The 72089-nt window shown below is 35.1% G+C and overlaps 1 pseudogene; it reads right to left on the bottom strand.

Annotated features, from left to right (window-relative positions):
- Positions 1-20742: 20742 nt before the first annotated feature.
- Positions 20743-31892, bottom strand: LOC143411833 (transcription initiation factor TFIID subunit 9B-like; annotated as a pseudogene).
- Positions 31893-72089: the final 40197 nt, after the last annotated feature.

Here is a 72089-nt window from a genome sequence, read left to right as displayed (position 1 = left end):
AGCATTAATAGCTGGATTACATCATTGTATTAAAGGTCTGAGGGTTTACTAGAGAAGAGAGCAAAGGCATTGCCGCTTAGGAGCACATTACCAATGAGGAGCAAACTTTTGGGTACTTGTAGGATGAGCCAGGAATAGTATGCAGGCTCTGAAAGAGGACTAAGAGAAGACCAGTATATTAGTCCTGATCACAGTTCCTCAGAAGACAGGAGGCTCTCGATTAGTCATGGATATCCTGTAGTGATGTTTTATGACTGAATGGTTTAGGTGGAATGCATTCTCTCCAGAACCAGAAACCTTAGAGTTTTTGTAGTCTAATACCAATTCCTTGAAGGTTTTTAAGTTTAGGAGCTCAAATCTACCACTCTTGATCTTCAAAGTGATACAAAAGTGGTGTTAGAATTTCATACAGTATGCTGATTCCCCAAGAAAATGTTTGCAAATTAAAACAAATATTACAAAAGGTATAATGATATCCAAGGATTCATTCTGATATTCTGCAAGTAAATGAAGAGTATTAACTAGCACCTGGTTGTGTTCATTTCCAAAATTATGGCTCCTTGACCACTGGTCTCCCACTTTCAAGCCACATTTCTTCTGTTCTCTTTGCCGTTCTCAGCAATGTCCTTCTGATTGATTTTCCACCTTCCACAAATCAGATTTTTCTCTCAGTGACTTCCTTATCACAAATACTTACTATGATCTAAATGTGTGTTTTAAAATGGTAAAAACATTAGCAAAATTTCAAATAATTTTTTTTTATTTCCTAAATTTTAATGGGTTCCAAAATTACTTGGCAAGTGGAAATATTCATTCTTATGCAATTCAAGATTGTACCTTTAGGCACTCAGGCACACCCACATTGACATATATAAGTAGTGCGAGGTCAGGGTTTGTATAGCTAATTCATTTTTTAAAATCAGTATCAACTAGTTTTAAAGTACAATAGGTAATTTATATTTGTTGGATGAATAAGTGAATATAGACCATTGAAATAATGACTAAAATTTCACTTTTAATGTCTCATCTTTTAAAATTTATATCACTGATTTATTTTTAAGATGAAAAGTTCCTCTTGGAGCTGGAATATTATTAAAGTTGAGATCTTATTTTTTTTATAGAACTTCTTGGAAGTGAGGAAAAGTTTAAAAAGTATTAGCCATTCCATCACAAAACGTGAAAGAACGATTTCTGGGGGTGAGAAGAGAAGACAGGAGAATAAAATTTTTTATTTAAGGATTAGTGTTAGTTAGCTTTTCATTTCTATGACCAAAATACCTGAAAAGAACTGATTAGAGGAGCAAAAATTTATTTTGAGCTCACAGTATGAGAGGTTCAGTCCATGGTCAGCCGACTCCATGGCTGTGGGCCTAAGTTGAGGTAGAACATCATGGTGGAAGTGTGTGGTGGAGAATTTTGCTGTTTAATCATGGCAGCCAGGAATCAGAGAGAGAGAGAGAGGAGAGAGAAGGATGCAGGGGGAGCTGTCAGGGACAAAATACAAATCCTAAAGGCATACCCCTCCAATGACCTATTTCCTCCAACCACACCATATCTACTATAGTTACCACCCAGTAAGTAGTTCTTTCAAATCCTTAATCCATCAAATGTCTTAATCCACTGATTTGGTCACAGCAGCATAATCTAATCATTTCATCTCTGACCATTCCCGAATTCTCACCTATGAGCTTTCAGGAGATATCTCATATTCAAACCAGGTAACTTTGATGCTTCAGAGTATAGTGTATGCTTCTTTATTTTCAATAGATGAATGACAGATGAAGAGGTAAATTAATATGTGTATGTAATAAATCATGGTTTGGAATCATCATAGGCCATCTGTCTAAGGCTTAAATAAGGGAAGCCTGACATTTTGCCTGTTTTACTGCTTTGGAGGGAAGAGAAAATCCAGGGAAGGCCAAATTGTCTGATCCACCAGAATCTACCACTTTGGGCTGAGGAAATGTATTTGTGCCTTTTGGGAAAGTTTATTTCTTCTTTACTATAATTTCTAGAGTTTGTGGTGTTTTTGCAAAAGATGGATCATTGGGTTTTGTAATTAGAAAATGAATAGAAGGCCAGGTATGGTGGTGCACACCTGTTGTTCCAACTACTCAGGAAGCTGAGGCAGGAGGATTGCAAGTTCTTGGCCAGCCTCAGCAACTTAATGAGGCCCTAAATAACTTAGTGAAACCCTGTCTCAATAAATAAATAAATAAAAAGGCCTAGAATGTGGCCTAGTGGTAAAGCACCCCTGAGTTCATTCACCAGTACAACAAGAAAGAAAATGGATAGTTCACTGATTTATTTCAGATGCCTTTTAATCTGGAGCATGTATTATGCACTAAGCTTTGTCTGTATTACAACCAATCTTCTTTAGAAAGCCTCCCATTGAGAGTTTTTCCATTACTCAGTATACAGCCTATTTGTGGGTGAACTGCTTTCCTTATCCTTATATGCATACAATTCTACAAACGTTAATGGCCCCCATGCCACTAAACCTAATGGGACACTTGTCAAACTTCTTAGTTGACTTCTTTGCAATGCAGCATTGTTCATCATCTCTCAAATATTCAGCAATGTTTGTCTCTCATCTCCTAAGACACTATCATCTGTTGATCTATCTAATTATTTCTTCTCATTTATCTCTCACCCTCATGCACTTCAGTTCACTAAATGTTGGATTTTTTTTTCCTGATTCAGTCCTAGTGATTTTTTACTTTTTTATATGAACATTTTGTTTGACCTAACCATATACAATTTTGATTTCCAAATTTTAATATCCAGTCATGAATTACAAATCATTGTTTCCAACTGTCTACTTGAGGTTTCTTCCTGGGTATCTCAAAAGCATCTTAAACTAAATATATCAAAGAAAAACAAGGTTAGCCCCATCTTTGAACTTAATGCTATTCCATGGTTCTCCATAGAAAGACAGCACCATGCGCACAATATGCTTTTTAAAAAAATAACTACTTTATTTATATGTAATTCACATACTATACAATTCACCTATTTTTAAAGTTATATATTTCAGTGTTTTTTAGTATATTCACAGTCACGCAACCATGAAAAAAAATCAAATTGAAAGCATTTTCATTGCCACAAGAAAATTTACATCCCTTATCATTCAGTTTTCATTTTCCTCTAAATTCCCATTTCCAGGCAATCACTAATCTAATCTACTTTTAAAATCTTTTTTTTATTATTCTAATTTGTTACATATGACATCAGAATGCATTACAATTCATATTACACATATAGAGCACAATTTTTCATAGCTTTGGTTGTACACGGAGTATATTCACACCATTTGTATCTTCATACCTGTACTTAGGGTAATGATATCTATCGCCACCATTTTTTTACCCCATGCCTCTTCTCTTCCCCTCCCACCTCTTTGCTTTATCTAGAGTTCATCTAATCCTTCCACGATCCCCCTCCAAACCCCAGTATGAATCAGCACCTTTATATCAGAGAAAACATTTGGCATTTGTTTTTTAGGATTGGCTAATCTACTTTTCATCTCTGTAGATTTGACTACCATTTAATATAAATTATATAATTCATGTAATTTCAATAAATTATATTGTATAATTTAAATATGATTGTTTTCCAAAAAAAAAAAGTCTTGGGAGAAATGGTCTTGAATGTGTCAGTGTTGGGAGGTTGGACCTTTAGAATGTATGGGCAATTAGAAGGTAAATGGGTCAAGAATGGATTAATGCTTTTCTGCTTTGGCAGAACTGAATTGGTTACTGTGAGAACTAGTCATTATGAAATATGTTTTGCTCTCTCAGAGTACTGTCTTTATTTCTCTTTTATACATGTTGTACTCATGCAATGCTATTCATCATGTATTAACACAGCACCAGGTCCTTGCCAAATGTGGATGCTTGATCTTGGACTTCCAGTCTCTAAAATGTAAGCTAAATGAACTTCTCTTTTTTTATGAATTACCCATCCTCAGGCATTTTGTTATAGAACATAAAATAGGCTAAGACATTATACAAATCATATTTTCTATTAAATGGAATAATACAATATGTGGTTTTTGAGAACTGCTTTATTACACTTAGTATGTTTTGGAGGTCAATCTGTATAACACCATATATCATTACTTCATTTCTTTTTATAGGTAATTGTGTTCCATTTCTTATTTGTTTATCCATTTATCAGTGATGGACATTTTGATTACTTCTGCTTTTTTGCTACTATGAATAAAGTTATCATAGTAAATATTCATTTACATTTTCTTTACATTTCTTTTGGGTATATAGCTAATAGAAAAACTATTGGTTCATATGTTAACTCTATATTTAACATTTGAGAAATTGCCAAAATGTTTTCCAAACTGGCTGCTCCATTTTTGCAATTTCATCAGCAGCATATGAGTGCTTTAATCTCTCATATCTTTATCGACACTTGTTATTATCTGATGTTTTAAAATTATAGCCTATCAACCACATATGAAAGAAAATTTTACTGTGGTTTTGAATGGAATTTTCCTGGCAATTACAATGTTGAACAACTTTTTATCTATTTATTGGCCACTGAGTTGCATGTTTCTTGGAAAAATATCTATTCCAAGAGACTTTGCCCATTTAAAAAAACTGTGGTTACCTTTTATTTACTATTGATTTGTAAGATTACTTTTATATTCTAAATATAAGTCTAATTATATATATATATATATATATATATATATATATATATATATATATGATTTGCAAATATTTCCCATTCTTGACACTGTAACTGTCTTTTCACTTTGTTATTTTTAACAACATACAGTTTAATTTTTGTTGAAACCCAATTTTTCTTCTGTTCTTTGAGCTTTTAGAGTCATAGTCAAGAATATTGTCCAATTCAAAATCAAATGATTTACTGTGGCTTCTTCTAAGATTTTCAGTTTCAGCTCTAAAACATTCATGCGTTTGAGCAAATTGTAGTGAACTTTTGTAGGTGACATGAGGCAAAAGTTTAGTTTTGTTCTTTTGCATTTAATTTTCCAGTGCCATTTTCTGCAAAGACATTTATTTTTTTCCAAAAAATTTCCCCTGGAACACTTGTCAAAAATAAATAGACCAATAATAAAAAGAGTTATTAGGATTCAGTTGTAAGGTACACATCATTTATATTTGTGTCTTCTTATTGATAGTGTCATCCTTTTATTATTTTATAATATCCTCTACTACCTCTTTCATCTGTTTTTGTCTTAAGTTTTATTTGGTTTGATATCAATATGTCCACTCCAGCTCTCTTTTTGTTACTATTTATATAAAACGTCTCTTTCCATCCTTTCACATCAACCTATCTGTGTCTTTGGTTCTAAAATAGGACATTTATAGATCACATATAAAGGGATCATTTTATTTTATTTTTTTTTTGGTCATTTTATTTTTTTATTTATTTTTTTATTGGTTATTCAAAACATTACAAAGATTGCAGAATCATAAAAGATTCATTCCTCCAATTACTAATTTTTTTTCTAGGAGAATTTAATCTATCTATATTTAATATAATTGCTGATAAAGAGTGATTGACTTCCATCAGTTTGCTACTTTTTGTTTCTGTATGTCTTGTCTTTTTTGTGCTCCTCAGTTCCTTTATTATTGGCTTCTTTTGTATAAAGTAGGAAATTTCTGGTGTGTCATTTTGATTTCCTTCTTCTTTTACTATATGTTTCTAGTCATTTTCTTAATAATACTATCATAATTTACACGAATCTAGTTCAAATTAAGATAGCATAACTTCAATAATATATTGGAACTTTGATCATATGTAGTCCTTTTGCTGCTATTGTCACAAATTATGTTGTTATTCATTGTGTGCCCAACAACACAGTTATCTTATTGTTTAATGCAACTGTTTTTTTAAATCATATAGGAAAAAAGGAAATGACAAACCTAAAGTTTATTCATAATCATTTTGATGTATACCTATACAGTTACATTTACTGGGGGTTGTTAATTTCTTATTTTAGATTCTAGTGTCCTTTCACTTCTGTCAGAAAGACTCTCTGAGCATTTCTTCTAGGTCTGTAGAGCAAAAAACTGAGTTTTGATATATCTGGGAGTGTCTTAATTTTTTTCACCTTTGAAGAATATTTTGCTAGTTTCAGAATTCTTAGTTGACAATTTTTTTATCTCAGTACTTTGAGTATCTCATTGTGCTAAACACACACACACACACGCACGCACGCACGCACGCACGCACGCACGCGTTAAACCCATCAGCAAATACAGCAACAACAACAAATTCTTAATGAAAAATGAGAGTTGTTTCTATCTGGGTGGTTGAATCTATGGACAAGAATAGATATTTGCTACTTATGCTAGTCTATACTTCTTTTCATTTCTTCTTGGGCTGATGCAGTCATTAGAGAGTACAAGGTCTGGGTGTTTTTAACCTTTTCTTTGTTTTTTTCATTGTTTCCAAAGTTGCCCTCTGGAGTGTCCTGAGATCAAAGCGGGTTGAAGTGACCCTCAATGTCCCTGCTCACCAGTACAAGGTAGCATGGAATGGGAAATATTGGAATTTACTCTGGATAGTTTAGATGGATGCACTCCCAGGGTGGGGCTGATGCAGAGTTCTATATGGGAAGATTTGGCAGCTAAGCATCTAGCTCTGATTGGAACTTAGGTGGAGTTTCAGAGAGACTATATCAACATACCCCCAGGACCTAGTCCATGTTAAACACTAGCACACCATTGGATCTGAGGCACCTTTCAAGAATTCTACTCATATAATTAACCACTATCCCCTAGGAGAGAGAGAGCATGGCAGGTTCTGTTCTTCAAGTTGTGACCTTCTATGGCCCAATGCCTGCATCTTAATCATGTTAGCCTCTTTGGTTTCAACTCTCTTCAGCTGGTCATGCACAACACCAAACTCAATGAGAAAGTCCATTGTACTTCCCTCCATATCTTCGATCCAAATCCTCCCAAATACAATTTCTCTGAACTTGTTTCAATGATGTTTTTCCAGGGCCACCCTGTACCACACTGTGAATGCCAACTAGAACAGTAAGGCTACATTTGCTCTGATTTCCAGGTTTCATGCAGCAGGAAGCTCAGATGTGACATCCATAAGATAATTCCCTGCCTTAAACCTCCATTCACAATTGGAACACCAGCTCACTCTGAATCAGTTAAACCAGCCAGGTTCAAACTGCCTTTCTCTTCTATGGCTGTTTCTGTGCCTATTTTTTCTGCTGTGTTTCTCTGTCTTATTTATTTATTATTTTTTAAAAAAATTATCCCGCCCCTCTTTAGTTCCTGGTACTGTCATAGTTTGGTGCCAATCTACTATTTCTTTTCCTCTGTTTGAAGAAACAAAATTTCTGGGGCTTTCTGACTTAGACTGAGCAATATTGAATTAATGAACAGTGAGTTCCCTCAGTCTCCCACCTTGCTGAGTAGTGGTATTTTAGCTGATTTAGTATTGAACCACGGAGAAACTGTGAAATACAGACTTACTTTGCCATCTTGGCCCTGCTATAAAATTATCCTTTAAAAGTGAAGAGGAAATATTTTCTCAATTAAACCAAAATTGAGAGAATTTATTTCCAGTAAGGTTATCTTACAAAAAACGTTAAAAGAGTTCTTCAGAGAGAAGCAAAATTATATAGGTTAGAAATTTTGATTCACATTAAAAAGTATTGAATAAGGAATAAGTGAAGATAAACATTTTTTAAATTTTTAATTGATCTGATAATAGCTTTTCAAAACAATAATAGTTGTGAAGTCCTCAAATAGGTATATATATGTACATATATATACATAGCCATATATATCATATTATGCTGATATATTAATAACATGAATGACAGCAATAAATCAAGAGGCAAAAGGGAAAAATTAGGATTATTTTTTCATTATAAGGGATCCACCCTATCCATAAAGTGGTATAGTGTTATTTGAAAGTAGATGTAGATTAGTTGTAAATGTATATTGAAAACTCTAGGACAACTACTTTAAAAAGTATAAAAGGAAGTATAACTGATATGATAATAAAAAATAAAACAAGAAAATGGAGACATATCAAATGCTCAACTAAACCCAAAAGGCAGAAAAAGAGTGGAAGACAAATATAGGAAAGAAGAACAAGGGCACCAAATAGAAAATAATAATAAATAAGCTATATATTAATCCAACTATATCAATAAACAATTCAATGTCAATGGTCTAAATGCATGAATTAAATATAAATTATCTAAGTGTGTCAAAAAAATAGGATAAACTATATGCCGCCTACCAGAAACCACCTGAAATATAAACACATTCACATAGGTCAGAGGAGTTGGAGGGGAAGGGAGGGGGCATGGGATTATAAATGATGGTGGAATGTGATGATCATTGTTATCCAAATACATGTATGAAGACAAAAATTGGTATAAATATACTTTGTATACAACCAGAGATACGAAAAATTGTGCTCGGTATGTGTAATAAGAATTGTAATGCATTCTGCTGTCATATATAAATAAAAAAGTCAATGAGTGAAAAAATTATACTATGATAACACTAACCTAAGAAAGCAGGAATGGCCACATTTTTATGATAGACCAGACTTCAGAACACAGAGAGCTATCAAGGGTAAATATTGGTATTACATAATGATAAGGTAGTCTATACTCAAGAGCCATATTAATTCTAACTGTATATATGCCTAATATCATAGTGTCAGGGTGACATAAAAACTGATACAGATACAAGGAGAAATAGATAAACTTCACTACTGTATTTGGAGTTTGCAGCATCTCTATGTCAGAAATAGGTAGACCTAACAGGAAGATAATCAGTAAGACACAATTGATCTCATCAATACCATTAATCAAATGGATAGGATTGACATCTATATACCATTTCTGACAACAGCAGAATTCTTCTCAAGCTAACATGTAAAATTTACCAAACTATACCACATTCTTGGATATAAAACATACTTTAAAAACTTAAGAAAGAGGGCTGGGGTTGTGGCTCAGTGGCAGAGTGATTGCCTCACATGTGTGAGGCACTGGGTTTGATCCTCAGCACCACATAAAAATAAATAAACAAAATAAAGATATTGTGTCAATGTATAACTAAAAAATATTTTTAAAAAAATTTAAAAAGAATAGAAATCATACATTTCTACTGTTGAACCACAATGGATTTATCTAGAAATCAATAACAGAAGGATAGCTGGAAAATCTCAAAATATTTGGAAATTTTTTTTTGTTTTGGTACCAGGAATTGAACTCAGGGGCACTCAACCACCAAGCCACATCCCCAGCCCTATTTCATATATATATATATTTTTTATTTTTACATCTGAATTTTATTTTTATTTTTATTTTTTTCCATTGGTTGTTCACAACATTACAAAGTTCATGACACATCATCCTTCATACATTTGATTCAAGTGGGTTATGAACTCCCATTTTTACCCCAAATACAAGTTACAGAATCACATTGGTTACACATCCACATTTTTACATAATACCATATTAATGACTGTTGTATTCTGCCACCTTTCCTAACCCCTACTAACCCCTACTATCTCACTGAGTTGCTTAATGCCACACTTTTGCTGAGGCTGGCTTTCAATCCTCCTGCCTTTCAAATAACAAATGATTCAAAGAAGAAATCTCAAAATAAATTTGAAAGTGTATGGAACTAAATGAGAATTAAAATAGAATTATCAAAATAAGAAAGATGCAGCAAAAGCAGTGCTTATAGTGCTGAATGTATATATAGCATTGGATGCAAATATTAGACAAGTAAAAATACCTAAAGTCAATAATCTGAGTTTCGAGCTTAGAAAACTAGAAATATAATTCAAGTAAGTAGAAGAAATAATCTTCAAATACAAGAAAATAAAATAACAAAGGAAGTAATGAATAGAAGAAATAAATAAGAAACTGTTGGCTGGTCTTTTGAAAAGTTCAATAAAATCAATAACTGTTAGCAAAGCTAAATAAGGAAAAAAAGAAAGAATACAAATTATTAATCTCAGCAAGTATTGAAGGAACATCACTATTGATCCACTGGACATTAAAAGGATAAATAGGGGCATCATGAATAGCTCTATGAACACATTTTAGACAACATAAATAAAATGGAACACTTCCCTGAAGACACAATCCACCAAACATCACACAAAAAGAAATAGGCAAACTGAGTAAGTTTATATACGTTAAAGAAATTGATTCAATGACTAAAAATAGTAGCATTGCAAAACAGAAAGCACCAAGTCAAATGGGTACATGCATGATTTCTACAAAACAGTTAAAGATTCTACAATCTCTTACAGACACAGAATCAGGTGTAATACCTTCTAATTCATTCTATGAGACCGGCATTAATCTAATCCCAAAGCTGGACAAAGACATAATGAGAAGACAAAACTATAGGCCAACACTTCTCATGAACATAGATACAAATATCCTCAAAAATAAAATCTAACATTGCATAAAAGAAATTACTCATCATGACCAAGTAGGATTATTGCCAGTTATGTGAAACTAGTTCAACATTAAAAAAGTCAATTTTAATATAATCTATCATACAAAAAGATTTAAAAAAGAAGACTCACATGAAAAAATGCACTTCACAAGATGTTAATACCCATTTATGACTTTTAAAAAAATCTCTGCATACTAAGACTACAGTGGAAATATCCCAGATTAAAGCAAATCTAAAACAAACCTACAGATAATTTAATAATGGATTAGGGTAAAAGAGTTAGGGTTAGCATTGCTACTAAGATCATGGAAAAAGCCAGGATATTCCCTGTCATTGCCCTTTTTAACATGATACTATAAATCCTAACTAACTCAACAATAGGAAATTAAAGTCATTTTCCCAATCAATGGTTCACTAGACCTCCATCATTTTATCTTAGCAGGATGGTGCTATTTAGCAATTGTGAAATTACATTGGCTCAAATGCCCTCACTTTTATTTTCAGCAAATATTTTCCACTAAAAATATGAAAATTTTAATTTACCCATACTTTCTTAATAAAATGTGTATTCCTTCAAAAAAGATATACAGATTGGGAAGACAAAAGTAAAATGGTGATCTGAAACAATTCTCAAAACAGCTGGTTTATGGAACTTATAAGCAATTAGTACAAGGTTGAAGGATTCAAAGTTAATATACAAAAGTCCATTGCCAACCAAATATCATTCATTAAACACAAAAAACAAGATTTACATTAGAATACCTACAAAACTCTGATGAAATAATTCAAAAAACCTAATATATTGAGAAATATTTCATGATCATGGATAGAAAGACTCCAATTGTCAAGATGTCATTTCTTTCCAACCTGATCTAGAAATTCAATGTAGTCCCAATCAAAATCTTGGTAAGTTATTTTGTGGATTTTGACAAACTGATTGTAAAATTTATACGTGGATGCAAAATAGTATAGTCAGTACAATATTAAAGTAGAAAATGAATTTAGAGTACTGGCATTACCCAATATAAGACAATATTCTGATGTAGGGCATAGAGTATGATCTGTTTTGCAAAATCTCTGATGAAGGAATGCAAAGTCTCAGAATTTGGTAGATGGGGTTTATGATGAAGGAAGAGGGAAGTGATACAAATCCTCAAAGAGGGTGATACAAGGGAAAACAATTGGAAAGATCAGTGGAAAATAAAGAACATGCTCCTGACCTTCTTTTCTTAGAATACTAGGGTGTGAGAAAATAAACTGATATGATAGAAAGAAATTAAAAAAAATGGTTTCTTCAGAGAGCGGCTGACTTCAGTTAAGACTAGATTAAAAAAAGCTCTAAGAGGGTACATATAGCTGGCATATAATTTGCTCTTGAAAAGCAGTTCTCAAAATTGCATTAGAAGTTCTGGAGAAGTGAGTGAGGACTGAAGACTCTAGGTTATAAGGCAGAAATTATGGAATTAATTCATGGAAGAGGATGAGAAATCTAATGCATTTTGTCCTAATGGTCTCTTTGAAATGGCAAGATGCAGAATAGTGGCCAGAAGATTTGATCATTTGCCTTGAGGTTAATGAGAGTACCCAAATCTGCAGGCTGAGATTGCTTGGCCCGGGGTTGAACAATCCCAAGGCCTTTGATACTGTGACACTGTGTGAGCTAGTATCAGTTGGTGGGTACAAACAGTCCATGCATTTTTAGAAGGTATGGTAGTTGGAGTGAGGGCAATCCTGGAAACATCTTAAGTGGATTTAAATCTAAAGTTTTCTTTTATGATTTACAGAATTTTTAAAAGTTCATCTTTCCTATTGCTAGGATATTGGTATTCTTCAAAACCTGGGTATGGTGAGATTGATGAAAATTTACTTTTGTTACTTTTGTGGATAAGAATCTCTAAAGAAAATGACTAGTTATACATGTGTTCTCTAAGTCAGGAGGAAAGGCCCAGAAAAGAGGAATCTAGGAAGACAGTAATAGGGTGACTGGGAAAGTTGAGAAATATTAGGCTAAGAAGAATAAATCAGATTGGAGTGTTCAAATACACTGAGAAAATTGACTCAATTTATTTCAAATTTATTTATGCATGAGTAAAGTTGACAATTCCTGACAAGTTTTCTTTCATTTATGTAACACAATTCTCTTTTGATTAGAGACATGTACTTTTCTCATTTTATCTATATTTCAAAAAGTGACTTGGAATCGGACATAGTGGTGCACAACTGTAATCCCAGTGAGTCGGGTGGCTGAGACAGAAGGATCACAAGTTCAAAGCTAGCCTCAGCAAAAATGAGACACTAAGCAACTCAGTGAGACCTTGTCTCTAGATAAAAATAGGGGCTAGATAAAAAAGTAGGGCTGGGTATGTGGCTCAGTAATTGAATGCCCCTGAGTTCAATCCCCAGTACCCTCCAAAAAAGTGACTTGGAATCTAAAAGTCTTCACCTCTCCATGAAGTTCAGATGGCTCTTGGGAGAAAAATGGTGAGGCCATTTGAACCCATTATTTATATCCTCAGAGATGTGTGAGAGTGCTGTCAGAAAACCTACTGTGGTTGACAAGGCTCACAAATTATAAACATCTCTGAAAATTTTATATTGCTTCCATTTCTCTTCCTCTGCCCCATAGGGGTCTCCACTGTGCCCAGATACTCAAGTGAAAGTTAACTCTAATTGGTGTATTTTCTCATCAGACTCAGGAAAGTCCAGAATTAAATTGTGAAACAAATCTCAATCCTGTCCAGTGTTGTTTTCTTTAGGCTACACCGCCTAAGTAGTATTTTATATAATGTCTGAGTATTGAATCAGGGACACTAAAATTTTGTAAAGAGCCTGATTTGTGCTGAGCTTAAGAAGATGTTAAGATACTGCTAAGATTATTCAACTATCCAACTGGCTACCACAAGTAAAGATGAGTAAAATGGTCAGGCTGAGGGTATATGGCTATATATCTACTGAAGTGGATAACCTTTAAAATCCTTTCCAACTCAGGGACTCCATGACTCTATGGTAACAATTATGCTATTTCAGCCTGCTGCCAAGAAACCTGTCTATTGTTTTTCCTGTCTGTTACATACAGCAATGGCAACAACTTTAGGCCATGACAAATTTATATCAGTGTCAAATGAGCATTCCTGAAGTTTCTTACTTTTGTAATATTCAGAACTCAGGAGCACTCTACCACTCAGCCACATCCACAGCCCTATTTTGTATTTCATTTAGAGACAGGGTCACACTGTGTTGCTTATTACCTCACTGTTGCTGAGGCTGACTTTGAACTCACAATCCTCCTGTCTCAGCCTCCCAAGATGCTGGGATTACAGGTCATTCTAAAAAGATGCAGCCCAAATCTCATTTTAAAGGTGTGAAAAGAAAATTCCTCTGATGAATGACACACCCTCAAGCAATGTCCCTAATTCCTTCCCCTTTCTTTTCCCTTCCAGCTTTGTCTGCACTGATTAATAGAGTGACTCATTTTTTTCATTTGCTCATTCTATGAATATTTATTCATTGAATCTATGCAAAGCATACTTTCAAGCTAAGAGAATGCAAAGTTAGATTTAGAATGTTACTAGATATCAGGTGGGTGAAGCTCAAGAATCAGTTCACATGAATTTAATATGTATTTATTAAGCACTAGTAATCTAGTTCAGAGCTACCACCAAAGATGGCTGAGTTGATTCTTCAAACCAGGTAAACTAAGTCTGGAAGTTACAAGATGGACTTTGTTTTATATTTTGGCTATAAGGCAAATGAAATCCATCACTGTAAAGAGGGTACACAGAGTCAAATGTAATACATATAAAACACAAGCAGAAATAAGTAAATACATATGTGTGTGTGAGTGTGTATGTGTGTGTGTGTGTGTGTTTACCACTATGACCACTTTGTATTTAGGAAAAGTCAAGACCATGGAAAAATGTCCTGGATAAAAATACTATAAATAACATTTGTATATAATTTCAGTAATTCCATCTTCCTATGTAAGAGTCATTAAAAATAGTAGTTTTCAAGAGAGTAAAATTTGCTAAAACCTGACCACTTGAACAACTGTTTTGATGTCTCTGTCCAACTGTATATGTTTTCTAAAGTTATTCCCCATTCTGTAATTTTTAAAAATGTTTTAGCTTTCTGCAGTAAAATTGTAGAAATGACCAAGTACTATTTTAAATTAATTACTCACTATATAATTATTTTAAATTAAGTATTTAAGATATTTACTATGTTTGTTACAATATGATTTAAGGTCTATCATTAAAAGTTTTTTGATCATTTACATAAAAAGTTAAAAGCAGTAGAATATTAATGACTAACACATTCTTATACTATTTTTATTAGCTACAATAATAACTTTAAACATCACAGTTCACAAAACTCTTTGACAAAGAGAATTTTACTTGAGATCTATGATGATAAGACCAGGAATACACTGTTACTGCTCCTACTTTACCTAAGAAAAATTAAAAATGAAGGGCTTCAAATTTCATCCCATCAGATTAGGCCCCAACTTCCTTAAGAAGACTACTCAAGTGCAAGAAATAAAATCAAGAATCAATAAATGGGATGTATTCAAACTAAAAAGCTTCTTTTCAGCAAAAGAAACAATCAATGTGGTAAAGAGAACACATACATTTGGGGAGCAATTTTTTTTCCACACACAGATCAGATAGAGCACTAATCTCTGGGAAACATAAAGAACTCAAAAAACTTAACACCAAGAAACAAACAACCCAATCAATAAGTGGGCTAAGGAGATGAACAGTTGCTTCTCAGAAGAAGATATACAATTGATCAACAAATATATGAAAAAAATGTTGAACATCTCTAGCAATTAGGGAAGTGCAAATCCAAATTACTCTAAGATTTTATCTCACACCAGTCAGAATGGCAGAAATCAAGAATATAAACGACAATAAGTGTTGGTGAGCATATGCGGAATCATACATCGAGAGTGGGACTAGAAACTGGTGCAACCAATCTGAAAAGCAGTATGAAATTCCTTAGAAAACTTGGAATGGAACCAACATTTGATGCAGCTATCTCACTTTTCAGTTTATACTCAAAGGACTTAAAAACAGTACACTTAAGTGATACAGTCCCTTCAAAGTTTATAGCAGCACAATTCACAATTGCTAAATTATGGAACCAACTAAGATACCCTTCAACGGATGATAGGATGAAGAAACTTTGGTATATATACACACAATGGAGTATTACTCAGCACTAAAAGTGAATAAAATCATGGTGTTTGCAGGCAAATGGATGGAATTAGAGAATATCATGCTAAGTAAAGTAAGCCAATCCCCAAAAACCAAAGGCTGAATGTTCTCTCTGATAAGTGGATGCTGATCCATAATGAGGGGTGGGTGGAAAATGGAGGACCTTTGATTGGACCAAGGGGAGGGAGGAAAGGGGAGGGGGAATGGGGGTAGGAAAGATGGTGGAATGAGACAAACATCATTACACTAGGTACATGTAAGACTGCACATGTGTTGTGACTCTACATCGCTCACAAACAGAGAAAAAAAGTTGTGCTTCATTTCTGTATAATGAATCAAAATGCATTCCACTGTCATGTACAACTAATTAGAACAAATAATTTTTAAAATGAAGAACTTAAGATTATGGATCATATGTGACTAAACTGGTACTCATATTAAAAAGCTGTGTCTTGGGTTTAATTCTCTGATTTAACGTGAAGTCACCCCCTTGCACTAGTTTATAGAATTTTAACTAGACCACCTCATATTTGGGAGTCCTGTGAGCAGTTATCACTCAAACAAGGCACCCATCAGTGTGAGAGCCATTTTGAACATTAATAATGTTTAGTAGATAAAAAAAAATGTTCTTTCCTCAGTGAAACAACCTTTTCATCACACTTCATTTAAAGAACCCAGTTATATAATGTTACTTATACTTAGAATAAATTTTAAAAAAACTTATTATAGTGCATTTTACATTAAAATACTTGGCTAAAAGTAAGTATAAACACATTAAGAACTCAGAAATACCTCCAAACCAGCAAGTCTCCCTCAGGGAAAAAGAAGAAAAATAACTTTAAATAAAGCAGTGTAATAATGTGAGGCATTCTCATGCACACTAGATGAAAATTTAGCCTGCATCTAAGTCATTGAACTCTTATCAAGGGTTATTTACATTGTTTTTTTAACATGCTAAGAAATACTTTGGTACTACTTCTTTTAAAATCATATCTGTCATGGTTAGACAATTTACTAATATATGATTTTTGATATAGTTCTTGAGGTCAAATACTTAGGAAATAGAAACAAGTTGATATTAGTTTTTTTAATGTGTATTTTTTAGTTGTAAGTGGATACAATAGCTTTATTTAATTTTTATGTAGTGCTGGAAATTTAACTGAGTGCCTCACACATGCTAGGTGAGCACTTTTCCTCTGAGCCACAACAGCAGCCCCTTATATTCACTTTAGTAAAAGAAAAGTCATCTAACTCACTACTAGACCACTGGTTTTTTTTTTAAACAGGTGTAAAAACTATAGTCATACTAGTGGTGAGTCAAAGTTTTATCTAATTGTTTGCTTGAACTGTCTAACACTTATAAAAGTTTACTGTTGTTCACCAAGTATTCTGGCCCTATGCTTTTGGATACATGGCAGGACTGTAGGTCTTTGCTTATATGAAATAATGTGAGGTCATGTGAATTGTTTTTTTCAGGGAATGTGAGAAGAAGTTCAAAGTAGCTAGTACATAAGTATATTCCCTTTCCTCTGGTAAAGGAGCACAAAAGCATATGCTCAAACAAAGCTTCTAACAACTTAGTTTTCTCATCAGAAAAACCTAACAATTTACACTGGGATTGGAACCTGATAGACAAACTGTTTTCATACCAAGACAAGGTATCCTAACCAATATACTAATTATACAGGTTCATTTTTTTAGGAGTTTTTGGAGGCAAACTAAGAAAGCAAACATGAAATCTCCAAAGAATCTAATCATAGTGCTTTAAAATATCACTCTGATAAATTATGCCTTTTAAATAAAGTAGTACTAAAAGTCTATTTTAAAATGACAGAAAGAGTCTCCATCATGTCTGAAATATGAAAGACATACTTTTCCATATAATTTGGAAGTGGGATTTTTTGAAAGATCACTGATAATTGTAAATTTTATTAATAGCCTTAGAACAAATACATTAACAATAATTCCTTATGGGTATATAGTATTTTACAATTTTGAAAGAACTTTTACATACACAATTAAACCATCACAAAATCCCTGTGAGATAGGCAGGGTAGGTGTTATTTTTCTTTGACTAATGAGAACAAGGCTCAGAGGTGAAGCAGGGTGATACTTGGTAAGTAATGGAGCCAGGACTAGAACGTAAGCCTTCTGACATGCTGCTTCCCTAAGTACATTCGAGTAATGATGTCCACTCTATATAATGAAAATTTTTCTCCTATAATGTTGATCAGATCCATTTTTATAAGTTTTCCTATCACCTTTCTCTAATATCCCTGAACATTCATATTGATAAGACATTTCTTCCCTGCTTCTGGGCTATTTTTTAGATGTATCTAGCACCATCCTAACATGAAATTTATGAGTAAGTTTTAAGGATCCTTGGCTACACATGCTTAGACTATGATATGAAGATTTACTTCAAAAATTTCTTCCTACATATTCCCATGCTGTTTATATCAAACTAAAACCAAACAGGTTTGCTTTTATTCTCAAGAGATTTGAAATCTTTCCCTATAGACATTTATGTATATAAATGCAAAATATGGAAAGGAAACCTATCCAGAGTATACCTTTGGGGACAAGCGCATGGAGTACTGCATACATGTCATAGGTTAAGGGTGTCTGAGTGGCAAACTGCTTACCCCATAGGCATAGTCCTGGTTGTGAGACCACATGTTGAAGTCCCTGTGCTTGCTCCACAGCTCACTCCTCAATTGGTTGCTGCAAGGACAGTTAGCAGAAATTGCATTGGTGGCTGCTTGTAATCTGCTTAGCTACTGCCTGAGTATATACATGGTAACTGTACAATAAAATCAGACCTGCTACCTGCTTGGTCTCCAGAGGTCTTGGATAGCTACTGCGAAGTCACACTCTCCTCTACTCTCTTCTGTGGACATCCTCGCTGGAAGAGAGGGAGACCATGCATACCTAAATGAAAGTCACATGACACTTATTTGTGTTCCTTGACCTTAAAAGAGGAAGAGAATCATTATATTCTACTTCCAAGTTTGATGCCATCTCATGTGTGAAATCCTTAGCAACAAGCTAGAAAAAATGATCTGAATTATACCAATAGAAGGACTCAAGCAGTAGTGAACAAACCATATATGTATGTGGTATGTGGTATGAAGAAAACACTTGCTCTTTAGCAGATTGTCCCAGTGTAAATTACTTATCAAGGCAGATTTTAATCTATACCATCTCTGTTAAATTTTAAAATGTAAAATATGGTGGAGTTATCAACTTTAAATATGACTGAATGTAACTGACCCTCAAATTACCTGTCAAGCAAGCTAAAGCTCAAAAGGTATGAAAGGCAAGGGATAAAACCCAGCTGACCTAACATGAAGTGAAAAAGAAAAAAATGCAAAACAGCAGGTTCAAGTAAACTAGAGAACATCAAGCATGAAGAGTGTATTTTAAAAACATGAAAATGACACCTGTATTATCAGGCACCAGGAGTGGAGCTCAGCTCAGTGGTACAGCTTCCGCCTCACATGTGTGAGGCACTAGGTTCAATGCTCAGCACTGCATAAAAATAAATAAAGACATTGTGTCCAATTACAAATAAAAAAATATTAAAAAGAAATTAACAACAAAAAAAATGACCCAATCAACAAATGGGCCAAGAAACTGAACAGACACTTCTCAGAAGAAAATATACACTCAATCAACAAATATAAAAAATTGTTCAACAACTCTAACAATTAGAGAAATGCACATCAAAAGTACTCTAAGATTTCATCTCACTCCAGTCATAATGGCAGTTATTAAGAATACACGCTACAATAAGAGTCGGTAAGGATGTGGGTAAAAAGACACATTAATACATGCTGGTGGGACTGCAAATTGGTGTAACTAATCTGAAAAGCAGTATGGAGACTCCCTAGAAAACTTAGAATGGAACCATCATTTGACCCAGCTATCCCACTCCTTGGTTATACCCCAAAGACTTAAAAACAGCATACTACAGTGATGCAGCCACTTCAATGTTTATAGCAGTACAATTCACAATAGCTAAATTATGGAACCAACCTAGATGCCCTTCAATAGATCAATGGATAAAGAAACTGTGGTATATATATTCAAAATGGAATATTACTCAGCAACAAAAGAGAATAAAATCATGACATGCAGGTAAATGGATGAAGTTGGAGAATATCATACTAAGTGAAGTAAGCCAATCCCAAAAAACCAAAGGCCAAATATATTCTGATAGTGGATGCTGATCATAATGAGGTGTGGGTTGCAGGGATCATGGAAGTAAAGGAGGAACTTTGGATAGGAAAAATGGGAGGGAGACAATGGGAGGAGGAATGGGAATAGGAATGATGGTGGAATGAAATGGACATTATTATCCTAGGTACATGCATAAAGACACAAATGGTGTGACTCTACTTTGTGTACAAAAAAATAAAAAAATGTGCTCAATTTGTGTACTATTAGCTGAAATTAATTAATTTATTTATTCTAATTTGTTATACTTGATAGCAGTGTCAAGTATAACAAATTAGAATAAATAAATTAATTACTTTTTTAAAAAGAGCAATAGGGATGAATTTAAGCCTGTGAGGGTGAGTACAGAATGAATGGGATTTAGAGAGGGAGTTGGGGTATGAAGTTAGGAAAAACCAAGAAACAATTTAAATACATACAACTTTAAAAATAATTAGTGACAATAAATGTGACTATTTTATCTTTCCAAACAAAGTAGAACTTTAAATGTAGGTTAGAAATTAAAGATATAGTCCACAAACTGGGCTATAGAAATTGAATGTAAGTTGTACTGTCAGTAATAGATGGAAGAAAACTGTTTCAGAAATAGAATTGCTGTGGTAGAACTAAATGTTAATGAAACTATTAAGAAACAAATACTTAACTTTTGTACTTGAAGCCTAATTGAAAAACATTTGTTCTCTTATTTAAAAAAAAAATCTAACAGTTGGAACTAATGTAAAAAATACTGCAGCTACATTTTTCTATTATGTTAAGATCTAGAATGTTCTAACACAGTATATCAGCTCAAAACCAACTACACACTTTTTAAATGAATGTAGATGAGAGTATCCCCCTTACATAGTATCATTGTCATCATTATTTGCATGTTTTCTCTTTAGTGGGTTTGATTCATTGCCTGTGTTCTGTGATGAAAGCATATCGGTGGTAACAAGAATATTTTTGGGCTCAGTCATTGAAGAATTAATCAGAATATTTTGAACTACAGTTGTTGAAGGAACTGGTTTGGCAGTAGTGGAATGAGAAGGTGGAATCTGCACTGTAAATCTTTGGCTTGTCGCTAACACTAGAGTTGCAACTTTACTTGGGACAGACACTGTTTATGGTGCTGCTGCTTCAGATTGAATCCAGGCTTCATCACCTATAAGCTGGGTATCCTTGGGCAAATTCTTTTGTACCTCTGTTTTCTCATCTATAGTAGGAGTAGTGGTATGTCTGGTATTAACAGTACCAACACTTAACCATGTAACTAGCCTTCCATGGTTAGGCCCCTTTTCAATTAAGGACTTCAGTCTGCAGTTTGGAGCTGTTAAGCAGTATCTATTAGGTACAGCTTAGGTCCTGAATATGGCTTAATCAGTGGCAAAGGTGTTTTGAGTTTTTTTTTGTTTTGTTTTGTTTTTTTGCCTTGCAATATTCAGTAATTAGAGTACTAAATGTCTTAGTGCCTCTCAAAATTGAGCTCACAGACATGTGTTTGAGGGTATATTTTTGGGCTTTACAGAAAGAAATCCTTCAGAAAATCTGTTGTTGGAACATGGTCAATGATACTGCAGGCGAAATCGCTCATTATTTCCAGGTATGGGATATCTGCCAATATGAGATACTTCCTTTAGAACTTAGTCCAAAAATGACAGTCCCTTTCCTGAAGAAAGCCATTCTCACTTTTACTCAAAATGAACATTCTAAAACAAATTACAATCTATTTTATCTGCTAAGAATCTCTAAGACAAATTAGGAGTTTAACTATGTAGATCTCTGCATCATTCATTTTGATACATATTTTTCCTTCAATTTGACTTTCCACAGTGAATCAGTTTTTCCATCTATTTGATTTTTCTTTTCTACATCATCATTATTTCACTGGGGTGATTTCTTTTTGTACTTTTCCTAAATCCTTTGTGGAATAAAACAATGTGAATTAAATTGACCTTGATGTATCATGGCTTCATTCTTCTCTCATTTATGATTCTCTAGAATAGACTTGAAATTTTCCAATTCTTTTCTGTTTGGTAAAATGATTTAAAAAAAAACAAAAGCCAATCTTGTTGGAATTTTAATTGTCACATATTTAAAAATATATAAAAAATCTTTATCAAATGTCACTAACTTCTAAGAAAATACAGAGACTCTATTTAGGATTTTAGAAATTGTTTCTTTTTTGGAACTTAATAGTGTTGTTTCCATGCTTCACCTAAAAGACATACCACTGTAATTCACATCTGGCTTTTTAATAATTACCTACAAAGAAGACTAAAAATTATTTTATCTCCTAATATGATAGTTCTGGGTCTTACAGGAGTCATTTTCCATTGCTGCATAATTCTTACTCCATTCACAATTCAATGTCTGATGAAGGATCAATTGATAACCCCAAGTAACACAATAAACTTAGGACTCTCAAGTTCTATCAGAATATTTTTTACTGTCTATTTTTGTTCTCCTAGTTCTTTCTGAAGGCAACAAAAGTGGAACTAACCCAGAACGTACATATCCAACTCATGTTCTCCAAGTCCACATTAGGCTGGTAAAGCAAAGGAGTCAACTAGTAAAAATGAGAGTGGCTAAATCCAGATGAACCCCAAAGCATTCCAACATCTACCAAATGAATGCCTCTTGACTAAATTAAAAAATTTCCAGAGATGGCCCATGGGAGCTGAGGTATTTCTTCTTGTTTTGATCAGTGGGACATGAGTTCTGGAGCTTCCTTGTTTTGCTTCTCCTGACAGTGACCACTTATGCCCTCAGGCCATGAGGAAGACATCCTAGGTACAATAGGTATCAGCTACTAGAAGTTTAGGGAGCACATTTCTGATCCAGTGTTTCTAGGTACCAAGTAGCCTGACTTCCTACATCAATTAGTGCAACAGCATCTGATAATTCCAATCTGTGTTCTTCAGCTTTGTGTTCCAACTTAATACAAAAGGTACCTTTGTTAGAATGGGCAAAAATATCCACTCCCATCAGTGTCATACTCTTGAACATAAGTCACAAAGTATGACTGGACATAAGTCCATAAAAGTCTTACAGAGATCAATATATCTATCATTGGTCCTTATGGTCCCTGTCCTTCTTTTGAGGACTCTGTAATAAATTCTGCTTTGGAGAAGTTAACACTAGTCTACTGGAGAACTTCACAATGTCTTCTTCTAGAATAAACATCTTTTCTTTTCACAACACTGTATGACCCTAAGAACAGTCTGAAAATATCAAATCTCTTCTATCTAAAGGTGAGCTGCTCCCATGAACATATACTCCTCATCCTCATAGATATGTGGAGAGTCCTCGTAAGCATCTAACCAAATCACACTGTTTAGATATGAACATGGAACATTACAAAAGCTTCATTCATTGTGAGACTCCTCCCTTCTACTAAGAAATCAAAAGACAGAAATCCCATTTTATACAATGAAAATTATGAACAATTATTGCTTAATCTTCTGCAGATAGTGTTTTGTAAGAGAGTAGGTATTGTAGGAACATTACCAAAGTGACTGCTATAAAAGAGACATAGAGAAAAGACAGAAAAATAACTTTCTGTAGTCATTGCCTCATTGCTTAAAACAAAATCTAGTGACTTTAAACCAATTGATTATTTTCACTATCCACTGAGTCAACTGTATGATGCTTCTGCTGATCTGGCATGAGCTCACTCATGTAGCTGCATTTACCTGGTAGGTCAGCTGGGGGCGATGTATTTTGGAATTTAAAATACACTATATGCCTGCAGGGTTAAATAACTCCATGTGGGCTTTTATCGTCCAGACTGCTAGACCTGGCTTCTTCATTTAGTGACAGAAGCAGTCTAAGAAGCCCAGCTTCACAATTCTTTATGTCCCACTGGTCAAAACCAGCCACATGGAATGGGGTCTACAAAAAAGTGTATCTGGGAAGGTGTGATTCCTTGCAGGCCATTAATGTAGCAATCTACCATGTCAGCTCCCTCCTAGGGCTGTTACTGAAAATCCTCTTAAAATCATTCTAATACTTGAGTCCCGGTATTCTTTTAAAAAAGTTTCTTTCCAACTTACTCCATAACTTATCTTTTTAAGAGCTAAAGTAGTGTACAATCAGTAACTTGAAAAATTGTACTTATATGTGTAATATGAAATGAATTTCATTCTGCCATCATGTATAAAACATTAGAATAAATAAAATTTTAAAAAGAGCTAAAGTATTTTTAGGGGTGTTCTAAGCTCATACTAGTCCAACATATCAGTGGACTCAAAAATATTTTGTAATTTAAAATGCACCATATGCCAGAACAAATGCTCACTACTAAATTCTTAAAGCTCTTCTGGAAGGAATAAAAATTCATTTGAATGTAAGTGCAAAAGCCTTTAAATACATCAGGGAAAGTAGTTCCCCCACCAGAAAAAAATGGATTATTCTGCCATTGATGTCACACAGTCATGCTTCTGAGGCACTTTGCACTTCTAATTAACTCTGAATGTGTTATCAAACAAAATGTCTTAAGAGTTAGTAAAAGAACCGCTATTTTCTGGTTTCCACACAATTTCTAGACCATCTTCTACTTTCTATACTATTTCCAACAGCAAGACAAGAAGATGCCCCAAAATATACATACATTAACAATCTGGACATCAGTCAACAATATGAACAAAACAGCGAACATCACCAAAGAAAAGGTAAGAAGGAAAGAAATACCTAACTTTATTCCACTTTATAAGTTGCTACTATTTATAAAATACTCTGATAATTTATGGAGCAGTTGAAAATGTAAAATAGTAATAATTGAACTCTTAAAGGCATTGGCTATACCTCTTGTGATTAGTTTTAGAATATATCTTTTCTTCCATCATTTTTTAAAAACATCAGTTCAAGTTCAAGTTTGTAAGTTGTTGTGAAAATGAATGTGATTTGGAAAAATGTGTGTGCCTATGCAACTAGAGGTGTGGTCAAACTGTCTTCATAAGGTGGGTCACTTTGGACTAAGGATGTTAGAGCTATGACCAGGGCTAGCACCCTTTACTATAAAAAAGTCAGAGTAGCCCTCTGACCAATTATACTGATGCCAAACAAGATGCTGCTCTGAGAGTACATGGCAAAATGCTTCAGAGCTTTTCCATCAGGGTAGTCAAATGTGGAACATCACTCATGCACAGAAGATGATTTTTGTTGTTGTTAAATTAGGATAATAAAATCAATTGACCATAAAACAAATAAACAAACAAAAATAGGCCAACAGCAGAGTTATTTTTAGGTTACTTACTTCAGTTTTTCATCTTAATGGGCTGGTATACAAAATAGAATATAAAATGTACCATATGCTACAGCAAATGCTCAAATCCTTACAGCGCTCATGAAAATAAAAGATCTTTATCTTAAAATACAAGTTTTCCATTCAAATGAAACTAAACACAAAAATATTCTGACATATTTATCAGTTAACAGAAAATAAAAATACCTACATATTATTGTTGAAACACAACATTTTATCACTTTTGCTAAAAGAAGGAGGGGTAACAAAGAGCTAAAATGAGAATGAAGGCATTGGCTAACACTTGCAATTAAAAGTCAATATATAAAGAAAGCAGCATTTCTAATTCCACAGTGATGAATAGTTCTGAATTTCATAAAGTTACAAGTTTTAGATGACTCATCTACTTGCTTTATAATAAAATCAATATAAACTCTCCCAAACGGTCTCAATACTATAATGAGATAAACTTTCAAAACTTCCTTTTTGGGTGGGAGGGAAGGGGAAGCGGCATGGGGATAGAAAAGATGGTGGAATGAGATGGAAATCATTACCCTAAGTACATGTAAAGACATGAATGGTGTGAATATACTTTGTATACAACCAGAGATATGAAAAATTGTGGTCTATATGTTTAATATGAATTGTAATGCATTCTGTTGTCATATGTAACAAATTAGAACAAGAAACAAATTTTAAAAACAACTTCCTTTTTTATTTCAACATGTTACATTCTAATTTAATGACTAATTATATTTCAGAAAACTAAAGTAATCTTATTATTTATACCATTGGAAAAATTATAAAGATGAGACAGAATGCATGACATTAAGAATGTGTATATGCACACAACACATGATCTTGGAATAAAAAAATATCAATTTATAAAAACAATAAATGTGCTTAAATAAATTAATATTTTAAAATGCCATTATACACAAAACATTCATTGTTTTTTGTGATGTCCTGCTTTTCCTGAAGGAAACAAACAAAAAAAAAAATGTGACATATACTTGGTGTCCAACCCACTAGTGCACAGTTGGCAATTAGGGTGAGGAATACAGAGTGCTTATTTCCTCAAATTAAAAAATAAAAACAAACAAAAAACACAAACAAGTAAAATATCAAAACTTGTGTTATTCTCTTACAGTTTATTAAATTCTAAATTGTGAGTATCACATGTTACATTTACAGGCCTATTTTTCCTCTGAGGACAAGGTAGACCAATATTGTTAGCTACAGTTCATCATTCTATGTAACCTAGATTTAACAGATGAAAAGAAGCAATACATAAAGCATTTTTAACTAACCTACATATTTATGAACAAAAATTAATTTTCAAATAACATTGGTCTACTAAGAAACTCTAATTTCCCAAGAAAAGAAAACTTTAACATAAAACCTCAACTTCTAAAGAAATTCTGTGCAAAAGGTTAAATTAATTTTATGTTCTAACATTTGAAAATGCACTTCAATATTCTTCATTTTTATAGAGTCCTAAACATACTTATTTAAAATCCATCCTTTACAAACTAATTTGGTTTAACAGTGGGTAAGAACAATAATTTAGGTTGAATATTAATCTAGATACAAAAATAGTTTCTTGAACTTTAAAGAAATCACAGTATCTTGCAAGGAAAAAAAAAAGGCATTAAGAAAAGGAAAATGCTAAAACACTGGCTGCTCTTAGGGGAAAATGTTCTTGAACTGGAAAAAAAGGAATAAACATTTTTACACATTCAGAAATTCAACACACTTTGTGCTAGACATGTGGCTTGCTTTTGAACAGAAGTTCATGTCTAAATGGTAATTAACACTTTTCAAGTCAACTTATTTGAATGGGACCATGTCTGAAGGAAACAACAACAACAAAAAAGAGGCTTTGTCATCAAAATCAGCATGAGAGTGCTAAGTTTTTATTAAACATTCAACCAGGTTTATACCTAACTTTTCCTTTTTGGTCATGTAAAAAGTATGGCAAGTCTATGGAAATAAACTAAAGGCAGCAAAATAGACTGACATTATTGGCAGGTGATGTGACTATGTCTAAGTGGTTTGGTTTTATTTTCATCTTTCTATAGTTTCTAAATTCATATTAAAATTACTTAACACCCATCTTTACTGTCTACTTAAGAATTTTACTGAAGATGACTTTTAAGTAAGTATGATGGATTCCCAAGCTTCTACCGTTAATGAACAGATATTTGTAGGGCTAGATCAGATATTGAAGAAAAATTCATTACAGAATTTATGTATTGGTTAAATTCATTCATTCCTCCCAGTTAAATGAAGCCCTCCCCATGACACAATACCATATAACAATATCATATAAGAATAGTTACTATCCTCCACAGTAACCACTTTTTAAGCATAAGCTTTTTATGAGCTAAAGAATATATATTTCTTCCACAGAGCACATTATCTCCTCAGTAAATAATTATTGCCAGACAAATGGGAAATGAAATTGGACTTCTTTGATTAAATTATCCCATATATTTTCCTAGCACTGAAAAAAGAGGGAAGACATGAGTGTAAAAGTGTCTTTAAATGTTCTTCCTTAGTGCTTCCTTACTGTCTAAAAGCTGCAATAAAGATTCTAATTTTTCAACCTACCTTCCCTAGTATGAATGTGTAAAGTGGTGGTCAGTACAGTTAGGATAGTGTATTAATGACAACAGGGGAGCTTTGTGAGGAGCTCACACCATAGAATAAAATGGTCTGGACCATTTAGACAGAAGGGAGAAGAATGCAATTTCAGTAGAAACTACAAATTAATTAGTCTTATTTATATAAAAAAGAAGAAAATTACTTCAGAGCCAGAAAAATTGGCTTCCTAAATTTAAAACATAGCCAAGTTAAGAGTAAAATTCCCACCTTAGTTTCTTACAGGCCTCTGTAGAGGTCCTCAGAAGAGAACCTTGATATAAATTACCAAAGATATGTACTTAAAAGATGTGATGTGAAATCATTCCATCCAAAGTCTTTAGTGGAAGGCAGCAAAGGTACTAACAGGAGTCAAAATGATGTCCTGGAAAGAGGAATCTTACATTTATTATATGAAACTGTTAATAAAACATATTGCTCCATGAAATATGATTTTATTATAATGACTGGGTTATTAATCTAAAAATATCATATTGAAAAGCAAATTGAGGTTTACAACTTTTGATAAAAATAAAAGAAAATGCTGCAAAGCTAGGACAAAATCTTAAAATGAAATGGGGCAATATCTAGTTTTGCCACATCTAACAGCTTCACAACTTCATGAAAAAAACACTTGTACCTTCACTTATAAATACCACAAACAGAATTAAAAATTAAGTTTTATGTTTCAAGTTTTCAAGGATCTACTGGTTCAGGCAGAGACAATATTTGACTTCTGAGCATATACACAAAGTCAGACTTTCCTCCTAAGAATATTCCTGGATCAGTTTTTTGTAACTTACCTACGTGACCAAAGGGAGCAAGAAATGAGGATTATGATGTATCTGCTTCAGGTAAATTGCTTATTTCCCTTTCTTATAACTTCTTGGAATTTACAAGGTCAGATATGAAGATGCACTTATAAAAATGGGTTGCTCCATCCTAGAGTACCAACCAAGGAAGTCTAATTTTTAAGATGAAAAACATATATAAGACTAAGCCATCACACAAATAAAAATATTTCCACAGGAAAAAAAGGGGGTTAACCTGGAAAAAAGAAAGCCATAAGATCCATAGTTAAACTGAATTGTGAGCATCTACTTGCTAGCAGGTACTATGTGGAACGATTACAAATATTCTTTTTTGTTGTTATTGTTTTTGATGAACCTTTATTTTATTCATTTACTTATATGTAGTACTGAGGACCAAACCAGTGCCTCACACAAGCTAGGCAAGTACTCTACCAATGAGTTACAAACCCAGCCCATATTTTTTTAAATCAAAAACTACTATGATACAGATATTTTCATCTATATTTTACTGATGAGAAAAGTAGGTTAAGAAATTAAATAAGGCACATTAGGTCATGCAGCCAAGATGTGACTTACTCAGGATTCACTCTCCATTGATCTGATGCCAAGCCTCTTTCCAGACTATCAACTCCACATCTCCATTAACTAATACCCCTGCTTGGCTTCTACCTGTGGACCAATACTGCAAAGAACTGCAAAAGAAAAGGAAGATATTGTCTTTACACTCCAGGTAGTTAATATCTAAGAGGCATTCAGAAGAGTCAGATGCCCAGTTCCCCGGGGCAGTGTGGTATATCAGAAGAACACTGGCTACAGAGAATAATAATTCACTTAACTCTGGGTTTTGCTATTTATTAATCATAAATAATAATTTTATTATTTTCAATCTCTCTTTATTTGTTTTATTCTAAAAAATCTAATTGTAATCTCTACTTTACATAATTTGGTTCCTGTGCATGAAATCAAAGATTTCTATTACCTGTAGAAACACAGGGGAAGACATGAGAATCAGCATTTTGTGTTTTCCCAAATTAGTCTTACAAATAGTGAAATTAACAGATTGAATTGTTCACATATTTAAATTTTATTCAAGATATTTTCTCAATAGCATCATCTGTAACATTTTATAAAATTACCAAGTTAAAACATATTAGTTCTCTTTATTTGAATAAATGCTTTTATTTTCTAGAAATAACACATAATTCCTTCAACCAATACTATGTTTACCTTGGTTTCTCATAATTTACTTAGATATTATTCATGGGAGAGTGGAACTGCTGCATCAAAGTGCACACTAAATTTCTGGATGTGGTGGGACATTCCTGTACTCCCAGCAGCTAGGGAGGCTGAAGCAGGAGGATCTCAAGTTTGAAGCCAGCTTCAGCAAATTACCAAGGCTGTAAGCAACTTAACAGGACCCTGTCTTGAAACAAAATAAATAAATAAATAAATAAATAAAAAGGGCTGTGAATATTGCTCAGTGGTTAAGCACCCCTGGATTCAATCCTTGGTACCAAAAAAGAAAAAAAAAATACTAAATTCACTTTGACTATTGCATATTGAAATTCAAGAACTATCAAAGTGACTAAGTTTTCTTGTTGGAAAATGTGATTAAAACAAGAATATATGTAGTTCTTTATGGAAAAGAAGTCTACGAAATGTACATATTAATAGTTTTTCAATTAAATCTTTCTTAAACTTGAATCTCCTCTAACAGTATTTTCATCTCTAGTTGTACTTCCTCATCCTCCATTAACATTTTTGCACTCTGAGGAAAACCATAATAGTCCAATAGCCATACATAGGTTAGCAGCCTTCATACCTGAGGAAATTTGCTCTTCTTGGACTTTTTGGTATTTAGATCACACAAATATTGCAATTAATGTAATGAAACCACAGCCTTGTCTGTATTTCCTCAGACAGGCAAGCCCTAACTCATATATACTTCATTTCTTATTGTCTTAACTCTAAAAGAGAGTAGACTGTATTTTTCATAAATACTTTATTGAAAAAATCCTTCTCTTCTGAAAGCCTTCTATGATATTAACAAAGTACCATGTATAACATCATAAAAGAATTTTCATTCAACAGAGCAGCAACCACCTGAGCCAATGAACCAAAACTTTAAAGACTCAGAAGTTAAAAATTCATATATTTCAGAAAATATTATTATTTGACAAGTAAGAGCAAAATTATAAAATAGAAGTGTGTCCTCTGAGCCTTAAAATGATAATGACATTCACATCTTGAAGGACATTTTCTTTAGTCAAAGAAAATTCAAAATGGATTCAAAGGGGAGAAATACAGGCTGGATATTATGGATTAGTTTAGAATCAAAAATCACAAATCGCTTATTCAAGATATTTAATATGGCAACATAAATGATTAAAAATACAAGGGAAAAAAGAAATGATGATGTTTGATTTACAGCTTTCATAACAAAATATATCACATTATTCCTATATTAGACTTCCTGTCAAAAAAGAGAGAGAGATGTGTTTTGAAGAAAAAAAAAAGGGACAGAAGGAGAGAAAGTGTGTGTGGGTGTCCCACAGTTGACTGCCTGGCTGGGGGTTGTGGCTTTGTCCATAGCAAGGAAGAAAGAACATCATGAAAAATAACTGGACTCTCAGTCTTAGTCTTTTCATAATCTCCCCCCGCTAACTCTGTGTAATCTACAAAATATACATTAAACTTAAGAACAGAAATATTACCCCAGAGAGACTCTATGAGGTTGGTTTTGCTCTTCAAAAAATACAAATAAAGAAATACCAGAATTCATAAATGGAAAAAAACAAAGAAACAAAAAAAAACTACCTAAAGAGCTACCCTAAGTAAATACAGTTGAAAATCCTCCTCACCCAAAGGCACAAAATAAAACCAAGTAAAATGGCCTTGCTGGCTGGTTGAGAGAGAGCCTGGTTGTGCTCAGCTTTCAGATGTCGCATTCCAGGTGCTCACTCATCTGCAGCCTGAAGGTGGCTGGGACAGAGTGGGGTGCAGGAAATGCAATGCCCCAGAGTGGGGGCAAGAAAACTTACCCGACCAAGGACAAGGTTGGCAGCAACCCAGAAGGTGGCAACCGGGGTTCCCAGGCAGAGGATCCCACACAGCACGCCCACGCGGGAGTCCCACAGCTACTCCTGGGAGATGGATGCAGAGACAGGGTGGGGGCGGAGGAAGCCATAGCCCACTGGTGTGCCACATAAATAGCCTTGGCCGGCTCTGGCTGGCTGCAGGTGGGCTCTATGCTGGGCTCTATGCTGGTGTCTGGGCAAAGCAGCAGCTGCAGAGCTTCTGGCACCAGCATGTCTAGTGCTTTCTTGGAAGCTCTGAGTTCTAGCTGTCTCTGGCTACCACTCCCCTCACCGGGATCTGCAAGCTTGTGTGTACCTACATACTAGCGAGCATGTGCAGGCACCTTGGATGATGCTGTTGTTAATGCAAACTGCACACACACCATGCAGGTGCCCCCTCCTTTCCAAGGGGTGAAGCTAGGGGAGACAAAACTTGTTTGTTTTGTCTTACTTTATGCTGTTACTATAGTCCTTGTTCTTGATCCTAAACTTGGTTAGGAAGTAGCCAGTTAAGATGACTGTCTCTCCATTCCACCTATCTTCCATTGTTCCCCAACTTCAAGGGATGGGAAAATGTGGGACAGAATATTGTTCTGATTGGCAGTGGAGCCTCCAGACTGTCCTGGGGTCCACATGCAATGTAAATAACTTACTGGAGAACTTGTTTGCTCTGCACCCTATCTTTCCCACAACCACACTTCTGCCCACTCTCTGCTGCCTCCTCCTGCTTTCTCCAGTTGGCAAGTCAAGGAAGAATGAGGAAGGTGAGGAAGAATGGGAGAACAAAACCACATGCTGTTTTGGCAAAGCCAAGTTGTGTCTGCTGCTTCTTGGCAGTCCCAAAAGTAGGTTCTCTTAGCAGATGAAGCTGCTGGCAAATGAAACAGGGGATTCCACCTGAAGTGCAGAAAGCTTGGAAGGGATTCAAAGCCTTTGGTGGCAGGTAAAGTACAAGGGAGTCAGAAAGGGAGACCCAAGGGTGCCTTGAAACACATGGTATGCACCTAGAGCCTGGGGTAGAGACAGGCCAAGCGTCTTTCTCAGTCTTCATTGTAGTGGCTCCTGTCTCACTTGGGCCTAGGAGTTCTTAGGCTTCCTGGTGGTTGTGAAGCCAGGTCACTGAAGCAAGGCTTGGAAGAAAGGAGCTTCTGAGACTTACTGGGTAGAAAATTAGTAGGGATGAATGGAAAGAACAAATTGCCAGAGCCTTCTCTACATACACTTTAAAGCCCAAGCACCAGTGTGAGCAATGCTCAGGCCTTGTGTCTAACAGATACTCCCTGCTCCTATCCGTGGGGTGTGATGGGGCTTGCTGGCCAGCTAGGGACCTAGGGGAATGACAGGGGAAAGACCAAATGCAAGACAGCCATGGGGCAGCAAGACCAGAATCAGGGTGGAGCTTCCTCCTGAGCCCCTTCCCTCCCTGCCATTTCCCACCAGCTCATCCCCAGCCCACCAGCACCACAGCCCTTCAGCCCATGGGCTGCTGGACCTCTGCCCACTGCCTTTACTGTGCCTTGCTGCCTGAGCCAGTGCTCTGCTCGCAAGTCAATTGCAAAGCTTGGCTTTCCTAAAGGTGCTGAAACTTTTCTTCAAATAGCTGCAGCCAAGAGACCATAGTAAACCCAGACTGGCCTAGGACTTCTTCCTGACTCGCCTCCTTGGAGGAAAAACAGCTAACTTTAGAATCTCCAGTCCATGCAAGACTCAGTGAGCACATTAGCAGAATCACCTATCAACACATCTGCAGATCACCAAGACTTCGCTCCTCTCCCATGCAGGTCACTCAGCTGCTACCTACACACAGCACAATACCATCGCCTGGCTCTCCCACCTCACCAGACACCTCAGTGCTGAAAGCAGACCGCCACCATCTTGGCTCAACAGTTTTATCACTGTTAGGTGGGATCAGTTCCCAGATCTGATATCCAGGGGTCAGTGGATTTTCACAGAAATCACCAGCGCTGTGACCACCCATGCAGAAATGAGCCTCCAGGCTTGAGTAAGTCTCTAGACTCCATACCCAAAGCCAACAGTTCTAGTTCATACACAGTTCACAAGTTGCTTAGCAGCAACACATATAAGCACCTCTGTAGAACTCCAGACTGTGCTCCACTCCCATGCATGTTACCTATCCACAGCACAAGGCCATCACCTCTAGACTCCATACCCAAAGCCAACAGTTCTAGTTCATACACAGTTCACAAGTTGCTTAGCAGCAACACATATAAGCACCTCTGTAGAACTCCAGACTGTGCTCCACTCCCATGCTGCTACCTATCCACAGCACAAGGCCATCACCCAGCTCCCCTCACATCACCAGACATCCCAGAACTGGAAGAAGACAGACTCCATCTTGGAAAACCTTTCTCACCATTTTGTGGTGTGTGTGGCTATCAGTTCAGATCACCAGTTGAGCAGGTACCTGATTTCCAATTCCTCCCCACTCACTAACAGCGTTAACTGAGCACAGTGGCCATCCAACACAAGATCAGTTCTCAGTTGGGCAGGAATGCAGTGCAAACAGGGTGCTACCCACCTAGTGTGAGCCTGGAGGTGAGATCCAGCAGTTGGGATCTGATAAATAAGAGAGAGGAGGGGACTAAAGTCTGGAGCATAGCAGAGAGATTAGGATTTGGGAAGTCTCCAGGCAAGAGAGGGAGACAATACTGGGGGCTTAAATCAGACAAGTGGTCACAAAAAACACCCATGAGGAACTATTTCCCTGCTGGGACTGGTGAGCAGCACTCCCCAAATTCAGATGCTCCACACCAGGTACAGTCTTCACATCCTGGTTACCTACACCATCCTGAGGGCAGACACAGCTACTGGATGAGAAGTCCACCTACTGGATGAGAAGAGAAAGAAATGGATCTCTAAGAGTATTTCTTTTTCTTTTTCTCCTTTCTCTTCTATCCTATCACCCTCACATCCCCAACATATGTAAAACCAACAACTTTGCATGAAATAGGACTTTGAGGAATAAGTCACCTAATAATATAATATAGAGGAATTGCATAAGCCCCTTTTTTCTTTTATTTTTCTTCTCTCTTTTTTCTTTTCTTTCTTTCCCTTTTTTATTATTCTTCTTCCTTCACCCTCCAAATATACTATTTTAACATCCTGTATTTTTCTGAAAACATATATGTGTTAGTTTTAGGTACTCTACTGCCTTCCCATGTAATTGTCTAACCCAATTACCTCCTATCTATTCTGCTGCTGCTAACCCACTTCACTAGATTTCTCTTTTACATTTCCTAAGAAATATTATCTCTATACCCTCACATCTTCTCCCCTCAACATTTCATCCTATGTCTTACCCCCAGTTCATTGTCCACCACCAGAAAAAGTAAACCTTTTTAGGAAACTACTGATTATATTTTAAATAATAATTGAATCCAACATTTCTGGGCATTGAGACTAAACTGTAAATGTCTTAATAACAACAATTTGTTCATAGGTAATGTATTGTTAATATTGGGATCTGTTAACATTGTCCTTATCCACAAAGGAGAGATCTTGGAACCGTACAAGAGCACTACAAATTTATAGGGTAAAAACAATAACACACCAGATCCACAGAGCTGGAAAGGAAGGCACATGAGCACCATGAAAAGACAAGGGAAGGAAGTAGCACAAACAAATCAAAACAACACATCATTAGAAGCATTGGCAGCTACAGAAGAAAAAATGTCAGTGAAATATTTCAGGATATACATGAGTAAAATGTGTTGGGATCTCAACAACAAATACAGGCAGTGAAAGATCACTTCAACAATGAGCTACAGAAACAAATCCAAGAAGCAAAAGATCACTAAATCAATAAATGGAATGGAATCAAACTAAAAATTTTTTTCTCAGCAAAAGAAATAATATTTGAGGTGAACAGAGAGCCTACATCCTGGGAGCAAATTTTTACCCCTCCCACATCAGATAGAGCACTAATCTCTAGAGTATATAAAGAAGTCAAAAAGCTAAGCACCAGAAACCCCAAATAATCCAATCAACAAATGGGCCAAGAACATGAACAGACACTTCTAAGAAGAGGATATACAATTAATCAACAAATATATGAAAAAAATCATCATCTTCTCTGGCAATAAGAGAAATGCAAATCAAAACTACTCTATCATCTCAGTCCAGTCAGAATGGCAGCTATTATGAAGACAATGAACAATTAATGTTGGCAAGAATATGGGGGAAAAGATACACTCATATACTGCTGGTGGGACTGCAAATTGGTGCAGCCGATATGGAAAGCACTATGGAGTTTCCTTGGAAATCTGGGAATGGAACCACCATTTGACCTAACTATCCCTCTCCTCAGACTATACCCAAAGGATTTAAAAACAGAATACTACAGGGAAACAGCCACATAAATGTTTATAACAGCACGATTCACAATAGCTAAACTGTGGAGCCAACATAGATGCCTTTCAGTGGATGAACGGAGAACAAAATGTGGTATATATATATATATATATATATATATATATATATATATATATATATATATATATACACAATGAAATTTTACTCATCAATAAAAGAGAATAAAATCATGGCATTTGCTGGTAAATGGGTGCAGTTGGAGAAGATAATGCTAAGTGAAGTTAGCCAATACCAAATAAACAAATGTTTTCTCTGACTCATAGTGGGGTTGGGAGGGGAACATGGTAGGAATAGATGCATTCTAGATAGCAAAGAGGGGAGGGAGGAAAAGGGAGGGGACAGGGGATTAGTAAGGATGGTGGAATGTGATAGACATCATTATCCAAAGTACTTGTATGAAGTACAAGTACTTGTGCTATAGGTGTCTTATTAAGGAATTTAGGACCTGACCCCACATGATGGAGATTAGGGCCAACTTTTTCTTCTATTAGACACAGAGTCTCTGCTTTGATTCCCAGCACCATTTGTTGAAGATGATATTCTTTCTCAAGTGCATGCTTTTGGCACCTTTGTCTAATATAAGGTAGTTGTAATTTTGTGGGTTGGTCTCTGTGTCTCTTCTGTACCATTGGTCTACCAGGCTGTTGTGGTGCCAGAACCATGCTGCTTTTGTTACTATTTCTCTGTAGTATAGTTTAAGGTCTGGTATAGCAATACCACCTGTTTCACTCTTCCTGCTTAGAATTGCTTTAGCTTATTTTTCCAGATGAATTTCATGATTGCCTTTTCTATGAGAAATTTCATTGGGATTTTGATCAGAATTGCATTGAACCTGTATAGTGCTTTTGGTTGTATGGTCATTTTATTAATATTCTGCCTATCCATAAGCAAGGTATATCTTTCCATCTTCTAAGGTCTTCTATTTCTCTCTTTAGGGTTCTATAGTTTTCATTGTAAAGATCTTTCACCTTCTTTGTTAAGTTGATTCTCAAGTATTTTATTTATTTATTTTTTTGAAGATATTACCCGTCATCGGAAAACTGACCTTTAGGCAACTGACCTTTAGGCGTCAGCCTCCTGTCTTAGGTTGATACCACTGCAATTGGATCATACCCGTCACTGACTGCCGGTCCAGCATATAGCCATTGGCCCCCAAATTTAGACCATCACTAACAGAAGGGAGGAGGATACAGAAATGCCACGACACCAAGCCAATTGACAGTTCCTTTGGAAAAATTGCATCATTGGTGACACCATCAGCAAAGATCACTGGTGACACCATCAGCAAAGATATGCCAGCATTACCACAATTTGCTGCACTAAACGTAGTTACATAGTCCAGGCAAGTTCTGTAAGCAGTTCAAAGGGGAGGAATCTATCAATCTGTCCGTCTCTTCCCAAAGTCCGTTTCCTCCCAAAGTAAGTTGACTCCTTGATTGAGCATACTTGTTGAGTTATATTCATTGGGATGAAGATAGGAATTCTGGCAATGATGCTAAAAAGACATTAACCTGAAAAGAATTATTAAATATAATGAAAAGGAAAGGTGAAAGTAAACAAACAGATCTGTTAACCTTCTTAAAAAACAATCCTTAACAGCTGTTTACCTGATTTAAATTAGTAAACAAGCAGATCTGTTAACCACCTTTAAAAACAATCCTTAACAGCTGTTTACCTAATTTAAATTAAGCCATTTAAATCACGTGAATAAAAAAAATAATAATTTGGATCCATTTTCTCATGAGCGCTCCTCATATATGAAATACGCACACACAGACATGCAACACAAAACACAAATGTGCAAACAAACGTACAACACATAAGATAATAATAAAGGCCTTGTAGCTTTACCTAGGTGAAATCTCCATTGCAATGTTTAAAAACTCCACAGTCAAAAAAATAAAACTGATCAGAAAAACATTAACCTAGGTTTGTATGAGCTCAAAAAATAAAAATAGAACCTTATGATGTGGAAAAATGCAATAATAAAATAGATATTGAAAAAAGCATCCTGGTTAATCACTGTTGCAGATGTAAGAATGGCCAAGCTGGAGTTCTGGATATCAGCTGTTATGGATTTGAGTCAAATCATCTTCTTTTCGATCTGTAGAAATCGTTTTAGTTAGTCTTTCTGGAATCCAAATCGGCTGCTGTTCTCCCTGTGGAAACACGCAAACAGAGCCCCGACTCCAGACAATCACTGGGTCTGGACCTTTCCATTGTCCTGTTAGAATATCTTTCCAAAGAACTTTAGGCTTATGTACATTTTTTGGATACATATGTCTTTCTGCAGCACTAAGTCCTGATGAATCCAAATTTTAAAAGTTTAGAGTAAAAAGGGTTATTTTAAGTTTATCTTTGGGGGATATATACCCCTTTCCAATTTTTAAGATTAACTAGGCTTTGAATGACGCAATCTTTCCTCCGTCATGAAGGCATCTTAACCAACTTCAAATTAACCTTTTAAAGCCTTCCAATTATCATCTATACTGTACTTTTAAATGTACTTTTTCACCACTTACAGCTTCACTCTTTTAAACGAGGCTTAGACTCTGTTTAAATCGCTTAATATTAGTTTACATGGCTGCCCTTCAACCAAAGGCCTTTTTTACTCCATTAAGAAGCTTTGTCTCAATCTGCCATGTACAAATACTTTTTTCTTCTTTCTTTCTTTCTCTCTCAAGCTTTTGAAGTAAGTCTAGTTTCCTCAAAATCTTTTTAAATGGCATTTCACAACTTTTTACTTTACCACACAGAGATTATCTCATCTAGAAACATTTATTTTTCTATTAACCTTTTATATTAAAATATATTTTCACATCTTCAATCTTTTAATATCTCTTTTCTAACCATTAACCCTTTTTATAAATTCACATTCTGAAATAACCCTTATAAAAATTTCTGATTTAGACAAATTACTCCACTTTAAGAAGATGAAAGACTTTCATGTTTTTTATGATACTATAATACTGTAATTGAAACCCAACTGAAACTTCTTATACTTATTGTATATAAATTACACCTGATAGAATCTTAACACTTAGTAACCTTGTTTCAGCAAAGACATAGACCAAAGCAATATTAAACATTTTTCCATTCACCAATTTATGAAAACACGCATAATGATTAAATATATTATCTTATGTAACTTAATAAGTAAAGAGTACTTGATTTCATATTTAGTGGTTGATATTTTAACACTCTAGTTTTGTGAATTAATCAGATGTCTATAAAAACCAAGATCTTAGACAAGCGTAGTAAACAGAACTAGCCATCTCTTTCTTGTTGAAGAAAAATCCTTCTACAGGATACCATGATGGTCCCATTGAAATATTTAACAACTTCTCGTTTAAAAGCCATGGGCTGCATTTTTGTATTGTATCAACATATGCCCTAGCTGTTCTTGGTCTTACTGGGGTGCCTTTTTTCTCTAACAATTTCTCTTCCTCGGAGGTGAACAACTTCAAACCTTGAGTTAACCATGTTCCCCAGTTTGCCTGAGAAAGTTCTAGGAACAGGCAACTTGAAAAAAAAAACAAAATAAATCAGAAGAAGAACACATTGTTTTTTGAAATGGTCACCCATTCTCTCACCTTCCCTCAGGGGCGAGCAATTTCACTTACCCCCAAGCTTCAGGCGTTCCCCGTACGGGCCACCAGATGCCGCAGTCTCTGGCTGGGCACAAATCACGAGTCTCCACACAGCTTGTAGATTCAAACAGCAATTCTTTATTCCCAATCTCACACCGGCCGTCTACAAACACGCTCTGGGGGAATCCACGTTCTCTGCCCAAATCCACACTCTGCCCTAATCCACTCTCTCCCAAATCCACTCCGCATGGGCTTCTGTCTCCCAAAATATACTGTCTAACCCTAAGCACTCAAGAGGAACTCAGCAGCAGGATATGCCCTATTCTAAAGGGGGAACACCCTAATCTCCTATTATGCTAAACTGCCCTATTCTAAAGGGGGAACACCCTAATCTCCTATTATGCTAAACCACCCTATTAAAGGGGGAACACCCTAAACACGGATCCTGCCCTGGTCCTTGAGCAAGGTCACCTTTCAGAAGTTCTTCCACTAGACAGCATGGGAGTAAGCTGGCAAGGAATTTGTCACACCTACTTGGCTGATGGCTCCCAGCAATTTACTCCTATATTTTGGAATAATATTTTATTTATTATTATTATTATTATTATTATTATTATTATTATTATTATCTTAAAGTACTGGTTGAACCTAGGGGTATTCTAATAGTGAGCTATATCCCCAACTCTTTTATTTATTTTATTTTGAGATAAGGTTGCTTTGGGTGACCCTGAACTTCAACCTTTCTGCCCTGTCCTCCTGAAGGGATAGGTATGCAACACCACACCTGGTTTATGTTATCTTTACTTTTCAGACATAATCTGTTGACTTCCTACTGTGAAAGGTAAGGATTATTTTACCTTTTTCACCTCAAATACATACCATTTTTCTTCCTCTCATCTTCCTAATAGAGTGGTATCATAAACAACAAAGATTAATTATTTAACTTGTTACTACTTAGGTATGATAGTATGCTTCAGTGTGTAAGGAAATGTGTAATTATATACTACTATATATTTCCATTAAAATAATACACATTACTATATAATTAATATACTATTTTATATATTTTACTACTACATACTTTACTTTTTCATTTTCCCCATAATCAATGTACTATTTAAGGACTCTTAATTCATAACTCTATTTTATGTATCTATCTCTAATTGTTCCACAATTCTTCACCAAACTTGTGAGCTCTTCTCATGTCACTAGTCGATCACATTACTAGTTCCTTTCTATTGTTAAGAAAGACATTCAACTGGGCACCATGGCACACTCCTATAATCCCAGGGACTTGGGAGGCTGAGGGGGGAGCATGGCAAATTTGAGGCCAGCCTCAGAAACCTAGTAAGGCCCTAAGCTACTCAGCAAGACTCTGTCTCAAAATGAATGAATGAATGAGTGAATAGGCTGGCTGGAGATGTAACTCAGTGATATCGAACCCCTGGATTCAGTCCCCATACCAGGAAAAAATAAGATATCTACTCTTCTAGACCATGTGTCTTCCCACTTCATTTTAGAGAGGTTGTTTCCAGGCCCCCTGCATAGCTAGGACACTCTTTCCCTATCTTACTGGGAATTAATTACATTTACCTCTTTCATGGTTAAGCCACTCTTTGTATCCAAGTCTTCCTCTTTGTTGGCTACATCCTCTTATTCAGTTGCTTTTTGAGAAAGAATGCAAGTTTTCTTTTTAGATTTGCACATTGGACAGTGTTTTTACAATATTTCCTACCTGCATATATGACAAACAGTGTGCAGCTAGATATAAACTCTAGGTTGGAAATGACTTTCCCTTTGGTTTCTAATGCTGCCAAGAAGGCCAGTGCTATTAGGACTTTCTTTTTTTAAATATATTTTTAGTTGTACATGAACACAATATATTTATTTATCTTTATGTGGTGCTGAGATTTGAACCCAGTACCTCATGCATGCAAGGCAAGTGATCTACCACTGAGCTACCACCCCAGTACTCCCATCTTACTCCCATTAGGATTTGAGTTATGACAGTATGGAATTTTCTACCATATATTATATGACCTGTTTTTCACTGTCTACAACTTTGAAGGTTTCATCATTGCTTCATTATCTATGAGGCTCTAAAATTTCAGGTGGTATATTTTCACATTTGTTACACTAATACCTGCTGTTACATGAAATTTTCTTAAATTACTTTTTGTGTGCTTTTCTGCCCTCTTGTTTTCTTCCTAGAGTTCACATGAGATAAAACTTTTCATCTTCTTTTTTTCTATTTTAACTTTCTTTGGGTTTTGGAAGTGTTCTCTAATATCCAATACATTATATACTCTTTTCTTAAACTTCTATCACTCTTTAATTTTCTAGAGATCTTCCTTGTTCTTTGAGGATTTCCTATGTTAAAATATTATCCATTTTTGATTGTAATATATTTTCTTACCTCTCTGAGAATATCAATTGTTCTTTTGTGAAATGTTTATCTACTATCTGTACCACCCCTATATTTCAAAGTTCTTTTTTTCTGTTTGTTTGATTCTATCCACTGTGTAAGAAGTTACCCATTAATATTTAAAAATTACTTGTTAAAAAAAAGTGGCTTTTTTGCACGAGGGTAGGGCTGGTGAACAGGCAGGTCTTTGTAAAGTTTTAGGGAAATAACTTGATGGCGTTGTTACCCAAAGTACACATATGAAGACATGAATTGGTATGAACATACTTTGCATACAACAAGAAAATAAAAAAATAAGAAGATATTCTATTTAAATCAAATTGAAAAAAAGGAAATTTAAAAAATGGTTACTTTCTGCTCCATCTTTCTAAAGATTTTGCCCTGTGTATCTGAAACTTGCCAGATGACTTAATCTCTAAGAATGTATTTATATCATATTTAAACTATGTTTTTCTAAAGAATTGATGGGAACTCTTCCTAGAATGTCCTGCAACCTGTACATATTGCCATTTAATGAATGCATTTTTTCTTGCTAATTATTTAGTTTGTTGTATGCTCTCTGTGGACACAGCTAGAAAGATAAATGAAAATCATTCCCTAACAGTGATAAAAGGTAATTAAAGGGTTGCTTAATTTTCCATTGCCTTCAGGAAAAATCTCATGACCTTGATGATAGATTAATCTCCCTCCTTTTCTCCAGCTTTTCTATACAGCCCTCCTAGTGTATCTAACCACATTGAGCTGCTTTCTATGATCCCCAAACTATTATAATATTAATTCCATTGCAATTCATTTCACTTTTTTTCTCCCTTAAAAAAAAAAAAACTTATTCTTGTCTTGGGCACATCACTGTCCAAAAAGAATTTTGCTAATTTCCTGCCAAGAAGTGTATATATTATATGTGTATATGCGCGCACGCACACACACACACACACACACACACACACACACAGATGCCAGCTACCTTGATTTCAAGTAAGGAAAGGGGTAGACATTAACTTAATTCCACTGCAATTCATTTCACTTTTTTTCTCCCTTAAAAAAAAAAAAAAAACCATATTCTTGTCTTGGGCACATCAGTGTCCAAAAAGAATTTTGCTAATTTCATGCCAAGAAGTGTATATATTATATGTGCATACGCGTGCGCGCACACACACACACACACACACACACACAGAAGCCAGCTACCCTGATTCCAAGTAAGGAAAGGGGTAGACATTAACTTTATGTCTTCCTTGTATGGTCTCACTCCTGCCCTATCCTAAGCTGTAGGAGTCTCCATTAGAGCTCCTGCCTTTTGTATGGTAGGGGAGAGCCTGCTGTCAAGGAGCACAAGGTAGAGGAGAAAGCCAAGATTCCTAGGCAGCCTCTGTACAGACTTTTGACTAATCTTCCAAATTCTTGTGCCACACACACATCAATTTCCAGGGCTACCTAGTGCCTTCAAGTCCTAAAGCTAAGGAAGGCAAAAAACTAAACAATAAAAGCGAAGAAACACAGCACCAATTTTGACTTGCTATTTACTATTCTCAGGAACTAGGCTCCATAATGTATATTTTGTTGTGTGTTTTTTAGTCTTCTTCTAATTTGTCTTAACAATAGGCTAAACACTATAATCCTCTGCTGACAATTGTCCTATCATTGATTTCCTGCTTTCCTTCAAGTTGACAAGTTTAGGCAAAGGCCATTTTTTCAATTCCTTTTTGGGGCTTGACAAAAGTTTCTCCAAACAGGATTATAAACCAAGCTTTCATTTTAACACTAGGATAGATAATGAATTATGTAACTCATTCTGTCATGATTTAATGTTGGGTATTTAGGTAACACTGTTTCATTTTAATTTGCTTTGTTTCCATATAAGCATTAAAGTATTCTATAGCCCAATATTTCCTAAATCCTATGTTTCTATTTTTTAGTGTTTACTGAGGACTCACTCTGTGCCAGGCTTTTCATATATTTATATATAAAGCAGACCATACAGCAAATATCTTTCTGACACCTGCAGATTTCAAAACCACTAAGAACACTCAATGAAATTAATTGTATGAAAATTTATATTAAATTATGCAATGAATATTAAATAATCTGATTTATGTTAAATTTTATTTAAATTAAATTAATTTCTTTACATCTTATTAAATTAATTTAAATAAAATTTAATAAATTTTTAAATATAAATTGTTATAATTTAATGTAAATTAATTTTATTAAATTAAAATAATACTAATTAAATTTTAAGTGCTACATCAAAAAATAAATTTAAACTAAATGTAATAAAAATTCATTTATATTTAAATTAAAATATAATTTGCATTTAAAAATTGATTTCATATTAAAGTTTATTAAATTAATTTTAATAAAGAATGTCCTTTAATGGTTCTAAAACTACGGGTTTCAGAGAAGCAATTGCCACATAATCTACTTTCTCTCTTCTCCGACTTCACCCAACTCAAGCTGGAAACTCTTGATTCATCTTTTATCTTAATTTACAAAAATAAAAATAGATTAATTTTATATACTCTTTTTGTTAACCCAGAGAAGCATTTAGATAAACAGTCCAGATTTTAATGATACATTCTTATAAATTAACTTTTCATTGGAAATGTTTGATGTAATAAGTCTTTTGGTTTGACTCAAACTTAACATGTAGAAAATATTTTCCTTATGGACATATTTAACACATAGAAAATTGAATTTAACCTGAAGTGACTTTTTAGACAATTGAAAATAGTTAAATGGATAGGTTCATAGTATTTTGATTAAAAGAATCTTAGAATTAATCCACTAAATTTTTTTATTTGGGCCCTCCAACTGTAATTTTCTTTTAGTAGTTGTACAATGTTTTCTTTGATAAAGAATTCACAACTTCTTGCTACATCATACTTTGTTTTAATATACTCTAACTTTGGAGATATATCTTTATCATATGGGTTGGATTTTTCTTCTCTTCTGTCATTTAAATGTATCATTTTTATTTTAATACAATTAAATTTAACAAATATTATGAAAAAGAGGTTTAGCTGTATAGTTCACTGATACTGCTCTGATTCACAATCAAAGTATTTAAGAATTGAATGCTGCATACAATTACCTCATAACATCAGAACAAATTTTAATAAACCAAAAGTGCTACAGCAAACAAAGAATCAAACAATAATTTTAAGTGCTACATCAAAAAAACAAACAAAAAAAACAACAACAAAAAAATAAAACAAAAAAACTTGGTAGCTCTATATATCAGGTTTTTCTTCTTTACCTTTTTTCTACAAATATATGACTTTTTTCCAAAAGGAAAAAGTACCTTGTGTTTATGGATTCTGTAAAGTTCTAAATTATCTCTGGCTTGATAATTATCTATTGCCTTAAAATGTCCTTTAGTATAACTCTGGGGCTGTTCTCAAGGGGCATTCTAGCATGAAGAGCTCCTCTCTCCATGTCTTTCTGTTGAATAATTTGAGTGAGTTTCTCAACCTCCTCTTTAGACAGCTGATCTATCTGTTTGGTTAAAGACATATTCTTTGAATTCTGAAATTTAATCTCAAGTACTCGTTCTTTGACTCTTTTCACAAAATTTTCCATTTTGGCTTTACATATGGCATGGTTTTCACTCCCATTTTCTGTATTAAGGCATTTCACTTTTGTTTCTTGAAAACTATCAGCATTCTCTGTTTGAATGTCCTGTCTCTCTTCATGCGCCTGGGCTTTTATTTGTTCAATGGTTTTCTGCAAATTCTGAATTTCCTTGTCTTTTTGAAAAAGCAGTTGGGTATGTGCAACCTTCATCTGCTCATACTTGTATTTAAATTTATCCATTTCCTCCTTCTGCTCCTGTAGTGACTGAAGTAGTTGCATGTGACTCTGGTTTTGATCTTCAATGACCTTTTGATGATGTGTAACTTCCTCTTCCAGATGATTCTTGATGATATTCAGTTGAGATACCTCAGATTCTAGTTCTGTGATACTATCAAGGGTTTTAGGCTCAGCCACAGCTACTACTGGATTCTGCTGTTCCCTAATTCTTTCCAATTCTTCTTGCAGATGAATGTTTTCTTCTTTCATGGAGCTGAGACTTCTGTCTTTTGCCTCTATGGTCTGCCTTAAAGTTTCATTTTGTTTTAAGGCCTGAGAACACTTATCTAAATCCTTTTGCAGTGCTGAATTTTCTTGTTTGAGTTGGTCAATAAAAACGTCTTTCTCATTTATAAGTTGCATCAATTGCTTCTGTTCTTCTAAACGAGATGCCAACATTTCCTTAGTTTCTTTTTGATCAGTAGCCATTTCCTCAATATTCTTTTTGAGTCCTGCTATTTCAAAGTCTTTCTCTTGACTGAGTTGCACTACATGCTCCTGTTCCAGCTGTAAGGCAGAGGTATTCCAATTACATACATTTGAGAGTTCCTGAATAGTCTGCCTGTAACTGTTTGCTTCTTCCAACAGTCTCTTCTTGGCCTGACACAGTTCTACTTGTATCTGTTCTTTCTCTCTTTTCAGCATCTCCATAATAGTGTCTTTTTCTAGAGAAATTTTGTTGTTACCAGCAATACATTCTTCCAACTGATGCCTTACATCTTCACATGCTGAAATCAACTTGTCATTTTCCGTTTTGAAATCAAGAGCAACTTTTTTTAAATTTTCATTGAGCTGTTCTACTTCAGCAAGATTTTGCTTCAAGTTTGTAATTTCGACTTCCCTTTCTTTAAGCAAGTCATCCTTAAAATTTCTGTTAGAGTCTTCGTTAACAGCATGTCTTAACTTGTTTCGAACTTGACATAATTCCTCCTCCTTTTGGCTAATGTGTTTCTTAAGTTCCAGGTTTTCCTGCTGGACGTTTAAACTACTTTTTTGTGACTGACTTAGCTGACCTACTAAATCTTTGACTTTATCTTCAAGCTTCTGCTTGGTTAAATGCAAATCACGGAGGCTCAGTGCACTCTCAGTTAACTTTTCTTTCTGTGCATGCAACTCTTTAGTTATGTCTATATTATCCTCCTCAAGTTGATGAACTCTCTCTTTTTCATCCTCTAGATCTTGTTTCAACTTCTTGATTAGACCATCTCCTTCATTTTGCTGTTTTGATAGCTTGTCTATTATCAAATTCATGTGCTTTGTATCTTCCTGGTGCTCATTGTCCAGTTCTTCTAACTGAGCTATCAGCATTTCCTTTTCATTAATTTTCTCATTCAGTTCTTGCTCCTTAGCCTCCAACTTCAGTGTTAACTCATGTATTTGTACATTTAAATTCATGTCTTTTGAAGACTTACTTTTAATGACTTCACATTCCCAACTAAGTTTGGAAAGTGATATCTGAAGTTCTTTCTTTTCTTGACTCAATAATGACTTCTCTTTTTCTAAAACTTGGACATGCATTCGAAGTTTCAGATTGTCTTCAGCAAGACTGGTATCCTGCCTTAAACTACTCACTTTCATTCTTTCATTATGAGCATCAGACAGGGCTTGTTGTAGTCCGAACACTTCTCCCACTGATGAACTCTGTGGAGGAATTGTTCCCTTTTCTCCCACAGGATCACTCTCCTCCATCACAGAAGGCTGCAATTTACTGCATTCCAGTTTTAAGTTTTCACACTCTTCAAATATTTGTTGCTTTTTCACACTGAGCTGCTCTTTTTCTCCCTTCAGGACATCTCTGTCATGTTCTGCAGAAGATAATTTTTTCTTTATGTCTTTGATTGTATCCTCAAGTTCTTTGATTCTTTTTATGGACTCTAGTTTTTCACTTTGTAGAACCTGAATCATGTTTTGCATCTCCCACACATGAGACTCATCAGTTACTGTAACTCTTGAGTCACCTTGGTGTAACAGCTTTTCAAGTTCTGCAATCCGTCTTTCATAGTCATTTGACTCCTGTTGATGCTGGTGATTTAACTCCGCCAATTTTTGTTGATGTGCATTCTGCAAAACGGACATTTCATGTTGGTGATGATCCATGTCCTGACTTCGGTTTTGTTCCAGGACCTTAATAGTATGTTGTAGGTTGCAGATTTCACTGAGTCCATAACCGAATGAACAAGGTGCTTTGGTTGCTGGTACACCACCCACTCCTGAAGGTACTGATTGAGCAGCTGAATGCAGGCTCAACAACTGCTTCTGTACTTCCATCTGGCTTGCTTGAAGATGGCTGATTTCTCCCTGTTTCTGTTGCAGCTGATTTTGGTAACTTGTAGACTGAAGGTTTATTTTAAACTGTGATGCTTCATCATTTTTTTCCAGATCAGTACAATACTTTTTAAGTGTTGTATTATCAGACGTCAACCTTGATTCTGTGGCTTCAATTTTCTTTCTCCGACAACGAAGTGAACCAGCTTCCACAGCTTTGGAGACCTCCACAGGCATATCTATAGTGCAGCTGGAGACTTGGCCAGTGGGGGAAGCCAAGCTGCCTCCCACCTGACCCAAGGACTGGCCCAAGCTGAAGCCTAGGCCTCTAAACCACGAAGACATTGCTAGAGCTTCAAGAGCCCTCAGCTCTGCTCCAAAAACCACTCTATTATGGTCATCCACCTTCCAGCTGAATGTCCTGGAGTGTTGCTGGGGTCAATTATGACCAAAGCATTCAGAATTCTGGGCAGCGCAGGGTTCCTGCCACCCTTGGTGCTCTGCCTTAAACAGAGGCCTGGCCTGGGCTTTGACCAGGAACTTGCCACCAGGGGCTCAATCACCCCTGCGGGGCCTCTGCTCCCTCCCTGGACTTTCAGCCCTCTGGTTGGGTGAATTCTCCCTCAGAGTTAGTGACTTCCCCAGCTTTGTGGGCTGCTCCTGCCACCTCGATGCTGGCCACCAGAACACCCCCATGTGAGAGCCTTTATCCTGTCTTGGAGGTCTGAAGTTGAAGTTCTGTCCTCAAGGACTCAAGTTATTTTTTCTATGCAATCTAATCTGTTAGTGATAGTTTCCAGTAGAATTTTATTATATATATATCTGGAATACATTACAATTCTTATCACACATTTAGAGCACAATTTTTCACATATCTGGTTTTATACAACGTTTTTGCACACCAATTCATGTCTTCATACATGTACTTTGTATAATAATAATCATAACATTCCACCACCATTTCTAACCCCATGCCCCCTCCCTTCCCCTCCCACCCCTCTGGCCAATCTAGAGTTCCTCTATTCCTCCCATACTCCCTCTCCCTATCCCACTGTGAAACAGCCTCCTTATATCAAAGAAAACATTTGGCATTTGGTTTTTGGGGATTGGCTAACTTCACTAAGCATTATCTTCTCTAACTCCATCCTATTACCTGCAAATGCCATGATTTTATTCTCCTTTATTGCTGAGTAATATTCCATTGTGTATATATGCCACATTTTTTAAATCCATTCATCTATTGTTGGGCATCTAGGTTGGTTCCACAGTTGAGCTACTGTGAAGTATGATTTCTATCTTTCATTTCCAGGAGTTATGACTGGTTTCTTTTCAATATTTTTGTTTCTGTATTGAAGTGATTTTGATCTCCAATATTAGCTTTCTTTATTCATTGCTTAGATCTTCTTTTAGTTTAACATTTTAATAATCATTTTTTATAATCTTTGTCTGATATTTCATCTACTTCCATATCTTTGGGATCCTTTGTTGGCAGATTCTGAATTTTGGAGAAGATTTCTTGGCCTATTTCCTCATGTTTTCAGAGGTCTTGGTTGGACTTGTGCATCAGTTGAGATAGATTCTCCTTCCTCTTTTAAGTCCTCTTGTGGATAGTTATCTTTTTTGCTTTATGAGTAGATATCCCAGGTGCAACCTGTGGTGCCATCTATGATTGTTCCTCCTTGGAACTTGTTTTTGTTTGTTTGTTTGTTTGTTGGGGGGTTTTGGTTTTGTTTCCCCAATTCTCTGCCCTTGAAGTAATGTGAAGGCTCAGGTGGGGCTAGATTATCATGTGTGGAGTGAGATTTGCTGTTACTTACTTGGCTGAGTTGTATTATTCCACAGCAAGATCTCAACTCTGTGAACTTGAAATGTCCCAATCACTTTCCAGCCCCTCTTATAGGAAGTGGGAGCCAGGAATAGCACTACTGTTAGCAACAGACGTACAGTGTCTGCAGTCCACTTTGACATCTATAGCAATAATTGCCACCTATATAGGAATGTTGAGGTGAGTATCAGTACCATCAATACCAAAAATAAAAAATCATGAACTCAATCCAGAATTAAACAGCAGGTGTCTACTATGTCGTGTAGTCTATCAATAACCACAACCACAGGAATTGGGTAAGAATTATATTAGCTATCTAATTCTATTAGTCAATGGAATTAAAGTTTCTTAAGTAAAGAGAAAATAGGGTAGGAAGGCAAGAAATGTTTGAAATATGTAAGTATACAAAAGAGAGTCAGGCGATAGGTAGCTGATGTTGACTATAAAGAAGGAGTTACAAAAAAATTAACTAAAAGTCATCAAAAGACCAAAGAAGAGAGGAAGCTTGAAAATTTAGGATTGGGGTGGAGAGAAACTAAAGAAGTGGGATTAAGGACAAAAAACAATATACAAACAAACAAGCTAATGTAACATCAAAACAGTTCAAACCTATATATAATTATATCCCACACAAGTCAAAACAAGGCTAAATCATAAACAGATGCAAAAGAAAGCAATTAAATGAAAGTAAAATTACATAAATATTTTTTCTGACCTATCCACACAGTGAGAATACACACACACACACACACACACACACACACACACACACACACACACTTCAAAACTTCCAGAATAAAAAGAAATTAAAAATAAATAAAATACAAGAATTAGTCAGCCACAGGTATATGGTTTATTTGTCCCATAGCTAATAAGAAAAATGTGTATTATATGGTATAAACTATGTAATTGCTAATACACACATCATAATTTAGGCAAATAAGTTCAAGAACTCCAAACTCTCTGAAAGTTCACGCATTCTTTGAATCTGAATTAAAAATATAGTACTCTTTAATAAGGTAGGCACTAGAGTGACACAAATAAAATATGAAAGTCAAGTATAAATACATATGGAAAAATTGTAAAAATACATATAACCAATAGTATGAACTCACTGAATTGGTTAAGAGAAAAATACATTATGAAACATCATGAATAGTATATCTAATTAAAGTAGCTATGGTTGAGTTTCAAGGAGCTAGAAATATTTAGCCATATCCAAATCAAGCACTGTTTTCTCTGGGCTAATTATTTCCAGTTCTTCTCTCATAACTTAGTGGCTTAATTTCAAGCACTTTCACCATCCTACTCACATCTGTTTGGATATATTCTGCCTTAACATACTCCTATAGAAGATGAATGATAACAAATGATAGTTGAAGCATAGCCCGATTGGCAGCTTATAGAATAGGCCCAATCTATTTTGTATTGGGGAGGCCATTTTGTAATAATGCAGCCTAAATTGAGAAGTGCTTTGTAGTATAGTCATATTGCATTGCTCACTCATATTAAACTCATTCTCCTAATCTGACAGATTACATTGGCATACACAGGTTACACTCCAGCATATGCTGGAACATGGATCTCTTACTGTCATTTTATAACTTATTCCTTACTTGCTCATCCTGGACCTTATGGAATAGTGAATAGAATATGACATTTGAGAATAAAATTTGGTTTAGAATAGTGAACATTTTATGTTGAAACTAAATATGGTCTAAATGGGAAAATAAATTTTGAAGATATTCTCATTATCATATATGTTCTTTCTAAAACATCTTCAAAAACAGAGAGTATATTCTTCAAAAAGATGAATTATACTCAAGAGGCAGAGTCAGTAGAAGTCCATGTTCCAGAAAAAAAATGTAAAAAGGAAAATGGAGATGGGAATGTGGATTACTTGTAGAGCATTCTTGTGTTAAATCATTAGTACCACAAACCACCACCAGCACAACAACAAAAAGCAACAACAAAAAAAGCGTAATTCTAAGAGTTTGTATTTATTGAGACTTTACTGTGAGCCACAGTAACACTGTGAAGTAGATCACAAATGTATTTTAGAGATTATTTTAGATTACTTAGATTAATAAATAATTTAGATTATTTTAGGAATAGATTATTTGCTGTGATTCTTACATAATGAATTTTTAAAATTTATTTTTAATTTTTTTATTTGTTCCAAGTAGTTATACATAACAGTAGAATGCATATTGAACATTACACATGAGTATAACTTCTCATTCTTCTGGTTGTACATTACGTAGAATTATACCAGTCATGCAGTCATATATGCACATATGGTAATAATGTCTGATTCATTCTACTATCCTTCCTACCTCACCTCACTCCCCTCTGTCTAATCCAAAGTTCCTCTATGCTTCCCTACCCTACTCCCTTACTGTGGGTTAGCATCCACATATCAGAAAACATTCAGCATTTTGTTCCTTGGAATTGGCTTATTTCAGTTACTATCATATTGTCCAGCTTCATCTATTTACTAGCAAATGCCATAATTTCATTCTTGTTGAAGGCTGAATAAAATTCCATGTGTATATATACCACATTTTCTTTATCCATTCATCTACTGAAGGACATCTAGGTTGTTTTCACAATTCACCTATTGTGAATTGTGCTGCTATAAGCATTGATGTGGCTGTGTCCCAGTACTACGCTGTTTTTAAGTCCTTTGAGTATAGACTGGGGTGTGGAATAGGTGTGTCAAATGGTGGTTCCATGCCCAGCTTGCCAAGGAATCTCAATATTGCTTTGCAAATCGGCTGCACCAATTTGCAGTCCCACCAGCAATGTATGAGTGTGAATTTTTCCCCACATCCTCACCAACACTTATTGTTGTTTGTATTCTTAATAGCTGCCATTCTGACTGGAGTGATATGAAATCTTAGAGACTCATGCTATGTAGCAGGCAAAGAGATGGGTCCTGAGACCTTTACAAATTCCCCAAACCAGAAATACCATTATAGCATGGAATTTCTCTCACAAAGTGCAGTCAAGTATTACTAAAACCTTTGAGATTTTCCTAAGGGGAAATCATTCCCTTGTCATTCTTATTGTGTCATGAGGCCCAGGAATATTGGAAGCATCAAAAACCTGTTGCATCAGAATGTGCACTGTGAACATGGTCCCCAAAAGATGATTCATTAAAGTTTGAGAGTTCTTGTCTATACTTACTTCACTTCCAATTCCTATCCTTTAACTTACCAGCTTGGAATATAACTACAATACTCCTAGTTATGCCCCTTAACTTGAAGCTGTGTAAACAGTCATGAATTTTCAAATGGACATTTCATCAAGCAATGTCAAGATTAACCACTATTTTTTTCTTTTTCCACATTCCCTGTTTCTGCCTGATATTACGGTCCTGGGAAGTAGGAACATTAGAGATGGCATAAAATTATGTATATACATGGCTGGCTATATTGGTTTAAATTTACTTCAGGTAAATATAACATAGGTCAGCGCTTAGGTGTATTTTAATTTTTAATGTCTTTCTAACATTGAGGAACACAGAATGACTGGGAAATCTTCACTTTTGAGACAAATTTTGGTCCTGGAAACTCACACCTTCTTTCCACATTTCAATTTCAAATACCTTGCCCTTTTCTTTCCTTTATATGGCGTGATTGCCCTTCCCTCTAAAGTCTATGCCTGCTTCTCTTTGCTTTGTTTATTCCCTAGATTTTCTTCCTTTCTTATTCTTCATTCATCTCCTTCTTGCCTTTGCCTTTCCTCTCATCTAAACATATCTTGATATGGAACTATAATTTAGCTCCCCTAGCAACACGCCAATTTAGGCTGTTGCTGAAACTTGATTAGATACACCACTTATTGGTCACTCTTTTTCATTAATGCATTTTAGCAATTTTCTTCAACTATTATAATATACTTGTGCTCATACTTTTAACAATCATACTCTCCAGTGAATTTTTTACACTCTAGGGTTTTTACCTTTGGCTTCTCTGTTTACACTGTGCTTTGCTCTTTGATATTCATGACCACATCCATAACCATCACACTTCTAGGGAAGATTCTCAGATACTCTGGAAAAAATAATATGAATTGCATAAAGATTTTCTACTGCGTGTCCAAGAAGACACCCCACTTTCCAGTTTTGAAATGCATGCCAGTTAAAAATTGAAAAGTAAAAAATTTGAAAACTGACTTATTCAAAATATAGCCTCACACATGCTCTCCAGTTTATACCAGATTCATATATTCATATGGCTACCAACTCTGAATAGGAATGTATGACAGTGTGCTATGTAATGTACCTAAGGTTACTTAGCACCCCCTTCAAAATAAGAGGAAATATTTTAAAAACTTCTTTAAATATTTATGAATATTGTTATAATGCAGCATTAAATATTTAAAAACTTTTAACAGAAGACTACAATTATAATTAATACTAGGCATGATGAAGGTGTTTGCATTATGTCATACTGATTAGAAATCCATTAAAATACAAAACTCAAGATTCATAGCTGCAGACCAAGAAGTGGAGGTACAGGATAATGCCATAGCAAACTTATTCAGTTAATTAATGCAGAATATTACTCAGATCTTGAAAAAGATGTGGCCATCAAGTGCAGAAGCCACTTAGAACCCCAAATACATACAAATACAAAATGGAACTCTCCACCTCACATTACCTAAAAATTCTGAAAGTAGAACACAAAGAAAAAACATTGAAAGCTCAAAGTGAGAAGAGTCAGGTCACTTCAAAAGCCAAAACCATTAGAACAGCAGCAGATTTCTCTGTAGAATCTCTAAAGGCCTTAAGAAGATGCAGCAATACATTGAAAGGCTTCAAAAACAAATCCTGCCAACCCCGAATGATTAAATCTAGCAGCTTTATGCTTCAGACTCAAAGCAGAAATAAAAACCTTTCCCCCAAAGCAAAAACTAAAGGAATTCATAAGCACTAAACAAGCATTAAAGACACTTAAAGGTATTATTCACACAAAAGAGGAAGCAAGACAAATACAATTGTGACAACATAGGGAAAAAGAAAATCTCACTAGGACAGGAAAACATGATAATTAGAAAAGGATAAAAATTGTTAATTCAGTTAAACATCAAAGAATATGATAAATGAGAACATATTATTCAAGAACTCCTGAAGAAGATGGGCACAGTGATGCACACCTGTCATCCCAGTTATTATGTGAGATAGTACTTTAAAATACAGCAAGACCCTCATCAACTTACTGAGATTCTGTCTCAAAAATTGAAATAAATAAAAAGGACTACGGATGTAGCCTACTGGTAAAATACTCCTGGGTTTCATGCCCTACACCAAAACTAACAAACAAATGAATGAATGAATAAAATCAGAAGAGAAATGAAAGATTGGCAGGGATTAGTGCATACCTTTCAAAATTACCCTAAATGTAAATATTCCTAATTTTCTAATTAGGAAATACAGACAATTGATTGGGTCAAAAGACTATAAATTTGCATCTTGCAAAAACTCACCTAACTGACATAGATATACACACACAGGAACTGAATGAAGGAAGATGATATTATAAGCACACTGAATATGAAAACAAAAAAGACTAGTTATATGCATCTCCAAATAAATAGAATTCAAATCAGACTAAAGAGACAAAGAAGGTTACTATATATTGGTAAAAGTAGCAATTCATGAAGAAGATGTAAAAAAAAATGTATGTAGGCATCAATCTTTGGAACAATCAGTTTCATAAAACAAACACCACAGGAGATAAAGAGAGAAACAGACCCCAATAAAGTAAATACAGGTAACTTTGAATCCAACAGATGAATCATTAACACAAAACAGTAATGAGAAACAGAGTTAAATTACACTATAGATCAAATGGACTTAACAGATGGCTATATAGAATATTCCATGTGTTTTCGTCACCTTTTCCACTGCTGTGAGTAAAAGAAAAGTTTTAGAAGGGGAAAAGTTTATTTGGGGGCCTCATCATTTTGGACATCCCAGTTCATAAATAGCCAGCTCCATTCCTTGGCCAAGGTGAGGCAGAATATTGTCATGAAAGTACATAGCAGTGGGAAGCAGCTCAAGACATCACTCTACTCATGAAGGACAAAATACATACATCCAAAGGCATACTGCCACTGACCAACTTCCCCCATCAAACCCTACTAGCCTACAGTCACCACTCAATGAATCCCTATCAGGGCATTAATTTACTGATTGGTTAAGGCTCTAATAACCCAGTCATTTCACTTCTAAACCTCTTGCATTGTATCACACATGAGGTTTTGGGGGACCCCTCACATCTGAATTATAATACCATGCACAAACTAGAGTATACACATTCTTTTTATCAGATTATAGAACTTTTTCTAAGATATAGTATAAAAAGTTAAATTATTCTGTTAGAAAAGCAAATCCTTTTAAAAAATGTGATCAAATCATTTATTGCATCAGGTTAGACCATAGTAGAATAAAACTGAAAACAGTAAGAAAAAAAATAAGACTGTGAAATACATGAATATGAATGATATACTTTTAAATAAAGAGAAAGTCTTTGAAAAAATCAGAAACAAGTTATAAGATTCCAATAATTAAATGAAAACTGAAATATAATATCCTGGATCATTTAGGATACAATGAAAACACTACTAAGAAGGGAGATTATGCCTATGAGTGCCTTAATTAAAAAATTACAGATTTTTATGCCTATAATCCCAGCAGCTCAAAAAGCTGAGGCCGGAGGACGGAGAGTTCCAATCCAGCCTTAGCAACTTAGTGAAGCACTAAGCAACTCAACAAGACCCTGTCTCTAAATAAAATTCAAAAATGGCTGGGAATGTGGCTCCGTGGTTAAGTGCCCCTGGGTTCGATTCCTGATAACAAACAAAAAATAATGTAAATAAATAAATAGCCTGATGGTACATTTCAAGATCTTAGAAAAGCAAGAAGAAATTACCCCCTAAATTAGTAAACAAAAGGAAACAGTAAAGATTAGAATGAATTTAATGAAATAGACTAAAAAACAATGAAAAGGATCAATGAGAAAAGGTGTTGCTGTTTGAAAAGACAAACAAGACTGACAAATCATCATTCAAATTTACAAAAAGAAAGAGAATACGTAAATATATGAAACTATATCCAAATAAAGCATGCAGCAACAGAAACCACTGAAATGTGTTTGATCATCAGGAATTATTTTGAAAAATTGCATTTCAATGAGTTGGAAAATATAAAAGAAATGAACAAATTTTTAGATATGTGACCCACCAAAATAGAATAGAGAGGATTTAATAACCCCCCCACCAAAATCAATATTTAGCAGTTTGAGAAATGTTAACCCTTCCACAAAGAGACACACACACACACACGTGCGTGCGCGCACACACACACACACACACACACACACACATACTAGGATTAGGTAGATTGATGAATTTTTAAAGACTAAAATTATAAGTAACATTATTGCTTTTCAAAATATTGTATATAATAAAAATGGAAGGAAAGCTTTCAAACTCATTCGATAAAGTCAGTATTCTATCTTGTCACAAAAACTTGATAAGAACACACACACACACACACACACACATCAAAACAATACACTAGGCTAAGGTTCTCCGTGAACATAGATGTAAAATCTACAATAAAATAGTTAGAAATTGGATCCAACAACACATTGTAAAGATTAGACACCAAAATCAATTTATTTTTATCCCAGGAATACAAGCATGGTTCAACATAAAAATACCTAAAGGTAATAAAATACATAAACAAAATCATAGATTAAAATAAATCACATTTGCATCTCAATAGGTGCAGAAAGTGCTTTTGATACAATTTAACATATGTTCATGGTAAGAGCACCAAGCTAATTAGATGTAGATGGATCTTATCTCAACAAAATAAGGATTACATGTAACAAAGCCCTAGTGATCATCATACAGTACAGGGGAAATTTGAACAAATTTCATTCAAGATCAGGAAAAGAAATATGATAGCCACAATCACTATCCAATATTCTACTTTAAATTTTAGGTAGAGCAATCAGGAAAGAGAAAGAAATATATGGGATACAAATAGGAAAGGAAAAAGTTAAATTATCCTTTTTCAGAGTATACAATTTTATACTTAGAAGATCCTACAGACTTCACCAAATGACTATTAGAACAAATTCAGCAAAGCAACAGGAAACAAAAATCAACTTAGTAAAATCAGTAGTTCTTTTCAACACACTAATAACAAATTTGCTGAGAATGAAATTAAGAACATAATTTCATTTATAGCAGCCTTAAAACAAGTAAAATGCCAAGGAAGAGATATAACCAGATAGGTAAAAGAACTCTGCAATGAAAGTTACAAAATAGTAAAAAAAAAAAAAAAAAAAAAAAAAAGAAGAAATTAAAGCAGACACTGAGAGATGGAAGGGCTTCTCTTGTTCATGGACTGGTAGAATTGACATTCTTTTTTTCATTTATTTTTATTCTTTTTTTAATTATTATTAGTTGTTCAAAACATAACATAGGTCTTGGCATATCATATTTCATAATTTGATTCAAGTGGGTTATGAACTCCCATTTCTACCCAGTATACAGATTGCAGAATCACATCAGTTATATAGCCATGTTTGTACATACTGCCATACTAGTGACTGTTGTATTCTGCTGCCTTTCCTATCCTCTATTCTCCCCCTCCCCTTCCCTCCCCTCCCATCTTCTCTCTCTACCCCATCTACTGTAATTCATTTCTCTCCCTTGTTTTTTTTTCCCTTTCCACTCACTTCCTCTTGACATTCTTAAAATGGCCATATTACTGAAAGTACTCTACAGATTCAATACAAAATACCATTCATCACAGAAATAATAAAAAAAAAAAAAAACAATTCTAAGTTCATATGGAAGTATATCATTCTCCAGGTCAAAATAACCCTGAGTAAATGCTGGAGGCATTATAATATCCAAATTCAAAACTTTATACAGAGCCATAGTAACAACAACAACAAACAAACAAACAACAACAACAACAGCAAAAAAAAAGCAAGTGCTGGCATGCAAACAGACCTGTAGACCAATGGATTAACATAGTGAACCCAAAATAAAAACATGCACCTACAGATATCTGATTCTCAAACAAAGCACCAAAAATACTTATTGCTGAAAAAAAGAGACTCTTCAGTGAATGCTCCTGGAAACTGAATATCTACATTTTAAAAATTGAAATGATTACTAACTGTGCCTCTCTACAAAAATCACCTCAGAAAAGTTTTGATGTAGGACCTGTAACTGTGAAGGTACTAATACCCAGCAAAATATGCAAGATAAAAACAAAGTTAACAATTTCCTAAATAGACCACAATAGTACAATAATCAGAAGAAAGATGAAAAATTAAAAAGCTTCTATACAGCAACAGAAAAAATCTACAGAATGAGATAGAATCTTTGCTAGATATTCATCTGATGGAAGATAAATATGCAGCATATTTGAAGAAGTCAAGACAGTTAACATCAAGAGACAAGTATTTCAATCAATAGAATGGGCACAGGATCTAAATAGAAACTTCCCAATAGAAGTAGAAATGGCCAATAAATATATTTTTAAATACTTTTCGCCATAAGGAAAATGCAAATTTCACTGAGATTCCACCTAACTCCAGTCAGAATATGTATTATTGGATGTGCAGAATGATGAATCTTTGTACACTGTTTAGGTGATGGAAATAATACAAGCCACTATGGAAATAGTATGGTGGTCTCTCAACAAACTAAAAATAGAGCTTCCAAATGATACAGTCATGTTATTGCAGGGTACATATGTGAAGGATATGCTGTCAACTTATAAAGCTATGACTCCATTTCAATCTTTATTGTGGCACTATTTACCACAACCAAAGTATACAATTAGCATAGGTATCCATCAATAGATTCATGATAAAAGAAACTATGATATTTTATCATTCAGTCAAAAACAAGAATGAAATCAAGATTTATGTAGAATTGCTTTGTCTATTGGGGGACTCTGATTTGGCCAAAATGAATTTTATTTTTTTTTCCTATTTCTAGTTCTATATATAATATCATTTGCTGAGTTCATTTATCAAGTCTATAATTCATTTTTGCTAGCTCTAAAAATTTTGGGGTTTTCCACATAAAAGATTACATCATCAAGCAAACAGAGGTCATTCGACTACCTGTTTTCACATTTCCATAACTTTAATTTCATTTTCTTGCCCAATTGCTCTGGATAGAGTTTCAAGAACTATGCTGAATAAAAGTGGTGAGAACACTCATCTTTGACCTGTTCCTGATTTTAGAGGAAATTATTTCAGTTTTGCTGCATTTGGTATGATGTTGGCTTTGGGTCCCTCAAATAAAACCTTTATAATTTTGTGGTAAGTTTCTTCTATCCCTAGTTTCCCTATCATTATTAACGTGAATGGCTGTAGGGTTTTATCACTGACCTTTTTTGCATCAATTGATATGATCCTATAATTCTTGCCTTTAATCTTTTTGTGGTGAATTCCATTACTTTATTTCCCTATGTTGAACCAACCTTGCATCCCTTCAATGAAAACCACTTGATCATGGAGTATTATCATCTTGATGTACTTTTGAATGTGGTTGGCTAAAATTGTTTAAGGATTTTTGCATTTAAGTTCATGAGGTATATTGGTGTGAGTGTTTACCTGGGCTAGAGTTTCTCCACATTGCCACACTCATCATAAATTTTCAGATTCAAGAATCCTTCTGTTTCATCCTCCCTGGTAGCTGGAATTCAGGCACATGTCACTGAATGCATAAGCTTGTAATTCAGGAAGAGAAAAATAAAATAATAGAATCATGATTCTAAGGCAGTACAGTTCAGAACACTAACTAGTTTTACATAGTGACAATTAGCTTGAACTAAGAACATATTCTCTCTCTAAAATGAAGAGCTCTTTGTTCTTGAACAAGTTCTTTCTTTTAGGCTGAAGTCTCTCTAAAATAGAAGGATTGTGTTGCTTTAGTTCTCTAGGTCATTATGAAGATTTAATGAAGTAATACAAAATCATGCTAAGAGAAATAGCAAAGCAATGGGATAACTTGTTCTTTACTACTGAACTGTATTGGACTCTCTTGCAAAATGCAAGTTGTACATCTCCACAGGTTGCAACTTTCAGTCTTTTATTACCAGAAATGTTCTTGAGACTCATCTTTGTTTATTAGCTGTCCTCTTGTTTGTACTTTAGACTTTAGGTCAAATCAGCTGCTTATTAATTTACAACTCTTTTAGAAATGTGTTCTCTTCTGATATTAAAAAATGTAATTATCCCTTTTGTGAAACTTATCACACCAAGTGCAGGAAATTAGTAAATTCCAAAACTTGGCATGAACTACTGTTACCCTCTTCTCTAACATATCAAATGGAATGAAGAGACCTTGTTAGAATGCTGGTTAATCTTCATGTTACTCTCCAAATGGTTTAGAAGACAAAACTCTCTTTCTACATGGATACCAATGAGTCATGATAGTGTTTAGCTTGCTTGAATCTAAAGAATCTGCATTAGATTCATAACATTTTGCTACTGGATTCCTTGTGAGGAAGAATTTGAAAATATTCTGGAAACTGGGGGCAAGATGCAAAAAGCTTAGGGAATTTTCAACACTATGGAATTTTGGAGGCATAGTGGAAGATAAAAATCATTACTGTGAGTTCAAGAATGAATGAGGGGCCTGGGACATGGTTCAGGAGAAGAGTCATCCCTGGGGATGACCTAAGCTTGACTCTCCCCTTCCATAAAAAAGAAAACAGGAAAATTAACTTAAGTCCAAAAAATGCTTCTGTCAGGGATACATCATATCTATGTAACATAATGGAAGAAAACCCAGTTCTCTTATTCTTTCTCTCTATTTTTCAATCCTTACATAATGATCATAAAATCTGTTTGTCATGTTTGAAGTTTTTTTAAAAATGCATTATATGTGACACCAAAAAACTAAAGTATTAAGTAATCATTTCATAAAATATTAATTTAACCCAAAAGTTTCCTTAAATAACATCCTGATTTATTATATGATCACAGAAAAATGCCTTTGTCTAATATAAGACAATTGCGATTTTTGAGAAGTACTGGAAGAGAAAATCATTAGTGTGAGTCCAAGAATGTGGGTTAGTTTCTGTGACCTCTATTCTGTACCATTGGTCTACCAGTTTGTTTTTATGCAAATACTATGCTGTTTTTGTTACTATTGCTCTGTAATAGTTTAAGCTCTTGTATAGTGGTGCTGTGGGATTTGTACTCACCTTCCTTAATAACACTCCTTTGGTGCAATAATTAAAATCAAGAATCCATAAATGGAATGGACTCAAACTAAAAAGTTTCTTCTCAGAAAAAGAAACAATCTGTGAGATGAACAGAAAGCCTACATCTTCAGTGCAAATCTTAACTCTCACACATCAGCGAGAGCAATAATCTCTAGGGTATATAAAGAACTCAAAAAGCTAAGAACCAAAAGAATTTAAATAATTTAAAAAATTAACACAATCAAATAAATGTACCAAGGACCTGAAGAGACACTTCTCAGAAGATGATATACAATCATTCAACAAATATATGAAAAACTGTTCATCATCTCTAGCAATTAGAGGAATGCAAATCAAAACTAAGATTTCCTGTCACTCCAGTCTGAATGAGAGTTATGATGAAGAAAATCAACAATAAGTGTTGGCAAAGATGTTGGGGAAAATGTACACTCATACACTGCTGATGTGACTGCAAATTGTTGAAGCTAATATGGAAAGCTTTATGGAGATTTCTTGGAAAATTGGGAATGGAACCACCATTTGACCCAACTATCCCTCTCCTTGGTCTATACCAACAAGACTTAAAAACAGCATATTACATGGACACAGCCACATCAATGTTTATAGCAGCACAATTCACCATAGCTAAACTGTGGAACACATCTACATGCTGTTAAATAGATGAATGGATAAAAAAATGTGGCATATATACACAATGGAACATTACTCAGCAATAAAAGAGAATAAAATCATGGCATTTGCAAGTAAATGAATGGAGTTAGATAAAATAATGCTAAGTGAATTAGCCAATCCCAGAAAACCAAGTGCCAAATGAATGTTTTCCCTGATTCATACACATGTATCAAACCATTTTTATCCAATTTTTATATTTAAATAACTACTTTTTTCTTAGGAAAAAAATGATCAGAGAAAGTATATTAGTTTTAAGGACAGCATTTGATAAGTAGCAGTCCTGTAATTCTAGAATATTTTATTCTTTTTAATCATGCAAAGTAATTAGTCTTATTGAAATGTTGAATGTAATAACTACCAAATCGGGATAAATTCAGAAACAAATATTTATAAACAAATATTATAAATTGCATAGGAAATTCCTCTATAAAAATGGCATAGCACACAGTAAAATATATTGTCTATGGAAAGGGCAATGACGTGCCTGCAGTGTACCACAGAAGTTGAATTGTATCAGGGGCATCTTGGGTTTAATACAAGGATCAGTGAATTGGTCCCCAGAGCAAAAATCCAGCTAATAGCCTCTATTTGTCAATAGTGTGTCTGTTTTTGTTTTGCAGTGCTGGGATTGAACCCCAGACTTCATTAATGCTAAGTGAGCACTCTCTCACTGAGAACTCTACCACTATCTCCTGGCTTAATTAGAGAATCAAAGTCAACATCGGCCAGGCATGGAACCAAGTAACAATGTACACTTCATATCTGTGTGTCTGAGGCCCCCAGCTTTGCTCACTGTTGGCTGGAGATGAACTACAGATTTTAGAGAATGCCTGCCCTTCCTAGAGGCTGTTCACCCACATCTGGGCCTGTGGACTTGCTCCACATCAAGCCAGAATGGTCTGTCAGTGCAGCTTAAATCTACTGCATTGAAAGTACTCAGCATCATAAGCATGATATTCCTGCCAAATGGCATATCCTGCATCCAATCATGAGGTAACATCATCTGATCTCAAACTGAAGACAAAGCTACAAAACTGACATATACCATTCAACAACTTAAATGTCAGCAACAACTTAAAAGCACAGCAAGACTCAGGAACTGTCCCAGTCTAGAGGAGACTAAAGAAAGAAGACCACTGGACACAATGAATTATAGATCAAAAACAGCCCCAAGCTATGTTTTATTTTGGTTATAAAGGGCATTGTTGAAATAATTAGCAAATTATGAATGAGTTTTGTAGATTACATATTAATATTTAACAAAATTTGATTTTGGTCATTACACTATAGTTACATAAGATAATTTTGTGTTTAGGAAATACAAGTATTTTGTCATAAAGAGGTATCCTGTCTCCAACTCACAAATGATTGAGAGAAAATTATCTTTGTTGTATACTTATATTTATCTAGAAAGATAGGAGGACAAGGGATAAAGCAAATGTAGTAAAATGTTAGCAATTTGGGAATGTTTTCTAGGAATTCTTTGTACTAATGTTACAAAGCATCTAAGAAGTCTAGAATCATCAAAATAGAATATTTCTAAGAGAATAATAAATTTTTAAAACAGTATCAATAAGTAACATTACATTCAATAAAATAAGCCATAGATCTATATAGATACTTTTAATTGAATAAAGGGAAAGTTGGATGAGGAATAGGGATATATGTAACAGTCTCAAATTACCTTCATATAAAATGCTAAATAACTACAAATAGTAAAGGCAACATTACAGAGTATGAACCCCAAAGGCACCACCTTTAATGACAATGCTAACATCATCAGTAATGGGATTCAAAGAGGAAGTCACAGAAACATTTCTGCAATACTCTTGCCAAATAACATGTAATCTGGTTCTAATCATTAAACAAACAAACAAAAAACCAGAATAGCACATCTGAGGAACTTTATATGAGCATTCTTCCTTATCAGCTTCATAATCATGTAGGTCTAGGAAGAGATTAAGGAGTGTTTTACCCTGAAGGAGTCAACAAAATGCAACAATTTGGTGCATTTTATGAATCTGAATGGGATCCTGTTGTTATAAAGCACATTATTAGGAAAGTAGCAAAACTGGAAAGAATCTGAGGATGGTTGAATATATAATAATGGAATATGTTAGCATTAACATATCAGCAACAAAGGTCATATTGTAGTTTTGTAGCATGTTCTGAATTGTAGGAAATACTAAAGGAATCACAAATGGTGGTGTATGTCAGCAATTTACTCTCAAGTGGATTGGGGGGGGGTATTTCTTATACTAGAGACTATCAACCAAACATCAAAATCGTACAAATGAACAAAGAGTAAAGGTGAAAAGCCTTAAGAAAATTTTGTTTCTCATCAGGAAAGGGATATAAGTTAATGCATAAATGATTAAAAGTATGTCAGTTTGAGGGCAGTATAATAATTGTAATACTTTAAAGCACTGGTAGTGACTACAGCACTGGCCCACCAAAATACTGTCTGTCTAAATCTCTAGGTCCATATATGGTGATACAAATAATCCATCATTAATGTTACATTTAGATCCACAGAGGTAATATTGATCAGTCATTTTTTAGGTGCCTTTTAAATATCTGCACTTAGACAGTTTGAGGACATTAACATCTGAAATACTGGTTCACACTTGTACTTCCAATTTAGTGATACATGCAAAGAAAGTTTCAAATATTGTATGAATTCCCTCACATATCTTTATGACAAACATATTTTCTTTCAATAAAGTTTCCACATCATACTTTTAGTGGGAAAGAATTAAAATGTCAATGGTCTGATAGATATAATGCTATCCTTAATATCAAATATTATCCCCTTAAAACTTCTGTGTATTCCTGTGATGCTTCTAAAAGTAGATCTTTTCTTGGCTTATTAGTAGATCTTAAGTCAGAAGTTCTAGTGGGTCAAGACACAAATTCTGTAGCAAGTGGAAAGAAAAAATAATTATGTTCTTCATCTCAAACACTTCATAGTTAACTAAGCAAGAATCAGTAAACAAAAAGCTAATAACTTATCCCATTAATAAGAGTGAAAAGCATGTGTGCATGACTTCAAGGTAACTTTGAAATATAATTTGCCTAGAGTTGCACACTGAATTATCAATGTGACTGAGGTTCACAACTTCAGGTTTTCCACCCTGTCTTCAGGAATTCAACAGCCTTATGTTAAAGCATTTGGCAAGTTCTGAGTGACAAGATGAAGATGATGAAAGCCATCCCTCACCAATCAGATCCCCTAAGTTGAAAAACACAAGGACAGGATATTTCCTTACAGAGTGTTGGTGCTATGAGAGGTATAAAACAAGGGCACTATTGGAACACGGAAGAGACTTCTGTCCCCATTTTAGGTCAATGTATAGGTTACTTGGTTGAGATAATATCTGAAGGATAAAAAGGAAGTATGACACAGAGAGAGAAGAGGTGCCTGCAAAGAGTGAGAGGTGAAGAATAGAAGTATTGCAGCATGACTTGAAGCTAGAGCAGAGGGGCAGAGTAGGTTGTGTGCAAAAGATAAGCTAAATGACCTGATGAGAATTCAATTGATTTGGATATCTGAATTCCTTGCTAGGAAAACTGGAACTTTTCTTGAGAGCAAAACCAATGACAAAGTCAATGTCAGGGTATTTAAAATGCTTGACCAAGTGTTGCTAGATGAGTTTGGGCTTTTGGCCCTAGACCAGATAGAAGCAGGTGATGTCTTTGCTTGCATAGTGGTGGCAGAAGTGAAAACAAAAGTCAATCCAGATAATGGTATGTACAGACACTCTGAGCCTTTTCAGGCCATGAACGTGAGTAAATGATCAATGAGTGAATTCTTCATTGGGATTTTTTTTCAAAATTTTCATTTGATGTTTGTTTGCAAGAAAAATAATTTAATTCATGTACAAATCTATTTACCAATCCAAGGGAAGCCATGCCATCTGCTATGTGTTGTTTGTTTTCAGAAATTCATTAAGGAATCCAAATTCAATCATAGTTTGACAACATGCCTACTTTAGCTTTTCTTGATAAAGCCTCTGGCCAACTTCTCATTCATCTGAAATAATGCAATTATTATTTACATTGCTTAGTTTAAACAGAGATTATCATAAAAATGATACATTACTTAAAAAATGTGGCTTTTTCAAAACAACTTTAAGGGACTAGAACTAATTGGAAGATGGCTTAAAATAATCACACAAACAAAATAAAAGTCCTACTTATTTTAAGTTTAGATAGAGAATATGTCTGCACAATGCTGTTAAATTGCCCAATCCACACTGGTCTATTAAATATGTCATTTCAGATGCTGCTGCTTTAGATAACTAATGGACAACAATTCAACTCCCATTTTTAGATGACAATACAGTGTGATTCTTAGCAAAATGCTGCCCTTGAGAAACTTTTAAGTTTTTCAAGTTTTTCACTTTAATGCTATTTTCCTTAAAATAAGCTTTCCATTCTAAACTTTCAGAAAATAAAACATTCAACGTTTTCTCAATACATACGTAAAGAAAGAGCTACTATCATAGACTTATGTGAAAATTCTACTGGCCAAAGTTTCAAAATATTCTTATGTGGAATATGACTGAACATCTCTTCATTAAGATAAATACACAAAGATTCCAGAAAATTCTCTTGAGAGGCAGAATAATGCCAGATGTTATGACACAGGCCTATACTTCCCAGTGTCCCAGGAACCTAAAGCAGGAGGATGGCAAGTTTGAGGCCAGCCCAGAACTTAATAAGAACCTTCCACAAAAAAAATTATAAAGGAGTACAGATGTTGCACAGGGTTAGAGCATCCCTGAGTTTCATAACTTTAACCATACACACACACACACACACACACACACACACACACACACAGTGTAAATATTACTTAGAGTCAGTTTAAACTTATGTTTCTTTGATTTGTGACTCTTCTGATTTTTAAATAACATGTAGCTGTTTAACTGTCACTGATTTCTTCTCTGGATATGGGACCAAAGTTGCTAATTACACTTATGTGTTTACAAATGTGGAAAAGCTTCAAAGTGTACCCCATCTAGACTGTTCTTCATAAAAACCCTATTCTCTTACTGATTCCTCAAACAAGGTCAAAAAGAGAATACTGAACATACTAAGTACTTTGGGGTGTAAAAAATACTGGGATGTCCAAAGCCTTTATACAGTTTAAATGTGAAGCAAATTTCTTGGACTGACAGAGTTCCCAGGCTTGTCTTCTCTTTTTCAGAATGAAATGACTTGAATACTATCTTTGGGTGCATTATAATCATAGATATTAGTGGAATGAATAATGACATAGTCAAACATGCACATAAAATAATTTGATCAATTTTTTTTCTCAGTATCTTTCTTTTCCCTCTTCTCCCTTCCCCTTTGAAGGCATTCTGCAGGGATGACAGAGACATGAATTTGCATCTTGATAGAACAGTGCTTTGGGTACTCCTGTTAAAGTTTGCATGCTTTGACAAACTAATGCTCTCTAAGAATATCTAAGAAGTACTAGAGTACCTTTCAAGTATTCTTCAGTCTATTTATAAGCACTAAAAAATAAACACATCTTTGACCCAGAAAAATTAATGAAAAATGCCCCCTGCCCCCGCAAATATTCCTTTGCATTGTGTCTCCAATTTAACATTCACTCATCTATGATACTTTGCCTGATATTTTCTGGTATGAATAACTGAGAACATCTTGTACTCAGATCATCTTTAACAATTTACAGAAATAGTTCATGTTCTTTTTTCTTTCTTTGTTTCTTTCTTTGTTTCTTTCTTTCTTTTTTTTTTTTTTTTTTTTTTGGTGTGCTCCAACTTCATGGATGAGAGACTCTTCAATCCTAGATCTATCTTTTTTTCCCCAGAAATATATCATGTAAGATAACAAACTGATGGAAAAAAAATCACCTAGCTAGGATCTTAGAATTACACACTAAAAGTTACTTAATTTGTTCCCTTTTTTAGCACCTTTGACTTCATGGATTATTATGAATCTTATATTTGCTCTTCTCTTGATTTCACTAGACTGCAAAGGCAAAAGAAAACATCAGATTGAGGCCTGATTTAATATAGGATTGCACTATTTTTCTGTGAATTAAGAATATCATGAAAACTCCATCAAAACTTTAAACCAATGTTTATTTGTTTCAAACATTTAATTCAATCAAAAAATCTACTTTAAGTTAAAGGACATTTAAAAATATCATTTTAGTTGAATAACGTTAACAAGTATCATTTAAAAATAAGACCTCCAGATACTTCATAAAAATTGAAAATTTTTTTTTAATCTTTATACTTATAGATTATCATGACCTTCACTTAAAGTTCATAGGTCAACTAAACAACTCAGTATTTCAATAAAGTCAAAACAAGGCAAATAAGAAATCTGAAACCTAAAAAATGAACAAAGCATAACGCACCTCAGCCAGATAGTCCTCAAGGGTTTGACATGAAGGCTGTGGATGGAAGTAGCACCTGCTATGTTTTCTCCCTGGTTAAAATTTCTGTTGTGTACCCAGTTGTCCCTTTTAAGTCTGACACAAGGACACCTTGGGACTGGCCTCCCACAGTGTCAGCAGGGTAAACAACCTCTCTGTGTTTTCACTGGGAATCTGCTACTAACCCCCTGAAGGCTCTTACTATTCTGTGAGGACTGCAAAAGCCAAATACTAGGTATTTCATTTTTTTTCTCCAAACTACTTGCATTAAAAAAAAAAAAATGCCATGGGCAGAAATGGAATTTTTCAGTGAAAAGAATCTTAACATGGAAAATCCATCAAAATAGAGTAGGGACAGCTGCTCCACGCACCTGCAAGGTAGGCGGAACCGTGATCACCCACAAAACAGGCCCAGCGGCCAGCCCGACACATCGCCCCGCCCCAGTTGGGGGAGGGGCAGAGCTGCCGGGGCCTGCAAGGTAGGCAGACCTGCGACTCACGAGCAGATCAGGCCCAGCTACCCGTGGAGTGGCAGAGCCACACCTGTGCCTGCAAGGTAGGCGCACTTGCCACCCACCGGTAGGTCAGGCCCAGAAACTCTCGGAGGGACACAGCTGCTCCACGCGGGTGCAAGGTAGGCGGAACCGTGACCACCGACAAAACAGGCCCAGTGGCCCGCCAGACACATCGCCCCGGTTGGGGGAGGGGCAGAGCCGCCGGGCGCCTGCAAGGTAGGCGGTCCCGCGATCCACCAGCAGAACAGGCACAGCAATCCGCAGAGCGGCAGAGCCACCCCGCGAGCATGCAAGGTAGGCAGACCTGCGACCCACCGGCAGGTCAGGCCCAGCAACCTGCGGAGGGGCACAGCTGCCCCATGCGCCTTCAAGGTAGGCGGAACCGTGACCACTGACAAAACAGGCCCAGTGGCCCGCCAGACACATCGCCCCGGGTGGGGGAGGGGCAGAGCCGCCACCAGCGCCTGCTAGGTAGACAGACCTGCAACCAACAGAAAGAACAGGCCTAGCGGCCAGCGGAGGGGCAGAGCCGCTGCTCACGCCTGCAAGGTAGGCGGACCTGTGACCACCGAAAGAACAGGCCCACCGAAAGTACAGGCCCAGTAGCCTGCCGGTGTGGTAGGCACATTGCCCCAATTGGAGGGGGGGCAGAACCACCGCCAAAGCCTACAAGGGAGACTTTGCAACTATACAAGAACAATATAAATATATGGGGGGAAAATCAATAACACAACAGTTTCACCAAGCAGAAAGAAACGCGATCAGTATGAAAAGACAAGGAAAGAAAGGACCACAAGCAATGCAGGTCAACTCAACTTTAGAAGACGTAATATCTGCAGCAGATGGAATGTCAGATAAAGAATTCAGGATACACATGCTTCAGATGATCTGGAGTCTCAAGGAAGACATTAGACAGCAAAATCAGACAATGAAAGACCACTTCAACCACTTCAACAATGAATTACATAAACAAATCCAAGAAGCAAAAGATCAATTATACAGGGAGATAGAGGTTATAAAAAACAAACAAACAGAAATCCTGGAAATGCAGGAAGCAATAAACCAACTTAAAAACTCAATTGAGAATACTACCAGCAGAGTAGAACATTTAGAAGATAGAACATCAGACAATGAAGACAAAGTATTTCAACTGGAGAAGAACATAGACAGCTCAGCAAAGCTGTTAAGAAACCATGAGCAGAACATTCAAGAAATATGGGATAACATAAAGAGACCAAACTTAAGAATCATTGGGATACAGGAAGGTATAGAGGTCCAAACCAAAGGAATGAGCAATCTATTCAATGAAATAATACTAGAAAACTTCCCAGACTTGAAGAATGAGACAGAATTCCAAATCCTAGAGGCCTACAGGACGCCGAATGTGCAAAATCATAAGAGATCCACACCTAGACACATTATAATGAAGATGCCCAACATACAGAATAAGGAGAGAATTTTAAAAGCTAAAAGAGAAAGGAAGCAGATTACATTTAGGGGTAAACCAATCAGGATAACAGCTGATCTTTCAACACAGACTCTGAAAGCTAGAAGATCCTGGAATAACATATTTCAAACACTGAAAGAAAATGGGTTCCAACCAAGAATTGTGTATCCCGCGAAATTAAGCTTCAGGATGGAAGATGAAATTAAAACCTTCCATGATAAACAAAAGTTAAAAGAATTTGCAGCTAGAAAACCATCTCTTCAAAACATCCTCTGCAAAATATTACAGGAAGAGGAAATGGAAAATATCAATGAAAACCAACAGCGGGAGGTAGTACAGTAAAGGGGGGGGATAATCAAAGAGGAAAACAAACCATGTTTAGTAACATAAATAAACAAATATGGCTGGAAGAACAACCCATATCTCAATAATAACCCTAAACGTTAATGGCTTAAACTCACCAATTAAGAGACACGGGCTAGTAGAATGGATCACAAAACAATACCCAACAATATGCTGCCTTCAGGAGACACATTTGATAGGAAAAGACATACATAGACTGAAGGTGAAGGGTTGGGAAAAATCATATCACTCATATGGACTTCGGAAACAAGCAGGAGTGTCCATACTCATATCATATAAAATAGATTTCAAGGCAAAGTTAATCAAAAGGGATAAAGAGGGACACTACATACTGCTCAAGGGAACCATACACCAACAAGACATAACAATCATAAATATATATGCCC

The sequence above is a fragment of the Callospermophilus lateralis genome, chromosome 12, assembly GCF_048772815.1.
Source record: "Callospermophilus lateralis isolate mCalLat2 chromosome 12, mCalLat2.hap1, whole genome shotgun sequence".
Classification (NCBI taxonomy): domain Eukaryota; kingdom Metazoa; phylum Chordata; class Mammalia; order Rodentia; family Sciuridae; genus Callospermophilus; species Callospermophilus lateralis.
The sequence above is the reverse complement of the archived record's forward strand: the minus strand, read 5'-3'. Positions and strand labels throughout refer to the sequence as shown.